Raw genomic sequence first — 72,089 nt, forward strand, 5'->3', positions numbered from 1 at the left:
GTCCCGTGACCTCCCACAGCACCCAAAGCCACATCCACAGCTCTCCTTGACTCCTTTGCTCTTTCCTAGCAGAAGCCCTCAGACCTCTGCCCTCTTGCAGAAACCCCACAATGTGTGGGGTGCAGGGTTCTGCCAGCTCACAGGCCCCACACTCCACTCACAGTTCTGATCCAAAGCCCCCTCACTTCTGTGGCTGGTCCAGGGGTCTAGCGTCCTCATCAGAATACGGAGGATGCGTCCACATGTAGAAGAGGGCAGGAGGGCACCCCAGTGACCATCCTGGGCACAGCACCTGCGGTCAAGTCTAGTGTGGCTGGCTGTCTCCCTCCCGGCTAGAACGGAAGCCTGGAGAGCAGGGTTGTCTGCTCTGGGTGCCGGATGTGGTCAGGGCCTAGGAAAGTGCCCACACCTGCTATGGCTTCCGATACATGAATGAGTCCCAGCCAGCCCCATCACCAATACCTGAGTGAACCTGGGGCCCCACAGCTGGGGGGGCCTGGGAGTTCTGCTCTGGCTTCACTCAAGACGGAGACCCCTAATGGAATCTCAGATCTCCTTTTCAAATGAGCGCACAGGCCAGCCCAAGGCTCCAGGGACAGTGAGGGATGAGGCAGAGGCTTTGTCGTGGGGAAGAGGAGAAGGTCCAGTTAGCAAGGCCACAGCCCCTCAGCAGACCTCTCCACGGGGCCAGGCACCCAGCGAACACTTTCCAGGAGGCCCTCCAAGTCCCTACAGTAAATCCAGGAGGCTGGTTCTCTGTTCACTGCACTGTTCAGAGGAGCAAACAGACCAAGAGCGAGGCCGCTGCCTTCTGGAGACTCATAGCTGGGAGGGGCGGGTGCTCACCTTGTAATGTAAGTAGTCATTCCAGCACCTGTGGGGTGGTGGCATAAGTGCTGTAAGTACCTGAAAAGTGTGGGGAGCACCCTGCTCCCTGATCCGGTAGAACCCCAACAGTGGGCGCTCAGCTGTCCCAAGGAGCACACCCCCTAGCCCCTCCAGGTCAGGAGAGGGTCCTCATGGGCTGCCTGACTTACTATAAGGTGGACCGGTTACCAGAGCAGCAGATGTAATACCAGGAGCCCGTGTCCTTTTGAGTAAACGCGTTCCTGCTAATCGTCTGGAAGGATTGCAGGTCCGCGTGGACGGGCCCCTGGGGCTGGGCGTTCAAACAGGAAAGTCTGTAGAAAACTGCCAAGATACTCTTGACTGAACATGAGGTGAAACAGCTCAGAAGCCCCTTTTCTGATACTCCTCCCAGTATGTGGAAGTGACTTTGCCTCTGGCCACGGCAGGGGCTGGGCCGTGAGGGTGGGCTGGGGGAGGACATGGGGATCCCAAGCCTTGGAGAGCAGGACGCCAGGATGGACGCCAGGGGAGTCACAGGGCAGCTGCAGGGGCTTGGGGTCCCCTTCGGCTGTGCGGGGTCCGGCATGTTGGGTCAGCTCAGCACTGCTGAGCCCCAAGGGTCAGCTCCTGTCCAGTCTCCTGTGTGGAGCTCTGTAAAGACAGTGCTGGCCGTCAGGTGGAAAGCCACAGAGCCCCGTCTCTGCTGGTTCTCAGACCCTGTGACGACTACACACACACACACACACACACACACACACACACACACACACAGAGTCTCCTCAGGCCTCACCAAGGAGGGGAAAGATGAGACAGCCTGAGGGCCCTGGATTCCCTTGGCACAAATAAGAGGCCCTTTGGGAAACCCTTTCCTACCCCGCCAGCCTTGTCCTGGGGTGTAATGGTGACAGGTTATTCACCGCCCACCAGCCTGTTCCTGCCCAGCGGCCCACCCTGTATGTCCCTCGTCCCCCCACACAAAGAGGAGGAGACGGGGGGCTGCCCAGGGAGAGCTCACAGAGCTTGCCTCTCCTGGATTAGCCTGACCTAAACCACCTTGTGTTCACCTAAGCGACGTTCTGGAAAATGGCCAGAGATGTTGAGAATGATGAGGGTTAAACCAATGTCTGCATCTAGAAGGCGCTCACTACAGGGTTTCCTGAAGCAAGAGCCTGGCTAGTCGGGAAACAAGAAAACGTCTTTCACTCTCAAGTGTCTCCTGCCAAATGGTGATGGGGCTGTCGCTAGAGTGTGGGTGCCTGGTTACCAGGTTCCAAGTTCTGCTGGGTTCTGTTGTCAAGGAAGTGACTTCATTTCCTGGGGTCCCTAACCTGAGCCCCCCAGTCCCCCCAAATAATACCTATCCAAATAGCCCTTGGGCCTGCTAACTGCTCATCCCCCTTCTCCATGCAATGCCATGTCTGTACACAGTGACACCAATACCTCTCACCCAGCCCCGCCTAGCCCCCTGGGAGGTCTGGGTGCAGCCAGGGTCCCGCCTGTGAGGAGACAGAGCTGGGTTCACACCCAGCTGTGTATTCTGACCAATCTGTGACTCTGGGCAAAGCATGAACCCCAAGGGGTCTTCCACTTCTCCCCCCTCTGCCTCCCCACAATCCCCGCCTCCTGGTAGACACGTCTTTGAGGAATCCCCTCCCCTTACATGTGGACTGCATTAGTGATGTCATAGGAGGTGACAGAGTGATCCAATGTCACTTTCAAAAGTCAGCGGCTAACCACTTGCCCACTCTAACCTGTGTTCTCTCTCTATATATAAGTCTCTGTCTCTGTCTCTGTCTCAGGTCCCAGGTCCCCCACTCTGGGGAACAAGCCTCTCTGCCTTGAGCTGCTATCTGGAAAGGCCCATGTGGTGTTTCCCTGAGGGAGACCAGCAGACAGAGAGGAAGTCTGGTCTTCAATCCAAATGAATCCCCCCGTACCCCCGAGAGAGCTCAGATCCTGAGGGAAGCAGACCCTGCCTCCGTGGAGGGCGTCCGCAGCGTCCCGAGAGACAGGATCAGAAGCACACAGCTGAGGCGTGCTCGTTTCCTCGTCCACGGCAAGTGTGTGATACTGTGTTTCTTAGTTAAGCCATGAAGTTCAGGGTCATGCTGTCACACAGCCTTAGGTCACTAACACAGTGTCCACACCAGGCCTTGGCCCTGCCCTCCTCTCCCTTCCCCTACCTCCTCTTATAAGCCTTCTCCATCTTACAAACACTCGTGCATATTGGTGCCACTTCAGATACCAGATTGAGCTAAATTCTCTCTGCCGATTAGCACAGACTCACCCTCAGTAGCTACACTGGAGGTTGAACAAGCATCAGATTTTTTTTTCAAAATTTGGTTTAGCTATCTTCAAGTGTGAGGGGGACACCTTCCTTAAAGCACCACCGTCTCACAGTATTTTATTCACTGCATGAATTATCAGAGCCTTTATGAAGCCAGTGTGTGCTGGGAACCTGGAGTGGCGGTGTTAGTCTGTAGCATTTCCCATATCTGACCATAGATTTGTAATGAATGAGGTACCCCTCGGTAATACTGTGAACCAATCACTAGAGCCGTGCTTCTCAGACTCAGTCATGCGTGTATGAGTCACCAGGCTATCTTGTTCACATGCAGATTCTGCTTCAGTGGGTCTGAGATGGGGCCTGAGAGTCTGCATTTCTGACTAGCTCTTCCGAGATGCCCCTGCTGCTGGTCCACAGGCCATACTTTAAATAGCAAGGTACTAGAACATAGGTGAGTCAGGAAGAAATATCGGGCATCCCATTGGAAGAGCACATGACATCCCTGAAGCATATCCTACTCACTGTGAGGACCAACTGTTTAAACAAATACACTGTTTACAGGGAATGAGAAAATGTGGGACAAACCCCTATGAAGAGCAAGCTTTGGAGGGAGCAGAGGGCAGACCAAAGGTAAATAGCTCACCTAGGGGAGGTCTCATTCAGCTGAAGGTTAGGAGGTGAATTTGTTGGGAAAGGGACACAGGGATGGTTAGATAGCCCCTCAGTTGGCATATGGACTAAGGGAGCTTCATTTTTTGTCCTTAAAATCCAGATAAGAGCGGAAGAAAGCCAGGCCCAGTATTGGTTCAGATTTAGTTACTGCTTTCTGTCTCTCTCCCCACAAACTCAAGTTTCATGGGTTATGAATTTTTAACTTTTTATTATTCAAAATAAGATATTAATGTCGGAAATTAGAGAGGGTAAGAAGTGGGCTGGGATGAAAAGGTTAAGCTGGGACAGGTGAGGAGGTAACACTACAAGATGTAATCAGATATTTAAAGGCTTCATAAACCCTCCTATGTCCTACAGACTCATCTGTTGGACCAGGTACTAGTCAAGTCTGGCTTGGCCTAACTGCCTTCTCTCCTGGTTCTTGGCAACTGATTATGAATACCCTTTGTGGGTCACCTATCGTGAGTGTAGAGCTGGGATTCGCCTGATAGAGGTGTGATAATTCTCCCACGATGTTTCTACCAATGATGCATTTCTACAAGCTATAGCTTGACATATTTTGATAACTTATCTGGAAGAGAAAGGTTAGTAACTTCCTAACAGATCAAAACTTTTATCAGTGTAAAGCAATATTTTTGCCTAATTTTATAATTTTCCCGTTGAGTACTTTGTATTAAGTTTATTTGGTCACGCCTGCTATTTACATTTTTAGATTTGTCTTTGCTCATCTTTCTGTAATGCTAGTTTATTCTCTAGGAATTAAATTTCTCAACCCAAATACGGAGTATTTTGCCTTTTACTGATGATTATATTTGTTGTCAAGATTAATAGGCTTTATTTTATTTGTGTAGTCTAATTTATGTTTTTGGATCTTTGTAGGTTTTGACGTTATTTCTTTTTTAAAGCTTTTTTTATATTGTTAATTTTCTCTTTTTTTAAGGAATTGGTAGTTATTTATTGTGTTTGAATTATGTTTGTGGTTACAGTGTTTAAAAGAAATTACCAAACCTATATTTCTAAGCTTCAAATGTCAGGTATGAAACAGAATCTTTATCTTTGATTTGAATAGAATCCACTCCGTGCTAAGAAAAATGAGTGATTTAGTATATTTACCATCCCCTGTTCACCACCCGTTGCTGTAAAATACACAAACAGTTTCTTTTTTATGGTTGTCAGACCTGCGATCAATAATGAAGGTTGTATAGTGCTCACTTGGTCTTTGAAATGTACACAGTGGAAATTTATGAACAGGTTTGTCATTTCCCCATAAACATCTGTGTCCTGTGTCATACAGGTCCATGCTAAAAGAGATCGGTGTTCCTGATCTCTTAGAACTTTTGTTGATAAGTGAGAATTCATAGATGAATCTTGTATCAAAGTTTAGGCTCAGGCATCATCGGTTAAAACTAAGTTTTAAAATAGTAGAAAACTACCCCCCAGTGCCCAGTAGGTCCTTAGGAAACATTCTTTTCATGTGTCAGCCCTGTGTTTTATTGCTCTTGTCTTATCTAGTAGAATTGTCACATATGTCAAATGGTGCTTCTCATTATAGTGAAAAATGAAACAAAAGGTGCTTTTCCCCCATTACCTTTTATCCTGAAATAGCCAAAATGTATACACAGAGCACCAGAATAACAGAGAGTTTGACTTTTCCTAACTTGTTTTAAAAGTACAGTGCAGACAAGCTACATCCAGCTGGGAATTCTGTGGGTCACAAATGTCATGCGCAGGGCAGAGTTAAGCCCTAGTCTAGAGCTGACTTGCTAGAATATTTACATGGTAAGGTCAAGATGGAGGTGTATTTTCTTAAATCTTCTCCTTTGAAAGGTAGGATAGCTGCTTAGTGACTAAGTTTTGTTTGTTTTTTGTTTGTTTGTTTTTTTAATCAGTGATACATTTCTTTAATTCAGAAGCATCTGATACTTCTTGTCTTCATCAAACATTTAAAATTACACAAATAAAACTCTATATTAACACAACAGCCCACATGTATAGTCTTAATTAGCTGTATACCCATCTGATTTGTCTAACGGTAAACTCTGTCATTTGAAATATACTGTTTAAATCCGATTTTACATTTTAAAAATTATGCTCAGGATACATATATCCTTATGAACTTAAATTCTGCAGCTAATTACTGTTTCCTGATACTTTGTATATATATACATAATATTTTCTACGATAATAGATTCTCAAAATATTTAAAAGCAAATAGTAGCAAGAAATGAAAACATTTAAAATTATACTTATTTTTGCTATTGCCATACTAAATGGTTTAATCAATCCCCACCCTGTCTTTTTCTCACGCGTCCTTTCCACGCATGAAAGGACCTGAGTCTTAGGGAACATTTTATCCGAGCTCTAAAGCTGTGCCTACTCTGCAAAGCTCTGTTAGCATGCTTTTCAAATTAAGCAACCTTAGGAACTAAAAATAGAACAGAAGGACTAAGCAGCTACGACACTTTTTGGGCCCCATTTTATTCTGTTTTCAAGGTGTGTGATGGTTATTGTATCCCAATTTTAGGGGAAACTAAAAGGAGCAATTCCACTTTCACAGATAACTTCTCTTGGCTGAATCTCCACGTGCAAAGCACATCATTGAAATCTTGCAGTATTCTCTTAATACCAAGGAAAATTGCCACATTTTGATGATTCTTATTATCCATACTAGGACTTACAATGGCAGTATGAAACATATCTCAAAACAGTTTCATAGAATTTAGCTTTCCCTCTCACTGGCTATTTTTCAGAGTTAAAAAAAATATATATTGAAACTACTTAAAAATTTTTAAACTTTGAAAACGTAGACCTATCACATAGCCAGTACACTTCCTATTATGATATTAACATAGTCCACGTTTCAAAGTTCTGTGGAAGGATTGCCATTCCCGTTTATGGAAACCTTCAAAATCCTTGATAGGCCTAGTCATGTTCTGGCTGTGTCATGTACCAGCTGGGGTCGAATCCATTTCAAGGCACGATGTGGGGCAGCACAGCAATTACAGCATAAAACGCACAGTAGGGCTACGGTGAGGGTTAGGCCTGTATTAATTTGAGTAAGTGCTCTTCCAAACTGAGAATAACAGGTGACCACTAGATGGCAGTACTCAATCTGCCACAGGACTGGAGTTCTTTCTACTCCTGAGGACAATTTGGTTTAATGCACTCCCCCTCTTATTTAAACTTGGATGGATATATGTTTTTTAGCAAACTTAAAATTGGGAAAGTTTTCCAAGTGACACTGGATGGTGGTACTGCACACATTTTTACAGGCAGTTCAGTATTGTGGTTCTGGGACTTGTCTGGTTTCCTTTTGTAGCAACTCAGCATGGGACAGGGAAAGCCCCCAGGGCATCACGCTGCTTGAGGCCCAGCTGTCTCTGCGAGGCCCCTGCTGCAGTTTCAGTCTTTCACAGGACCTGACTTACATCTCCAGGGCTGCTGAAACCGCCAGCAACACAGTAATCTTGGGCCTTGCAGGCTTGTCTGGTTGGAAGACGTTGTGTCTGCCTATGGTGTCCTGAAAGTAAAGACGCCTGCACCCCTCAAGCCCAGCTCCCGCTTTGTTGGCGCTGTGATCTCCTCAGACAGCTCTGGCTTCTTCCATCAGTGGACTGTGTCTGCCCAGCAAAGGTTCTTGACTGATCTGAGGGGGGGTTGTGTTACTGAGTCTATTTGTAGGCAGGAGAAACAGTTGCCTTTGTTGAGCCACTTGATTTCCCGCCCCCCCCCCCATTTTCCTTTTTTGTGGAAGTCCTTAAGTGGGGACTTAAACTGAGGCTCTTGCTTTGCCCCTGGCCCATGCCTGCATGGGCCATACAGCCCTGGAGATGTAAGTCAGGTCAGGTCGAGATGAGAAATGTGAGTTCTGAGAGCAGCTGTTTCTGGGGAGCTGCAGGAGAGCTGGTTGTTACTGTAACCGATTCCTAAGCTTCAGCTTTGCTTCAAAATTGGACTCTTGCAAGTTTGTTCAGAAGATTCAGTGAAACCCTCCCTTCAGGTTCTGCTGCTATTAACATGCTGCTGAGACCTGTTCCCCCTCCTGCTTTCTTCCCCCTTCTCCTCCTCCTTCCCTTCCTCCTCCCCTCATCCTTCTCCCCTTCTTCTTTTCTCCTTCACTTCCCTCCTCCTCCTTCTCTTCCTCCTCCATCAATTTTTAAAAACAACTGAGCAACTGAAGTTATCACTGATAACTTTCTCTCGTGAGAGTTTTCTTCCTCAGTACCCATTTTTTTTTTTTCAGTTTTGGTTCTAGAGAGGGAATTATATCTCCTTTAAGCTACTAAGTATTTGATTCGAGTACCATTTTCTACAGCTGCTTGTTCTGTATATCTAGTTATTGGCAGCCTAAATACTGTAATACTACAGGGCCGATTGAAGCCTCTTTAAATTAGTACCACCACCTACCTTTGGACTTGCAAGTGGCCAGTTTCAGTCGAAGGACGAGCAGAACCATACGTAACTGCCTCTGTAGATTTTCCTGAGGTAAAGGAGCCTTCAAGGTCTCCGTCAAGGTCGTCTGTTCAGGCTCAGAGTCAAGCACACCTCTAAAGGGCTCTGGTTTCACTGCTGATGTTAAGCGAGTATAATAACACCTATATAAATAAAAACACCTCCAAAACTACACTGTTCAACATAACACAGATTTACATACATGGCCAAAGAGATTCCTTGGAGTGGGTCTCTCCTTGGGGTCATGAAGGAAACAACACGAGAATCAGGGAGAAGGGGAAAACAAATCAACAGAAGCACCTTGACAAGATCAATGACGAGGCATGTGACTGAGTCATAGTTTGTACTGGACATCAAAAGAAAAAGGGTGTATATGATGGAGGGAAGCATTTTTGCACATCTCAAAAAACAAGATGCAATGAACAGTTCACACAATAACCGCTGGTGTGACTATACAGATTTCACATTTATTATGATCGTTGGCAAACAACACAGAAACAACACGTTATCATAACATACGGTCTGTTAGTTTGAGCCTCAACTCAAAGTGACATCAGGTGTGCAGCCAGAAGGGTGGGGCCATTTATTGCAGTCAGAACAGAACACACAGGGGTCCACCCATGGGGTCTTCCAACAAACACACACACACACACACACACACACACAAGATGACAAATGGTAAAACCCAATCTAATGATTAACTGTGTAATGCATTACATGTTACATATCTAATCACCAAGCAGGCATCCAGTATTGACATTTGTATTCCAGCTTAACAGTTACATTTATTACTCCTTATCATTATAAATGTGTGTTGTAGCAAATTACTTTCTATCCATTCAAATAAAGAGAGGTAAAGTCCAACTTGAACATACCAGCAAGGATCTTCTCAATAAAGAGTGACTGGCAGAAAATATGAATAGAGAGAAAGAGAGAGTTTACTTTTACAGGGGATGTAGGAACCAGGGTTTTACGTGTAGTGAAACAGAATCAGATTTCTGCTTTTTCTCACCCTTTCCAAATTGGAAATTAGACCCAGCACATACATGTGTATATTTGTGTTTAATATACAAGACATATACACAGGAAGCCCTGCTGGGTTAGGTCACTACTGCTACGGGGCTAAGGGTACTGATTTTTGGCCCTTACCGCTCTCAGCACAGAATTCCACTTGCTGTTCCTTTGCTCTAACTGCTCTTTTTTATACCTGTCCTGAAAAGAACTGTGGTTATCTTCATCCTCTGTCTCCGAGATGATTTCCATCTTCTGAATGATGAGCTTAATAAGCTCATGCTGTTTTTCCAGAAGAGAAGTCAGATCCTTCAGCCTAAGAGGACACAGACGATTCATGAATTTATTTTCCGTTATTCTTTTAGCCCCGCTGAGTGCAGAAAGACCTCGGTGCTAGCTGTGTCCTGTATCAGATGAACCATGCTCTGGTTACACGTGCTCAGGGGCAGTCAGAGTCCTTCTAAGGAATACATCCTTTTAAAGTTGAAGTGATTTTCCTACGGTTACGCTGTCGGTTCAGGGCTGGTTTATTTTTGTTCCCATTCTGAAGATTAAAACACTGCTGCACAGAAAGGTTAAGTGGTCATACCATTAGCAAATAGTTGAGCAGTGCCCTGAACTCAGGTAAATAAGCCTTAAAGCCCTCACTCTCACCCACTGTATACTGTATCGCTTCTCGGGGGAGCCTCAAAAACTTTCAGGGCTTTGATGTGTGACTTCACCTGGCTCATGAGAAATGCAGCTTAAAGTACTGATTGGCAAATGGCAAATAAGTTATTGGGTTTGAAAAATTCTCTCATGATTCTCAGTCTATGAGCCACATCAGTCAGTTACAGCACGCCTTGAAACATGAGGTAAATAACACAAATATACAGTACAACCTTATACGATACATCATTGTTGAAGAGTTTTAAGTTTCCCACATACAGATAAAAAGAAAAAAATACATACCGGTATTTCTGCTTCAAAATTTCTACTTCTAAAGATGTGTCAACATTTGGTATTTCTTGTCTTGCTTCTTGGGTGCAAAAGATATAATAAAATATACTCTATGGGATAAAAGAGGAACAGTTACTCAAGTTAAGCTCAGTTTAGGAACTATGAACACATGCTATGTATAGTTCAGTGACTGAGCCAGGCAGACTCGCACAAATATTTTAAGACACAGCCCTCGTGTAGCTCATGGCCTGGTGAGAGAAACAGACATGTAAAGAGCTATATAACAAAATCATACATATTACCATAGAGAAAAGCACAAGATGTATAAATAATAGAGGAAGAGGGCACTGGAGTGAAGGATTGTTTAGGAAAAGTTTTAACTGCGGCATTTAATATTCTCTCACAAAAATGTCCATCGTAAGTGGTGGTATTTCATACAGGATTAGTTGTTATTTCCCTAAAACTGGTCTGCACCATTAACCCACACAACTGAATTATACATGGGGAAATTTCTGAAATGCTATTTTAATGTATTTTTAAAATTCTGCATCTTTAAACCATGGGTGGACTGGAGAGGATCCAGGGCAGACGTGAAATGACCAGGAATGAGGTAATTCTAGGAATCCGGGCATGAGAAGACGAACTCAGGACTGACTGGAGGCGAAGGGAAAGGAAAAGGGGGGTCATGCCAAGCCTGACAGCCTGCACAGGCAAGTGAATGCTGTGCCTGCTGTTAACTGTGGAGAAGGATGGGGCTTTTTCCCTCCTGCCCTGTGGGGGATGTCGGGAGGGGTTGACACAAGGGAGGAGGGAAGATCATGAGCTTGTTTCGAACAAGCTGAATTTGAGGAAACTTTGAGACACACCAGTGAGGTGGCAAGTAGACAGGGGCCTGGAACTCAGAGCTCTAGGCCAGAGAAATCAACTGCTGAGCTTCTGTGTTGGGATAGTAACCGTAACCATGGATATGAGTGAAATCAGATAGGGAGAGAGTGTAGAGTCACATTAAAGCCTAGGCTGATACGCACATTGGCTTTATCATTTTATGACTACACGATAGAAAATTAACCTCTAAAGATCTCAGAAAGAATATTCATTGAGATAAGAGGGAGCCTACGGACAGTGAGGATTCAGGTCCAGTACTTCTGATGCTTAATGTATAGTCCCTTTCCCATTATAATGCAATGGCTTGGCTTAGTCTTTGTGTCTTTTCTATGTGTGTGTGTGTGTGTGAATATGTTCATGTGTGTTCTACATATGACATAGACACTCACATCTGAATATGTATGTAAATGACATGTGAATAGGAAACACAGGTGTACCTGCCCTGTAAACTCAATACTTAAATGGTACAGCTGGTCTACCCACCCGTGTGCTTTCACGGGGACCTGGTACATATTTAACACTAGAGCTGAGGATGAGCCATGTAGGAGAAGACAAAGGCCTCGCTTTGCACTTCCCATCACTTTCACAGACTGAGTTCAGCATGTGCTTTGTTTTTAAAGCACCATTATTTGTTTCCAACAGGCAGAGCAACTCAGAGTCTATAAAAGGGCACCCAGGGATAATGCGGTGAATGAGCGCCAAGCAGTGTCACCTTATTTATGTCCGTATTTCTTACACGTACTTACTAATAACCCTCTACTGTATCTGCGTCTGTTGGGATACACGATGATGGATTTCTGATCCACTTTGCGTAGAAACCAGAGCGGCAGCTTCTTCTCTAAGTTGGTGTGAAGTTCCACCTAACGTGCATTTTGGATTTACAGATAGGAATCATTAGTGAGCATCTGGAATTCTTACACGGCACAGAAGCAATTGTCAGTACCACCAGCTGGAAACCTGCTCCTGTGTCCTGATTTTCGCAGGAGCAGCCAGGCTGCCAATTCCTGGTCTCCCTCCCTCCCTCTCAGCTCATCTACTGACAAGACAGGCAGGCTACTTGGCCGTCCACATGGTGACATGAAAAGAGGCTCAGGCCATTGCTCAATTACTCTGCTGAGACGGCTGTAGGAAATGTCGGTCATGTTTGCTTCTCTGACTGCAGCAAGCACAGAAGTGCTTAGCCCTGAGAGAGCGCCCATGTTCAACAGCTGTTCTCAGAAACCCGCGCTCTCATCTGCGAATAATGAGGAAGGTGCTCCTTTCCATCAGTTTTAAGGAAATGGGACTGACCTGCATAGCAATCCTCTTCAACAGTGCGTGCTTCTGCACCTCCGCAATGTCCCCAACTGCCAAGCCGATCTGAAGGACAACACAGCGTTGAATCACTGGTTTCATGGCTGCCTTAAAGATGCACATGAGTTCTCTCTGGCTGTCACGGGGGAGCGGGCACGGAATGTACACGTAGTGGCCTCAAAACACTTTTTTGTGGAAACGCCTTACAGAAAACTGCAAAGCCCAGGTACCTTTGTAACAATGATGGCCGCCTTGGTGTTTCAGGTAGTCTTAAGTGTTATAGTGAAAAGTTAAGACATACAAATCAATCTGAAATTCATTGTAATTTAAAGTAAAAATGTGTTCATTTTGGAGAGGACGGGGTGATGGGACATCAAATGCAGTTGGTAGAGCCCTGCAGTGTGGTTGAGAACTCTACGGGTTGAGCATCTGGGAGATGTAGGAATTAATATTTTACATATGTGTAGCAGGAAAAGGTACACTTTTTAGAGGTGGGTAAGGCTCTGATTGAAACAAAAAAAAGTCTAGAAATCCATGGCTCGATAGAATTAGGTGAGGGGAAGGTGTCAGTTTAGTTCTCCTAAATCCAAATGGAATCAGCTCCCATTCACTCACTCTTTTATTATTTGTTAGACACCTGTCTGTGCCGAACCAGCCCCCTGCTTGCTGCAGACCAAGAGGAAAAGCTCAAAGCCAACTAAGCTGCACGAGAGAAGGACTCCATCTGTCCAGGTCACCACCATATACCCAGGGCTGAGAATAGCACAGGGCACATAGTAGGCACACAGAAGGGCTGCTGAATGAATGAACAGTGAGAGAGTATATTCTAGGGTGTGCAAACTAACTAGCACTGAGAACCATATAGAGTCAGCAAGTAGGTTTTTGGAAGGATAATGTGTTTTTGCTTTTTAATTTGCAAGCCTTGAGATGGGCCTTCTCTCTAGATCAGCCCCCATCAAAGCCCGCGGTCTTGTAACTGTGCTTCATACATCAGATACTTGCCGGGGCTCTGAAGACATCTGAGCCCGTGAGTCACAGACTTATAGCTTGTGAGTCATCTGTGCTTGTGAGTCTAATTATAATTTGCCAATAATATAAGTTAACATCAATCAAATACTATTACTATTTAATAGCAGCCAACATTTATTGAATGTATATCATGTTTGAAGTGCTTTATCTTAGCTCATTTCATCCTCACAATAACTTAGGAAGTAGGCTTTATTATTATCTTTCTCTGATTTGTGTCCTCAAAACCAGGATCACGCAAAGAAGGGGCACCGGATTCAGATGAGGGTGACTGGGGTGGGGAAGCTGGTTAGGAAAGTCTGCCCAGGAGAGATGACGCTGGAGCTTAATGCTGAAAGCTTAGAAAGATGGGTGGCTTCCCAGGAAAAGGGAGAGCAGAGCCCAGGAGGCAGGAAGGGGGGCCTGACACACCGAGAATGGGCATGGTATTTGGGTAAGTCCTGCAGACACTGAGCAGCTGCATAAGATCTGGGTGAGTTCCAGATCACAAGGACCCTTGCGTGCTGTGCTCATGGGTTTAGACCGACTGAAGCTTTGGAAGCGTCATCGGAAAAAAACCTGAAAGAGCCACTGATGGGCCCAGCTTTTCATTATCAGAATATCACTGTGGTGACAATTTGCAGGAGGGATGAGACCGAGAAGTGAGATAAGATAGACTTCTGTCTCTGCAGCAGGGTGGATGGGAAACCATGAAGGCGCAAGCCATGGGGAAATGGGTGTAAGAGGGAAACGCTTATTGGAAGAACTGAGGAAAAGGAGGGTGGGTGCATGCAGACTATCTTCCATAGTGAGACTCAGAGAAAGTATACTGAGCATGTGCATGTACGAATCAATGAATAAGGAGAAGGCATGCCCTGTGATGCCAGTGAGGGCTCTCCATGGACCGGAGCTGCCCATGGCGGGAGCAAGTTCTCAGTGGAAGGGTGTGGTCACGTCTGCTGAGGGTGGTCAGCCATTGGTCAAGAGGTGGCACCTGCATGAGAGGCTCTTCCCCACTTAAATCTCTGGTCCATGAAAAACTCGGGAGTAGAGATGAGCTCTCACTCCTTTTCTCTGTGCAAGTGTCTGCCTAATCTTTGACTGCCCTCTTGACACCCTAAAGCAGCACACACTACTCATCTCTACTTTTTTATTCTGCTTTCGTAATTCTTCATAGTATTTATCACCCCCAAGACATCGTACTGCATGTTTATTTGTTTACTCCTTAACTTCGTGACTAGTTGATACTCATGTGAGGACTGGGTGTCGATCTGTTTTGTTCACCACTGCTTTGTTCCCAGGACCTGGATCAGTGTCTGGCATTTAGAAGATTCCTTTTGTTTTTTTTAATAGGTTTTTTAGGCCTTTTTTTTAACAGGTTTTTTTTTCAACATTTTTTAAAATAAGTTTCAGGTGCACAATACAATGTACTAGGTAAACATTTATCATTAATATCCATCCCTCACGCAGTGACAACCCCGCTCGCCCCAGGGATTTGCCAAGGGAACGCATCTTTGCCACCCCGTGCCTGGCACACCCAAGGCACTAAATGAATGTCGACCGAATGAATTTTCTAGCTGTCCCTTTTCCCTTCATGGAGGGAGATGAAGGAGGCTGAGACTAATTATCGTAATTAAGTGCCTCAACTGATCAACCAACAGGAAATACGAGGGTAAATTACTTACCAGTAAATTCATGAGGACAATTGGGACAAACATGGTGAAGATAATAAGTTGTGCAAAGGACAGAATTGGGTATGCCAGTTCATTTCTCAAAAATGGTTCTAGGAAGGCATCACGATAATTAATATCTCCCAGCATCATGCTGAAGGTCTGGATGATAGAAAGCACCGGATTGCTGAAAGCATCCTGAGGAAAGACAGGAAGGCAAAAATGACGTGCAAAGTGCATACAATGGGAAAATGTTTCTTGGAGAGTAAAATGATAAAAATCATAGTTCAAATATTTTTTAAAGGCATAGCACTATCGCTCCTAAAACACAGTGATAAGAGCTACTAGTAAACTAGTGGCACAGTCATAAAAAGGACCTTTTCTACACATATCACAAATCACCATGCACGATACATACACTTTCTGACCACGGAAAAAGTCACTTAGTGGGATTCTACTGTTTCCTGCTGTAACAGTCGTTGGAATGTGAATACATCCGGTCAAATGAACGTGTTCAAATGTGGTTGTGTTATTACTAATTTTCTACACCACTAAGATTTAAGTGTAAACGTATGTTCCCCGGTAGTCACAGCAACAAAAGCACAGCTGCCTCACCTGTATACTCAGAAGGACGTAAAAGCTGAGTCCGAAAGCCAAAAGCAGGAAGATAAACACGACGGTAGATCTCAACAGAGTCTTCATAATTACCTCCAACATCACGATGAAAATGCCGCAGTTCTCAAATCTAGGGAAATTTGAAAAAGGAAAATATTTATTCACTTTTCTGGTCCAAGTGTATTCCGTCCAGTGTCAGTATTTCTCACGCACTAGGCACGCGTCTTCACAGATCAGCTCACTGAGGCCAGTTGCTTTTAAAAGGGAAACAGGAGACTCCCTGGTCGAGTCTGATGTTCAAGCTGTTTAGCAGCCTGCTTGGTTTCTTCTGTTTTTTTTTTTTTCCTTCTTGTTCATGTTTAATTGTTTTACACCTTGACCACTGGACATTCCTTCAATCTGAGTAGAAGAGAGACATCAGAGCTTCCCGGGATCAGAGAATGCTGCCATGTACTTGACTGGGGGCTGGAGATGAGCTGTGTGGCCTCTGGTGGGAGTGAGGTCAGACAGCCCAAGGCCCCTGCCCCAGGGCACATCCACGGTGCACATTCGCCATCCTCCCAGCTTTCCGAGCTTTCCTTTTTCTCCCCCAGCAACCTGCTCTGTGAAAGGTTTGGGTAGAGAATGGGTTCATCTGGCCGTGACCTTGTACTTTTCCTTCCGTAAAGACACTGCCTTAAAAGGGGAGTCACGCGATTTTAAAGCTGAAAGGGACTTCTGAGGTCTTAGGAACTAAGTTCCCAGAGACACCCAGCAATGGGCTAAGGTCACTGAAGAAAACAAAGCCAAGCAGTGGCACTGCCTGCATCTACCTGGAAGCCTCTTGACTTCAAGGCCACTGTCCTTCCCACCCTCTCAGGTCCTTTCCAGGAGGCGGGGTTCAACCCACAGCACTGAGCTCATGACCCAGCAATGAAGACTGTACAGTGGGAAAGGCATGTCGCTGAGGTCAGAAAGACCCCGGTCAAATACCTCCATCTGACCTACGAGCTGAGAACTTGGCCAAGTTCCTTAACTCAGTGCTTCAGCTTCTTTTTTTACACACTGTGAGTAATCACGTTTCTCTCTTGTTATTATAAAGATTATGGGAAATAACTTATTCAGCTCAACAACTGTGGGAGGTAGGGGAGCTGAGCTCTTTCTTCCCCCTCTAGAATCCTTTGGGCTTTCTTCTTCTCTTCTGTCACTATTACTCCCCATACCTACCCATACATTTTGTTGGTTGTAATTTAAAGTAAATGCTTACTGAATAATACCAGGCAAAACGAGATTAGCCGATACTTTTATATCTGTTTACTCCCCACATTTAATGTAGATTTGTCAAAACCTGGGTTCTGTCCCAGGGTGATTTTGCCACCCAGAGGATAGTTGGCAATTTTCTGGAGACATTTTTTGTCACCTGGGTGGGGGATGGTCGCTACTGGCACCCAGTGGGCAGAGGCCAGGAATGCTGCTAAACGTTCTGCAGTGCACAGGGCAGCCCCCTACCCCCACAACAAAGAATTATCTGGCCCCAAATTTCAGTAGCGCCAAGGTGGAGAGAAACCCTGGTCTACACTCTTAACTCCAAAGCTCCCTCCTCTTTTCCTTGATGGTATATAAAAGATATCTTCCCGGTCTAAAACAATTGGAAAAGGAATAAGCCAGTTAGACGTTTATGGTAGTTATAGTCTTCTTTTGATATTAAAAATGCCTGTAGGATGTAGAATTCATCCCAAATGGTTTTACCTCTGAAGATAAAATAAGAAGTTCATCCAGTACAAGTAAATAGCAATCGCCCCACACTGCCACTGCACGTGAGCTGGTATACCCATGAATAAGGGGGACACGAAAATGATGCTTGTTGTGTAGATAATCCATTCAATTCCATTGCTGTGATCCAGAAAGTAATTCCTTTTCTGGGGTTGAAAGGAATGAACAATTACTACATGTAGAGACCAAGACGTGGCACCTTATGGACTCTTACATATATACATATGTAACTAGTAACAATATTTTTCTGGTGTTGCAGCTGTGGAGATGTTTAAGACCAAGGAGCCAGCCCTTGCCATCCCGGACTGAACTCAGAGCCCTGGGTATGTACCATTGTTGGAGGTGGTCCAGCTTCTTCTCTTGACCTGTCACTTTGAGTCTGATGCCTAAGGAAATTCTACGAGTTTCTGGGTTTTCCTGTAGTGTCCACTCCATCTCAAGGGAGCTCCAGGGGGCCTGCAAGTTAGTCATTGCTTTCTGCCTGTATGTGGACATGCATATGGATTTCTCAGCATATAAATGAACTAAAGCTGCTTCTGGGGAGGTCTGAGATCTGTGCTAAGACTCAATTACCATAATAGTGTGGTGTCATGTCCTATTTTTAAAGATGTCATGTAAAGTAGACCATTTAAATATCCATTAGAAAATGGGGAGACCAGATCTGATAGAGAAATCACATAATTTTACAGTTCACAATCTGTAATTCTCATGTTTAAAAATGAAAATAATGATAAGAGAGATTAAATAATATGCCCTAAATCATTTAACGTACAATGGAACTACAGAGTCTAACTCAGAATTGTGACAATTACTGAAAATATATATATAAAAGTACTTGCAATGTGTGTATGAAACAAATGTACAGCACGATTACATCATGCAAACACTCGTGCTCATACTATGTAACAAAGTAGATTTTCATTGAAAATGAGGGAGTGTATAAAAGGTATATAAATTATTTAAAAATAACAAAAAATACCCCCAAATTCACAAAAAATATACCCCCAAAATGAAAAATAAGACTCAGAAATAAAAGAGTGACGCGATTTATCAACCAGAGCAAGGACGTGCAGATAATTTACATAATTCTTGGGACTGATCTGAACTCAGTTCACCCATTTAAAAAAGTAGAGTATAAAGTAAAAATTATGTTATAAAAAGTTCCCAAATTGTATTAAAACTTGAAATTTTATCCAGTAAAGAAAAGTATCCCTGTTAGGAAAGGAATTCAAAGAAAGACCCATGTGAAATGGAGTCTTGGGCCAAGTAAGTTCTTTTTTTTTTTTTAATTTTATTAAATTTATTGGGGGTGATATTGGTTAATAAAATTATACAGGTGTCAAGTGTACAATTCTATAAACAGTTACATTCTAAATGATCAAATTCAAAATCTAATTATTCTGTTAGCAAAGTATTAAACCAATATCAGAGAAAACACCGAAAAGTCATTCTTAAGTTCATTTGTAACAAGGCAGACCTATACAGCCTAGTAAAATGGCAGCATCTCTGCTTTAGATATTTCAAATAGACCAGCTAGCGCAGGGAGCACACCTGAAATCATGTGAATTCTACATTTTAAAAACCTTATGCTTGGTATTTCCAATCTATACATTTGTCAAAGTATGTGATTTTTATTCTGACGTACATCGTTTCAATAATAGTTTAGCAATTTATGTTCTGCATATTAAAATTTTTGCAACTTCAGAGATATAAAATGTATTGTGTACCTGTTGGAAAATTTGGATCACTTCTTTGCAATATCCAAATAAACTTGATAAAAAAACTAAAATCATACAAACTCTTATCGGATAGGAATTCTGAAACAAACAAAAAAAAAGTATAAGATAAGCAGTTATGAGGACATACATTAAAACAGCACTGTAACTGCTTTATAATTTCCACAATTAAATATTTTGTTTTCCTTTTGCTTCATTTCTATGTACTGCCCAGATTTGCTTTCAGCAGAAAATTACTATGGTGCTAATATGAAGACAACAACACATACTCATTTCATAATATCCTCATGAAGAGAGGCTCAAAAATCGCAAACTGAATTCTAAAGGTAAATGAATCCATAAACCTATCAAAAAAACTGTTTTACTGTGGTAAAATACATGTAATACAAAATTTACAATTTTAAAAGTTTTACATTTTACGTGTACGTTTTAAAATGTACAATTCTGTGGCATTGAGTACATTCTCAATGTTAGGCAACCATCACCCTCATCAGTTCCATAACTTCTTCATTACCCCAAACGGACCCCTGTACCACTAAGCATCACCCGCTCTCCCGCAGTCCCTGGCAGCCACAAATCCACTTTATCCTTCAGCATTCAAGCCAGCATCTCATACATGTCAATTCCTGCTAAATTTATTTACAAACTCATTTATTGATCTATTTATTTATCTCCCCCCTCATTCAACAAAGGATTTTCGGAGAAATTGCTACTATATATGAATTCTGCAGGCTATTTATAATCAAAATCCTGATATTTCAGATATAGTATGGGGTTAGTATTCCTGAGGGGAAAAAAACATACTTTTGATAACCCTTTATTTTAAAAAATTGAAATGTGGACAATACCTTGGTGTCTAGTATTTCTGAATGATCGCTAGTTTCATTGATGATTCCAGTTGAGTTGAAAGCCATACCTGGCTTTATATTGATAACAAGAAAGGTCATAGGCAGGAGACCAAGACAGTAAGATCCTAGGTTCAGAAGATGGGCTCTAAACCCATAAGCTAACCTAACAAAAAAAAATAATAAGTAACCATAGTTGAGTAATTTCAACAAAAAATATTTCCTTCAGATACTGTAGAAAAAGCGGTTATGATCTCGCTCAGAAATCTATCTGATAAATCCACTGAATTTTAGAACCAAGATCTTCAAATTCACCTTTTTCATTTTCAAAACAGAAATCTCAACTTCCTAGTAAATTGTGACTTACTTAAAATCTCTCCCCAATTAATGGAAGAACAGAGACGTGAGCTCGTATCTTCTGACTTCAAATTGATTGGTCCTCCCGGGAACACACCTCTCTCTTCACTGTCCAGTAAACTACAGGGATGTTTCTCATTGTCCTAAATAGTGATTTCTCCCTCTCCCCCAATATTTCATTTAATGTCAAAAATAATACCAGTATTTTTAATACTAGAATTTGCCTTCAACACATTTCTTTTTCAAAGTGTAAAACATTAAAATAATCAAATCTAAAACACTGAAATATCATTAAAACATAATTATTTAGAAGACTTTTTTTTTTTTTTTTTAAGGCTGGCACAGCTCACAGTGGCTCATGCAGGGATTGAACCGGCAACCTTGGTGTTATTAGCACCATGCTCTAACCAGCTGAGCTAAACAGCCACCCCATAGAAGACTTTTAATAAATTTAATGGGGTATCTTTAAAAAAAAATACTTAATGCTCACCATTTCATAAGTAAATATTCTTTACACACAGGATGGTTGAGAAGCTCTATGCGGTTGTGTTGTACCATTGCCTGAGAAATAAGGACAGATCAATAAACATACAATCATATGAAACTACTGAATATAAACTTAAGCTTTTTGTTTGCTGGTTTTATAACTTTCTTTGATATTATGAAAGTGACAAGTGTTTATTTTAGCAAATTTGAAAACCCCAAAAATACATCAAGGACATGTTTTCTAAGAAAAACGCAAGCTAGAGAGAACCATTTTATACAGAGGCAAGTATTTGATTCAGGTTGTCTCTTTCAGTTTCTTACTAGTTGAGCTAGCAGACGCTTTTCAATCTTATATAAAGTTACAACTAGAAAGGACATTACAGATAAATGAGCAAGAGTTACACCCTTGATCCCTCCTCGAAGACACTCAGGCTTATCTTTCTAGAAGGACATTCAATAGTAAAGTACACATGATAGTAGTTACATTAGCCTGTAGATTATAAATTTTCATGACTTGTTAGGAACTAATCATATCTATTTCCAAATTAATTTTTAATTATTCAAGAAATATACAGAGGAAGTCATGTCAGCAAGATGGCAGAATGGGAAGTCCCAGACCCTCCTTCACCCACGGGGCCAGGAGACATCGACTTTAACAATATGTATGTGGACCAACTGACTTTGTGAGAAATCCAGAAACCAGGTAAGAGGTTCCTGCAGCCCAGGTGAGCTTATAGCCAAGAACCACATCAAAGATATAGGAAAATTCATGGCATTTACTCCCCATAGCCCATCCCCCAGCATAGAGCAGTGAGACCAAGAGAAACCTCCCAACTCCTGGCTTCTCCCTGAGGAGGGAAAGAGGATGGGACATCGGTCTAGTGTTCTAACTTCCCAGGGGGCTGTCCAAGGAACTGGTTTCTGTCTGTCCTGGATCTAAGCGCAGACAAGTTCATCTGGACTTTCAGACTTCTGTGCACAGTGATTTTCTATACCATACAAGCTATCCCTCCAGAAGATCCCCACTCAGCTCTCTTAGAACTAAGGCAAGACTGTTAGGTTATTAAGGCACGATTCAGTCATGTGCTGGTATGTCACCCACTGAGCTCATGTATATCTTCAAGTGAGCGTGTTTCGTAGAAAGTATACTGTGTCTATATTCTATAGAGTCTGTTTCTTTTTTAAAGGTACAAAGATTTTATTTCCTCTTACTCTCATTCTGGTAGTTGAGACAATCTTTCTGATATAGAAGTATTGCCTGTTCTTTAAATTATAATGAAGAACAATCCCACATACACAAACATTCTCTAAGTATAACTGTACTATAATTACTTTTAAGTCACTTGGGTATCGTCTCAGCCATAATAACAACTGCAAAACATAATATGCTTCAGCAGAGAGCAAGTGTGAGAGTCACTTGCCATCACCAGCCATATAGGCATGAAATCCACATGACTCTGCTTCCTTCACCCTCCAAGTACTCAGTAAGCCTTCCACATTTCACGTTAGGTGATGGTCACTACCGTGTTCTGTACCAAAGGCTTGCACGTAGGGAAATGAAGATTCTTAGTTGGTCTATACCAGCAATGTCCAATGGAACTCTCTGAAATGATGGAAAGGTCCTGTATTTCTGCTGTTGAATATGAGAACCACAGAACACGTAGGCTCCTGAGTGCTAGAAATGCAGCTACTGCACATGGATACATGGATTTTTAATTTTATTTAATGTTAATTTGTCACATGTGGCTCATGGTTCCCATTTTAGATCCTAGACCACAATTTATAAATCCAACACTCAAAACTAGGTTTTCTTTTGCATGCCCACAACTTTATTTGTTGTCAATATTTATGCAAGTCTGGGCTGCCATTCCCACGTGGCAACAATTTGTTGAAACTAGAAATCAATGTCCTTTTAGATGAGGAGCCCATTCATCTTCCCTGTTTCCTCCACAGTTATTTGAGTTCGAGGAGACCCCTGGTTTAGAATGAAGTAGATCATTTGCATGGCTTTTAGTGCCTCATCCACTAGACATGTAAAAGCACTCTGGAATAAGAACTGGTTTGAGATATTTGGGTCCATATTGTGCCTTTAAGGCCTCTTCTCAGATTGGGTTTGCTGTTCCAGAAGGATCTAAGAGCTTCTGAGAGGTCAGAGTTCGCCATGGAGAGCCCAGTGGTTGGCTGAATTTGGAAGCTATGAATGTCAACCCCTGCATTTTCCTGTGGCGTGTACTGGAGAAAACTCTTGGATACGTATGTCTATATTTAGATGGACAGTCTGGGTTGTCCATGGTTTACTGGATTCTGGGTTGGGGCAGGTTTAACATGACTATTAGGACCCTAGATACAGAGTGTGGAACTTTAAGGGGACCAAATTATAGCAATTGTAGAAAATGATTGCTTTCTTTACTAACAAATAAAGGGTTGGGCCACATGGCAGACAGATATAAAACTATGAATCTGGAATTCTTTCCAGGCCCCTTCCGGAATTGTTGTACCAAAACATTATAGAACCATGTGGAAACTACCTAGATAATGAAAACACTGGACTTACATTGAGGGTTGTGAGAGGCTCATATGTAACCACATCCTCTGCAGACGTTTTTCTGGTGTATTCTAATGGCTCCTGAAGATATATGAAATTATACTCGATCTGTAGGAGATATATACATATATATTTTTTTGAATTACAGTCTAGTGTAGACCCCAAACATGTTCTTGACAAGTCACATACACAAGCCTACAATTCTGCTAAAAATTAAGTGACTCAAATAAAGTTGAGTCATGTCCTATGAAAAAAAGTAAATTGAGTTATTGCATCTTAGTTTCAAAAATAAATAGCCCCCAAAGCTGTTATTTGATTGATTTTTAACTCGATTTTTTAATTCGATTGATTTTAATAGTTATGGGAAAAGATGAATTCTCAAAAGATCACTTAGGCTTTTTAGAACTTTATTCTTCAGGCAGTACTAGCCAAGAAAATATAAAGAGTATAAACAACCCTAAATTATGCTCTTAAGAACGATTACAATATTGCTCATTGGAAACTGAGTATCTAAGGGCGAAATTCTCATAAGTAGATAATATAATAATACAACAAATGAAGACAATAATTACCATTTTTTGAGATTGTGGAACTCTAGTTACCTTTTTAATGTTCTTTAAAGTATTAAAATAAACTTCAAATTATTATGGTAAAATAAACTTACGTGGTAGTCTTGGCAGGACTTTTCTTCTGTGGAAGGCATCATGCAAAAATCTAAAAGTACCTTTGGGAAAGGAAAAATGGCTAAGATATTAGGCAGGTGACTGGGAAGGAGACAGGATTTGACCCTATTGCCAAAAGAACACCCGAGCTATCACCTTCCTTTGCTTCTGGTACCTCAAAGGTAAACTATAATTCATGTCATTCAGTAACAAAGTTTAAAAAAATCAAATGTTACAATTACCCCTGCATGCCTCAGAAATATTAAGTGATTCTGAAAAATGCCGTATGCTTGAGAAGGGAATTGTGTTTACTAAAATTTGAGTAAGAAATGTTGCATGAGTTTTGCCTAAGATTTGATGTCTTGCTGGGCTTCTAGAGCATATCCAGATAAGTAAGGACTCCTTCGCTCAGCATCTCATCGTGCTCAGGCACTGCCCCTAATCAGCTGGCAGCTGAGCTCTGGTGTCTTCCTTTGGCCAAGGTGCACCGTGCATGCTTGAGCCTGGAGTAAGTACTGTGTTTGCATCTGTACCTCTCTTGCTGAGCAGCACTGACAAAGAATGCATCAAAGCGGTGTGCACAGGATGGTGAGGGAGAGGTATTACAAGGAGAAATACTAAAGGTCCTTCAGAAGCCGAACAAAGGCGAAAACAATGAAGGGTCCTTAGAGCTACCCGAGGATGTGTAGGGACAAATGTTCTGGTGGAGTCCCTGTCTACACAAACAATTTGTCACCCCAAATCTGTGTGTCAGCACCTAGAAAGGTGGTCCAAATTCATGATCCCAAGAAAGAAATACTGCCCAGTCAGGCTGCCCCTCTGGACACAAGGCCGCAGACGACCCCCAGAGTTCCTGGGGCATCTGGTCAATCCCACATGAAGGATGAAAGGGTGAAAGGTTGGACAGTACCCTGAAGGGGAGAATCAGGGAGCCGGGCCCCACTGAAGGGCGCTGCTGGCCTGGCTGGACTCAACACCAGAAGGCCTTAAAAACTTCAGGGAAGTCTATTGGTGATGAGGTAGTTGGTGACGTCATAGGTATCGTGAAAATAAAGGCAAAACTCATCAGTAGTTCTGTGCAAGGCAGAACTGGAGAGAAAGGTCTGGTTGTTCAAGTTCGAGAGCTTTGGAATAATCCGCATAGACAAATAAAGGATGGGGTGTGTGGGGGGGAATAAGGTACAGCGGGCGCGGTTGTCTAAATTACTCAAATGTGTGAAGTGAGGCTAAATTAAGTTATCCTGTTTTAAAAATTTTTTCACAATACTAAAATACAAAGTCATTACAGAAACCTAACTAGAAATCATATGGTAGCATAAAAAAGAGAAGAAAAACCAGCCACAATCCTATACCTGTGATCATTCTTATTAACATGATGGTATATCTTTTTCAATTCTTTTCTATATTTTCCGTTTGTGGATATTTTTAACATACATTTTTTACTAATAATAATGCTGCAGGAAATATCATTGTTTATAAATCTGTCTGTCTCTCTGATTCTTCATTCAGACAGATTGGAACAACTGGAATTAGTGAGCAAGAAAGTCTGAGGCCGTTTTCTTTCCCAAATATTTATGTGCTCCCTGATGAAATGTATGAGCCTAAAATGCCAATCGATGCACCAGACTTGTTCTAACACCATTAGATATTACAAAGAGAAAAATACACATGAAGCATTTAGCACGTACTACGTGCCTGTTGAGTAAATAACAACAGTTTTACTTGTGGTATAGTACTAATAACCACATAAGCAGCATAAAAATAGTAGGATGGGCCAAACACTTTCCTAAATACTTTATATATTTGACCTCTAATTTTTGTAGTCACTTTGCAATGTCAGTATGAGCATCACTGCTGTAGAGATAACAAAACTAGAAAATGAAGCTCAGAGAGGTCAAAAAAGCAACAGAGCATGGGGCAGAGCCAGGACAAAGTCCCAGGGCCACCAGGCTCCAAATCTGGTCCTCGATTCTCAGTGTCACTATGTCTCACTGCTTCATCCTGTATTTGAATACATTTTTCCCTATGAATGACATTTGAAGTCATTCCCCTTTTCTTGATGTCTGCCCCAGTCCTCAAATCTCAGCTTTCCCAGGAGGTCTTTTATCTGCATCCTTTAGCTCTCACATGCTCCACAGTTTGTCTGCATTTCTCTAGTGGATGTCCGGTCATGTGCTGGGTTTACTCTCACAGAGAGAATCACACATTCAGAGGCTCACAGAGACCAGGCAAGCAGTGTAAACGAATGAACTGTGCCAGCTTTAAGAGCTCTTCCCCATTCTTCTTGAAACATGAGCTCTCTGTAGGCCGCTTTTATCTTCACACTTTGGATAGAGGCATGTATCGAGAAATCTCTCTCTACTACAAGGAAAGCAATTGCACAAGAATGACAATACATGGCAACTAATACCAGGCTTTAGAGCTGGTATACAAAAGGAAGAGGTAGGTGTGCCAAATGGGCAGGTGCTTGCCCATCTGAAGGAAGCAGCTGCTCCTCGCCCAGCGAGTTCTGCCTTGTGAGAAGATAGCCCAGCTCTTCTGATTTTTACAGGAAGCCAGATAATCCAGATCCCTAGGGAGCATCCTGGCTTTAAATGTTAACAACTAGTGCAAATTTGAAACAGTAACATGCATTCCATTAAAAAACACATCTGGAAGAATTATTGGGCTGGCAACCACCATTAGGAGTCTCTGCTCTAGATTTGGATTACTTGAAGAAAAAAATGTGTTGCCCATCTTTTCCCATAGTTCACACAACAACTAACAGGATCCTTCAATCCAAGTAGGTCGTTTTGCAATATTTGTTGGCTAACTTCCCCTATATCCTATAGAAAACTAGAAACTTTATTTTTGCAAATGGAAATTATTATTATTTAGGTTGTGATTACAATAAATCCTCACATTATATTATATGCCAAGCATATACCAGAAGGAGTTTTGTTTGGACAGCTTACTTTCATGCACTCAGGGAGGTATTCTACCATTTCCATGATTGGACATTTATTGCTTGGAGAATTATGATTAAAAACCTTAATACATTCTTCCCATCTGCAAAAAAAACAGACAAAGAAAAACAAAGACAAGTTTTAATCCTTCTGTGCTCCACAACAACAAAGCTGCCAGTTGATATTCAAGATTATTCTTTAGGAGAAACCTGAATCGGTTCTGATGGAAGCCATATTGGAAGTATGATCAATTCATTAACAGGGTCCTTGTCCATTAATGGAAGTGAGAATGGGGGGCCAATTCCAGGATGGCTGGTATCATCACTGTTCTCTTTCTCTAAATACCTTCTAATGAGGTAGGCTTTTGCCTTTTATTCCTCCTGAAATCATGAAATTGTATGAGCTGGTCATGTTGGGTAGAGATACTCACATTCACATACGTATGTATGTAGCACCTGATATTGAACATTTAATCTGTGTATACATCATTGAATTAAACTACAAAATAACATGCGTCAAGTGCATCAACAAGCATGAGCTCTACCAGCACATTGCAGAGTCTGCCTCGTTCTTCCTTGCCATCCAGTTGGACAGGATGAGATGGTACGATACCAAGGAGGAACTAAATCTACAGCAGGAAGGAAAGAAGAGCCCATTTACCGCCACAAGCCTCTCTGTGTAACAGGAGACTAGTTCTAAGAACTACCCAGAGTAATTTTCTGTTAACCCTATCAGTCAAATCCATCTAGAATATCTGTGTAATCAGTAGAAAACTGGTTGCGCACGGGCATTGACTGCTATTTCAAAACAATGACCAGCAGGGCAAACTTGAAACTGTCCATGCTCAAAAACACGCGCCTGATCTGCCTTGAATCTGCCTTGAACCTGTGTCCACTACTGGGTGACACTGGGCCCTTGCACATATCTATCCGTGATCATCTAGGACAGTTTTTGCACACAAAGTGACAAACAACTCTCCAACTTCATCATTAAAACTCCTGGGAGGCTGATTCAAAAAGCTACCACCACAAAGGATCACGTGTTAAGGGAAATCCCCTTAGATGGCACTAGTAACAACATGGATTTACCTGGAGAATATGTTCACCAACATCTAGTTCTGGGGTTTCTGTTGGCAGGAGACTATCAGGGAAGTCCAGGGAGGGCAGGGCGGCGTTTGCTTGACAATGACCCTGGGATTCAGCACTATACTTGCCTGAGCCCCGAGTCTCGCACAACAGCCACAAAGGCAGACTGTGCTCCCATGATTTAGAAATAGCAACTGAAGATCAGAGAGGCTATGCAGCACATCTGCCGTCACCCCAAGAGTTCATTAAAAATTGTACGTCAACACCTGACATGTAAAAGATGTTGATTAGCTGAAACTTATCCTTTTTCGCTTTCCGGTTCCTCCCAGGTTGTGAATCATCCCTTGTGCCCGAGGACCCTCCATGACAGTGCACAGGAAGACAGCGTACCTTTTGCTCCTGATGGCTGTAAGAACCACCTCCTTCCTCTTATTGTGAACTGCCATGTGCAGGAAGGAGGCCTGCTGCTTGTTGAGGACGATGTCAGCGTCGTAGCTCAGAAGGAGGGCGACAGCTTTGGCGTGGCCCTCTGTTGCAGCAAAGTGAAGCGCAGTGTTCTGTGGGAGAAAATAGAACACGAAAACCCAGGGACACTGGCTGGTTGTCCTTTGGCTATTTTACTGCTTATGTTTGTTGAACTGCTTAAAAGAACTTATGAACAGAACTAAGTATTTACTGCCAAAATGCATAACATTTAAAACTGGTGTTCAGAATCAAACTTCAAAATCATGAGTATATAGTTCTGACAGGGGTGTGGGTAGGGTAGGGTAGGCCTGGGGGGGGATATGTGAATTCCAAGTGGTTCGTTTTCTTTGTTTTTGTAGTGAGATGATTCCACAAGGACCAAGGACACACTTTCAAGGTAAGGGTGCCGGCATGAACACAGAAGAAAATAGTTCTGAGAGAATTATCATTTAGTAGAGCAGTGGTTTCCAGATTTGGGGTTTTCACAGGCTTGTAAATTTTTTAAAAATCAGAGCTTGCTATAAGGTAGCCTTGAGTTTTGCCACACAAAGACATTTTTAAAAGGACTGACAGTTTTCTATTCCCAATATTTCATGAAAGACGTTACATTTCAATAGTTACCCTCCAAAAAAGGAGAAAGAACATCACGGCAAAATAAGGACTTCACATCAAATACACTCAGTTTTGTGAAGACTCATCCCCGCCCTCTCCATTTTTCTTGGCTCACCAGGGAGTGGTGGCATTTTCTCATCAGCCCACACAGGCATGTGGACCGGTCTCTGTCAGACGGAAGACATGTCCTCAACATGCCCTCAACCCCCTGGCTCTTTTCATTCTGTTCCCCTTTCACACCTTCCTCACTCTTTCGAAGGGTCTGCTATTATAGTAAGAACCCAATAAAAGTCTATGCACAGAGCAAGAAAGGAAGAGGGTGGCTAAGAGGGCAGCTTGCTTGCAATTTCTGAAGTTTCTTCTGGGCAAGGAGTTGGGGTGGGTATGAGGAACATGATACCTACCCCTTCTTCGTCTCGCTGATCTGTTGCACACTTCAAATTAGTGTCAAGAATGACCTTCATGGTCTGAGTGTACCCGCCCAAGGAAGCATGGTGCAAAGCAGTCCAGCCATTGTGGTCACTGCTCAAGAGACAAGAAAAGGTGCGTGCATTCATTCACTTGATAGATGAAACGTGGGCCAGCGTGCCAACCCATTTGAAAGGTAGGTCTCGTGACCAAAAAAATAAAAATGTATGTCTGACTTCTAGCAACTAAATATTTATGACATATTTATAACAAATGACCTCATTTCAAGCCTAATGGGCTTACGTGATCCACCTACAATGTGATTCACACATATTTTTTAATTTAGCAGATGAAAATATAACAGTATATAAATACATTATCAAACACTTGGGGGTGGGTGAAGCTAGAGTTAGCATGTCTGTGTCATCCCTATGATTCTGAAGGCCGTAATGGACTTATACACACTATTTTAAATCTTGTTTTATTCTTTCATTGAGCATCGTTATCAAAAAATTTCCATGATGGTGGTATCAGTCTTCATGACCACTGGTTCCTGATAGCAACAACAACAATAAATAATATCATTTCATAATACACGACTAGATGATACTTAGCTTAGTGTCACTTATTCTTCTAAGAGTTCGAGTCTGAGGAGATCTTTCCCCTTGAGCTTTCAAAGATGCTTCCTTAATCCCTTTGGGAATATGTTTGTCCTTCCTTACAGAAATTTAGGATTACCTTCAAAGAAGTCTTGATATTTTCCCAAATTAGATATAGAAAAATAAAGTGTGAGGTCCTGATTCAATTTAATTTCTGTGCTAGTGAACAACTGTGTTTGGGTGCAAAAGCCAGCTTGCTATTTCAGTTACGATGTAATTAAGCAAAAAGTCTCTGGCTGGGTCCATTGGGGTCCCCTCTGCAGGTCCTTCTTTGGAAGCAGGAAGGAACTGAGCAGAGCATGCCATTCCCATCTGCGTCACGATATTGCTGGGACCGGTGTCTGATAAGAAAGTGTAGTTTTGAACGTTAGACCAATTAGCTCTTTGCTCATTCAGCTGGGGGAAATTAGGAGGTAGCGCCTCATATCACTGTAAAACTTTTCTAGGTTTTCCTTTTCCTTTTACAAAGATGTCATTTAATTATGCTACCTTTTTATTATGCTTAATTATTTTAATTTGGTTTTGCTCCTTGTGTTAAAGTATAATGAAATTCAGGAATATTTGATATCTCATGTTGTAGCCTAAAAGGGTGCTTTTTATGTCTACCATTCGTCAGACTGAATGAAAAGTAGAGTCTCTGCATTTGTATGGGGCGTGTGTGTATTGGGTGTGTGTGCAGGTACACACACACACACAGTTTTGTATCTGCATATAAAAGATGGTAGCATGATGAAGTAAAACATGAGGAACTATGTTTCAGAGCTTCTGGGAACTACTCTGCACAAAGCCATTTCTTCTGTGACCCTAAACAAGGTCTTCAGCTCTGTTAATCTCCATGTCTTCATTCGTCAATTGGCAATAATACTAACTTCTCTTTGAATATTTGAGAAGTTGTATGTTTTGAGGAGTGAATCAGATGGATAAAAGTACTTAGTGAGATAGAAAGTTAGATACCATAATTAAAAATTAAATAGAAAAACAGCCTGGAAATGGCCAGTTTAAAAGAATATCTAAATATTCCAGTGATGTACCCTCACCTGAGAAATAAGGCACCTCTTCTCAGGAGAAGCTGAACCACTTTGTCATGCCCATTTTTTGCAGCCAGGTGGAGAGGAGTCATTCCATGAAGGTCACCTTCATTCAGAAGCCTCGTGTCACTCATGTCTTGCAGGAGTCTCTGGCACGTATTGATACGCCCGTAACTTGAAAAAATGAGGTTTCATAATTTTCAAAGCAAGTGTTAAGCAGAAAGCAGACATGCTCATCTGTCACATAGACTGACCCTTACCTGGCTGCAAAATGTAGGGGTGATTTTTTATCTTTGCTTTTGGAATGAATGGACACATTAAAGTCAAGGAGGTTATTTACCGAGACAGGGACCCCCTGTCTGCATGCGTAATGGAGAGGGGTACACCCATCATTGTCTTCATCCATTACCAGCTCTTTAATATGTTGCATCTATGGGAAAAAATTAATATTCTAAGTATACTGCTGCTCTCATGCTAATCATAGTGTTTTCCTAACTAGTCTGCAGAATTGTGTTTTCCAACAAGGGTCAGTATGTCTACCTGGAGGGGAAAAATATAAGTAACCTGAAAGGTTCTAAAGTAAAATAAATATGGACGATGGTGCTCTGACTCTCATTACCATAGTAAAGGCTCTGAGAAATCCTAAGAGTGGGAAATGCATTTAACATTTTTAACCTAGCGTTTTCCTAATGTATTTGACTAAGGACCACGTGACCTCCACACCCCTCCCTTCACTATTTTCCCCCCAAATAACAATGAAGAGCTGAATACTCATGTGTTCTGTTAGGTAAAAAGGATGAGGTGTTAAAATTAGGTTTACTTTATCTTTTGTATGAATATTAAATAAAAAATGAATGCCAAATGAGCAGCTTTAGCCCATCCATAAGCATATTTTTATTTTTGTTTAAAATATTCAAATACATTTTTGATTCTTTATTAAAGATATTGACAATATTAAAATCTATTTATTATAAAAATATGATGCACTTCAGATAACACCTACTAGTCACTCATTAAATATTATCTGCCGTATATAAATATGGAGATAAAAATTTCAACATGTCAACAAGTCAAGAATGTTGAGCAATTTTCTTAATTGATGATGGAGTATTGCTCATCCATGCGTGTACTTGGCTTTTCCATTAATAGGCAACTCATAATGGTCAAAGAGGGAAGCAAAGCTGACTTATCTACATATAGATGAGTCATACAGGAACATACGGGGATATACGTATATATACGGGGATATATACGGGAACCCTTTGTAACGTGGAAAATTCAATCCCAGCATAATTTATTTTCATCATCATAATCATCACCACTAGGTTGTAAATAAACATTCAAATATGGCATCTTTATTTTAAAATATTTTTTAAATTCTGGAATCAGCCTTCATAATAATAAAAATCCCAAGAAAAATCACTTTACTCTCTGTTGAGCCCAACTCATTTTATGGGACTCCATACAGATACATGTACATTACCTGCATAAACTCAGGATGCAAATTTTTTAATCCATATGGTTGCTGTACAGTCAAATGCAAGAAATTACGTCCAAGATGATCTTTTATGTCTACATGGGCACCTGAAAAAACACGATATAAATATAACTTCTACTCATTTATTTAAAGCATGGCCAATGGTGGATTTTCAATTTAAGAAAATTTTAAAAATTTTACTTTAAACTCTGCCAACTATTAACTTACAGGAAACTGTTTAGATAAGAAAACTAAATATATTTAAAAATGGGTTTACCTTTGTTTGTATGGGTGTGTGTGTGTAAAAGGAAAGAACATATGATTTATTACATTAATTAACATATGAGGTCTTACCTTTTAAAGCATAAAAAAAGTTGGAAAGCTTAGATATCAAGAAAAAAGAGGAGACGACACCTCGGTTCTTTGTTATCTTCACATCAGGTTAGTATCTAAAATGGGGCCACTTTTAGTACCCACATCACATAAAACTAACCTTTGAGAGAATGTAGATAAAATGTTCAGCCTGGGATGTAATAATTGCTTTATAAATGTTATCTATTACTGTTGTGAATTATCTTTTCAAGCATCGATCCCTTACTGACTGAACATGATTCTAGACATGGGAAGTATTCTATTTATGTTTGCATTTTATCACCTGGCCCAATGCCTGGCACAAAACAGATAATAAATGTTTATCTAACCAAATTAAGTAGCAGGTCTAAGGGCTCTGGTCCCTCATGGTACCTTTGGAGAGGAGCAAATTTACAACATTCCAAGATGCAGACGCAGTGGCTAATAACAGAGGAGAGCGTCCTTCAGAGTCGGTGCTATTAATATCTGCTCCCTAAAATAAAACAAGCTATCAACAAATGCTTATGAATAGATAAATAAGCTTACATATAACCTGTAAATAATATAAATACATTGGGAGAGAGTGCCCATAATATCATTCAAGCATATGACCCACCACAGAAGTGCTTGAAACTTCCCTATAATTCATACATTGTAACATCAGAAATGAAGGCATTCTTTCATAATTTTTTTTTTATTAAATGTATTGGGGTGACAATTGTTAGTAAATTTACATAGATTTCAGGTGTACAAGTCTGTATTACATCATCTATAAATCCCATTGTGTGCTCACCACCCAGAGTCAGTTCTCCTTCCATCACCATATATTTGATTCAAGAACAAAAGTTGTCTCACATGTTCGTCTTTTGACTGACAACTGGCCATAGACTGTGTGACTACCTCAACCATAAAAATAAAACCCTCACAATAAACTGCATTGAAGAAAACATAGGTACTAAACTTATGGACCTTGGGTTCAAAGAGCATTTTATGAATTTGACTCCAAAGGCAATGGAAGTAAAAACTAAAATAAACAAATGGGATTATATGAAACTGAAAAGCTTCTGCACAGCAAAAGAAACTATTGACAAAATAATGAGACAAGCAACTGAATGGGAGAAGATTTTCGCAAACAGTTCCTCTGATAAGGGGCTAATATCCAAAATATACAAGGAACTCATGAAACTCAACAACAAAAAAACAAACAACCCAATTGAAAAATGGACAGAGGACCTGAAGAGACATTTCTCCAAAGAGGATATACAAATGGCAAATAGACATATGAAAAAATGCTCAACATCGCTAATCATCAGAGAAATGCAAATGAAAACCACAATGAGATATCACCTCACCCCAGTCAGAATGGCTTTCATCAACAAAACAAATAGTAACAAGTGTTGGAGAGGCTGTGGAGAAAAAGGAACTCTCATACACTGTTGGTGGGAATGCAGACTGGTGCAGCCGCTATGGAAGGCAGTGTGGAGGTTCCTCAAAAAATTACGAATAGAATTACCATATGACCCAGCAATCGCTCTCCTGGGTATCTACCCCAAAAATATAAAAGCATTTTTCTATAGAGACACGTGTACACCAATGTTCATTGCAGCTTTGTTTACGGTGGCCAAGACATGGAAACAACCAAAATGTCCTTCGATAGATGAATGGATAAAGAAGTTGTGGTACATATACACAATGGAATACTATTCGGCGTTAAGGAAAGATGATATAGGAACATTTGTGACAACATGGATGGATCTCGAGAGAATAATGCTAAGTGAAACAAGTCAGACAGAAAAAGCAGAGAACCCTATGATTTCACTGATATGTGGTATATAAACCAAAAAGAACAAGACAAACAAATGAGAAAGAAAAACTCATAGACACAGACAATAATTTAGTGGTTACCAGAGGGTAAGGGGGTGGGGGGTGGGTGATGAGGGTAAAGGGGATCAAATATATGGTGATGGAAGGAGAACTGACTCTGGGTGGTGAACACACAATGGGATTTATAGACGATGTAATACAGAATTGTACACCTGAAATCTATGTAAATTTACTAACAATTGTCACCCCAATAAAATTAATTTAAAAAAAATAATAATAAAAAAAATAAAAAAAATAATAAAACCCTTGATCTATAGCAGTAGTGGAGTTTCCAGTGTAAGAAAAGATTTTTAAATGTCCATAATAAAAAAAAAATCTTCCAAATGTATCGCATATACGTGACTTTAAAAACATTCACAAGACATCGTTCACTTTTTAAAAAAATCTACTTTATCTAAAATTGATGAAATTAAATAATTGAATTGAAATACTTCAAATCATAAAGTGAAATTGTAGCCAAATATTTAAGAAAATTTGTATTAAAAAAAAAACACCCACATCTTATGTGGTTAAATGAATAAGTCAATATTTACTGTTACATGTTATGGTTATAATAGTTGATATGACAAGAAACAAAGGCTTTTATAAAGTTAATGGGAAAAAATTCTCTTTAGGACAGGGTAATAAAAATAGCTTCCACTCCGATTGTGGATATCTCCCTGTTCTTTGAGTGCCCACTGAATGCAGATGGTGGTGTCAGCAGTATCCCCTTTGAAAACACGATGGTGGTCGGTTAGATTGTGCTACCGTTCCCTTGCCAGGTAACCACGCATGACAAAACTGTGGTATATTATGAGTCTTCCCAGGATTCTTCTATGTAAATATCAAATACCCAAAGTTGCTATTAACAACAAACACATGTCAATACTACAAATGGCACTGCATTCATTGCTGATACGGCGGGGCTTAAATGTCCCACATTCACGCATACAGAGGGTTTATTCAAAATTGACTCAATAGCCAACTGATTTCCCTTCTTAGAATGAAAATGATCTCATACTTTTACTTGTAAACAAACATCCTTGGACAACATTTTTAATTCTGAAGAAGGGTCAGTGAGTCGCCAAGCCTAACACTCCTGGAACCAGGTGGGTCACACAAGAGCTTTCCTTGCCCTATACCCACCCACTTCCCACATGGAACACACTGATATGGGCACCAAAAGTACACTATGGTATTTGTAACTTGATGGTAATGAAATTTGGCCATTATATTCATACACAATACACTCTATGTGCCAATGTGTCCGTCATCTTTTCTGTAAACTTTTCTGCTGATAAGCAAGAAACAAATTTTGTTAACTTTTGAAAATTCACATTATGTAATTAAGTGCCTTTCAACTGTAATAATAATGGAAGAAAAAATTGTCAAAGGAATAGTTACCACTGAAAGTAAGTATTCTGCTAGTTCATGGTGATCAAATAATGAGGCCCTGCAAAAAAGAATGATAAGCATGTTAAGGTACTATTGATATAAACATATAAAGTAAAGCTACTATATTCAGAAAGTCAATTTCAATGATCACGTAATAGCATGATAAAATGCTAGAGAATTTAGAACCTTTCAAAATCTGTAACTGATTCTGATTAGGGTAATCGTAATAGAAAAACATCAAATGCATCACAATATTTTCTTCCTCATCTTTTAGTAAACCTGTTTTCTCCATGTTCTGAAGTGAGTAGTAACATCTTTCCTAAGGGTTTAAAATAAAAGATTAACGGAACTGATTGTAATTCCCAGTTGACCATGGAGAATAACAATAGTGGCATGCAAGGTAAGCCTAAAATTCATCTGCAGTGTTCAAAACTCCCTTTGGCAAAAGTCAACAAGGCAGAGTTAGCTCTCCTAAGGTTTTATGAAGCTAAAAATAAAATGTGGGGAGAATTGAAGTCGTTTTGGTATTCTCTCACATCCAGTGATAAAAATAATGTTAATAAAGCAAATAGAAAGTTTTCAATCTATTAAAGTGTCCTCGGAACAAATGTTAATACTAATGATTTAAAACTTTGTTTCCTATTGCCAATCTTATGTCTTTTATTCCATTCAAGAATATGTCAGCTCTTTTTAGCCCTTTGTATATAAATCTTGGAATCAGCTTACCAATATTCACCCCAAATTCACACGAGATTGTGTTATATTTAAATTATATTAAATGCATTTAGTAATTTTAGGAAAGAAATAATGACATTAAGGCTCCATTTGATTTGTTCTTATATCTCCCCAGTCTAGAGCTTTGCTACTCAAGGTGTGGGCTGCAAATCAAGAACACTGGTACCACCTGGGAGTCCGTCAGAAGTGCAAGTACTCAATAGGCGCTGGACACTGAGACTTGGAGAGATTGAAGGATTTGTCAAGGTTACATAGTCAGGTAGGGCTGGAACCCCATTCCCCCGACTCCAAAACTCACTGTTTCAGCCAGAACAGGGTCCTGAGGTCTTTGCACTACCAAAGTAACCAAAAGAATTCTAGCCCAAAGAGCAAACTTTCCTTTGAAGCTCAATATAAATTCCAAAAGTCTCTTGTTATCAGGTCATTCCAGGATCCTAGATCAGGATTAGGTTTATCAGAATTAGACTAAAACTGATCTAAGACATCTTTGGCCAGTCCAATTTAAGTATGTCCTGCTAGAGTTGTCACCAGGCTGACGATACATATGGGTCAGGTAGATGGATCTATTTTTTCTGAAATAATTCCTTCTTATGCATAGTTACATACGAAAGCTATGCTCTACATGGACACATTTTAACTATATCCAGATAATTGCGTTTCTAAATTGGCTAAATATTGGAATCACTTAAAGAGTTTTAAAAATTCCTGATACCCTATCCAAAGACTCTAATGTAATTTGGGGTACGAACCTGACTGGGATTTTGTAAGTTCCTCATATGATTCTAATGTGCAGCAGTTTGAGAATCTCCAGTCTAGAGGTTAGTCTGTCTATTGAGTTTTTGTTTTATTTCAAAGGATTTTTTTTTTTCATTTCTAGGGTTTCTACCTGGATCTTTCTCATGTAACAATCTTCGATTCATAAATGCAAATTTGTTTCTTACAATCTTTTATCTTAATCTATTCATTTTTACAAAACTGGTTATCCATTCCTTTAAATTTCTGAACGTCTTCAAAATCCTTATTATTTTTCAGATTACCCTTTTATTTCTAGTTCCATGGATGTAAAGTAGCCTTTTGTTGATTTTGTTGTCTTTCGTAAGTGTTCCTTTATGCTATGAAATTTTGGTTTGCAAACTCATCTTAAGTGTGAGTTCCTTCGAGTTCCTTTCTATCCAGGCATATCCCATTGGCGTGATGGTTTGCCATTGCGTACGTTCATTCCCCCACCTCATCGATTTAGACCCAGGTCTTATATTGGTAGCTAGAGTTTCTTTTTCCCTGAGGGATACCGTAGATTTCCAATAGGTATATGTCAGCTCCCTGCGGGCATTCCAGGCTGCCAGCATGCTCACAGCTGAGTGTGTGTGTGTGTGTGTGTGTGTGTGTGTGTGTGTGTCTGTGTGTGTCTGTGTGTGTGTCTGTGTGAGGGACAGAGAGACAGACTGAGAAGGCTCATCTCAGCCACCTCTGTCACTCCCACCAGAAGCACTTTAGTCCATATCTTCCCAAAGGAACTGAATTCTCCGTCTACACTGCCTGTTTCCTGTCCTAGCAGCATCAGATGTTTTATTTCTCTTATGTGTAATTTCTGTTAAACTCTACAGAAATATTTATCTTGTGTGGGGCTTGGGTATCGTCTTCTAAAGCAGTATGTTTTGAAAACATTTATAATTGTGGGAGTGGCAGAAAGAGGAATAGGGTGGGAAAAGTGGAACATCCGCATAGATCTGCTCCGTTATCTTCACCAAAAATGAGGATAAGACCCACAGATTAGAAAGGGCATGGAAAGCCATGCCTGTTGACTTCCTGAGCATGTAGACAGTTAATCCCAAGCCTGGATCTACGGGACTAAGAACTGACCTAAAATACGCCCCAGGAGATCTTATTCCATGAAAATGTTAAGAATGTTACTTAACATTCTACTGTGATTCCAGAGGAGCTGTAGTTCCCAGCTGACCCATAGGACCTTTGTTATCTGTTCCTTTGAACTGCAGAATCTCTGCTGTACAAGTCCTTCTTGTAGAGGATAATTTACCGCCTGAAAATCAAAACTCTGTGCACAGACGGGAAGTAGGAAACTTGCCTGTGAAGCAGCGTCTCCTCATTTCCGTCCATTGCATTCACAATGTCGCTGCTCCCAGAATAGGAAGATATCATCAATTTGACAATCTCAGTGGCTCCCTGGGTGGCAGCAAAATGAAGGGCTGTGCACTTCCCATTCTGTAAAGAGTCAGGATACTAGAATCAATATCTAGCCCCATTTAAGGATATAACCTAAACTCAGCTGTGAGCTTTTTCTTCCCAGGTCAACAAAATCAAGGAATATGGAATGTACGATGACTAGTAATCAGTTTCATCTACTGAAAAGAGTCAGGATAAAAGTCCTTGCCTGCAATGTGACAGCACTTAACAGCTTTGACAGTACTTCTGTCTTTAGCAGGATCATTATCTTTCCTGGATCTGTGTTTGTGTTTGTAATTGTTTTCAGTAGCTCTCACAATTCTTAACATAGACTGACATTGGGGATATTCTCGTCCTGTTTCTATATGCACAGCAGGAAATATCTATTTCAATCTAAGGAACTATAAAAGCTCTATAAAGCATTTTGGAAAATAATTTATGGCAATTCTAAAATAAAAATCTCATGTACATTAATTACCTCTATCAGTTCCAACTGTGCACCATTGTCCAGGCACATTTTAATCATTTCCAAGTCACCACTTTGAACTGCCATGTGGAGAGGACTGGATTTCCCATTATTCACAAAGTTAATATGAGCTTGTCTGTTATATCCATTTTCTTCACCTTGAGAAGAAAATAAAATTCAAAATAGCAAAGATTATAAATAAATAAGAGGAATTGTTTTTTTTTTTTGAAAAAAGAAAGCCCATGTAGACTTACATAAAAGCCCACGTATAAATTCTATTAAATATTTTTCAAATTAACAGCATCCACCAGTCTAGGCTTCTTTACAGCATATAATATAGGAAAGATTCTACTCACCAAACTTTAATATTATTTCCATGCATTTTTTGGCACCTGAAAAGGCAGCCTGGTGAACAGGAAAACATCCCCATTTGTTTGATTTGCATGGCTTAGCTCCCTTATTTAACTGGAAGAAAAGAAAGAACAACAACAAAAATGTCAACTGACACAAGTTTAGCCCCACATCGCAAGGATGGACAAGAATTTATATACATCTCCCAGATCACGTCACTATTCTGTGCCTATGTAAAACTAGAGAAAAGCTTCAAATGATGTGAAATCTAGGTAAGATGGTAATTTTGGAACTAGGCTAAGGTTCTGAACTAGAGACCTTTTGTTTTTTCCAACAGTGTAGACAGAAAAACATCAATCTTGACACCCCAAAACCCAATAAACTAAACCCATTTTTCAATGGGATTAATGAGATATTTTATAAACACTAACATGACTCCTCCTAAACCCATTCTCAATTCCTTGTACAAATAAAGTAACACTATGTCCCAGATTCTTCTCCTTTTATTTATGTACAATTAAGAAAGGATGAGGCTAGTCCTGTGGTTAACTGAAAATCAGGTATTTTCGTGAATGGATGTTCTCTACTAAAAGATGTTGGAAGAACGGAGTCATATATTACCTTGACCTTTGAGTGAATCATTTTCAACTATTGTTTTCTGTAGATCATTGGACTTCAGTTTTGTTTTAGGTACCTTTCATTGTCACTAAAGAAAAGATTATGAAGCAGCAGAAAAGTATGAAGAAGCAAATATTACCTGTAATGTCACCTCCTAGGGATAGCGCTGGTTTACACTTCAGAAGACAATAATGTATTTTTTGTGTTCTTTCGTTGGTAATTTTTATGTGTATACTGTGTGATCATACTGTTCAAAAAAGTTTTTACTTAACAATATTCTTTAAAAATATGATTTTATCAAGTACACATTCTATTTTGGGGTACACAAAACTTTATGAATCTTATTAATTGAACTTCAATTTTTTGTTTTTGTTTTCAGTTTTCTCCCTGTGAGATATATAATACCACTGATGTGAAGTCAATGATCACTTTCATTATCTCCTGGGGATGTAGTCCAAGAATTGGAATCAGTGAGTAAAAAGTATTCACATCCACAGTGAATGAAATTCCCCAACTCATCAAAATTTTTCTAACACTGCAGAGCAATAAGGTTTTTTCATCCTTCCAATACATGAAAAAAATATCTCATTGTTTTAACAGGTTTCTCTTTGATTAGAGAAATTAGTTAAACTTTATGTGCCCCTCGCCAATCTTCTATGGAGTGTCATCTTACAGATTTGTAAGAGTACTTTATAGATAAACGTGTGTCCATTTAAAGTTAATAAATTATAGATGTAATCATATGCTTTGCCTGCTCAGGCTAATTGATTCATCATAATCCAATATTGAACTAGCTGTATATTCTCTGCATAAAGCCAATACGTATTTTGTGTTTTTCTTCTAATTATTTTGATGAATTAATTGCTAATATTTTTAAGATTTTGCATCTCTATTTATTTATATGGTGAAATTCATCTACATGTTTCTTTTGGGGCGAGCTCTCATGTTTTGAAATTATTATTACATTTGTTTCATAAAATTAACCTGGATGTTTTCACTGTTTTTCTTGTGCTATGAGAAGGGTACTTAAAATAGAAACATTTTTCTTAAAAGTTTGGAAGAACTTGTGCAATCTATAAGAGCATGTAACATTAGCTGACTCCATTACCTAGAGCCAGCTAATATTAACATTTTATGGTTTCCTATAGGTCTTTCCTTTTTTTAGTTAATTTTAGTTAATTTTTTAGTTAATTTTTTAGTTAAAATTTTAATTACTTTCAGCTATTAATCCCTTAAAAAGGATTTTCAAATTTTTTAAGATATAATTGTGGATACTGATGTTTTGTCATTTAAAAATTACCATCATTTCCAGGTAAATCCCTTTGTTATTTCTAACTGTGTTTAGTTATTTATGCTTTATCTTCTTCTGATTTAGTTAGACTTGCCATTTTTTTTGGTCTATTTCATTATCTTTTTCAAAGAAATAACTCTTAGTTTATCAAACAATTCCAAAAAATTTTTTTCAACTTTATTATTTATTTATTCTGATTTTCTTTTGGTTTATTTGAGGCTCTTTTCTAAATTCTTGGTTTGAATGTTAGTTAATTTATTCTTATTCTCTTTGTGATCCAATCATGACAACTTATAAAAACATCCATTTTTCTCTAAGACATCCAGTGAATATGTTAGAACATATTTGTAAATGTAAATAGTGAGTGATTTTAAAATTCTTTTATTTCATTTTCAGATTGTCTGGGAAGGTGGGGAAGGAAAAACAAGTGGTAAAAGCATAGAACGTGGCTTGAATAATATACAAGTGATTAAGTAATATTTGAGAGAATGCTATTGACTAGAATTCTAGTATCACATGCAGAAGGGGCATTGCGTGGAACAGGAAGGTGTGCCCAGAGTTCTACCCCAGGAAGTATCACCCCAGAGAGAGGGCTGGCCTGCTTTCAGGACTGTGGTTAAGGCCTTACCCATTATTGTCACACAGGGCTCCCTTGGTGAGAACCCATGGCAATCATTTCTTCTCATCTTGGCGACATGAACAGCTATGTTTCTCTTGGCTTTTATTTCATGGGCCCAACAATAAGTCTGCAGTTGACTATATTGACCTTTCCTTTGACTTATCCAGAAGCTCAGAGTCAAATGTGTGATCCATGTTTATTCACATACAGGCTATTATACTGTATTTTTTATTCTTGCCTGACTACCAGCTTCACCTTAATTTTTCCTGTCGATACTTTCTGTTCACTTTGACCTTCTCACATTTTCTTTAGTGCTTCCCTGTTAGGATTCTGTAAGCTATCTCAGATCCATTTCAGATCTAAGGGCTGTGTTCATACGCAAGAACGTAGAACTTTTTTATGACATATTCTCTACATTTCATATTTGGCGAAGAAGAGAAACTAAGAGTTGTAAATAATGATGATTCATATTGTCACAATGAATTCCCTTTCACAATGAAAAGGGAAAGAAAACAGAAAAAAATATGATTAAAATACAAACCAACATCTGCAGCGCCTCACTATTATCTTTGGAGCATGCGATTATCACAGCTGTATTTCCATTTTCTCCTTCCAAATTAATATTCGTACTGCTGTGCTCAATCAAGACCTATACAAAAGAGGGTAACAACTGTCAAAGGTTAACCTGCAGGTTTCCAAACAGGGTACTTGTCTTCCACTTGATTATAAACTCTCCAATGCCAGGGACCATAACCTTATTCATCTTTTTGCACCCCTCTCCCATACAATCTGGCACAAAACCTTGCTCACAGCGGGTACTACATACATTTTTCAAATAAATGAAATAATGGTGATGTCTGTATCCCATCAGTTAGGGCAATGTGGAGTTGTGGAACTGGACATAGAATAAGAATTGTAGATACTAGTTAACGGAGCTCACTTGATATTTCTCACATGTATTAAGTGAGCTATGTTAACTAGTATCTTCAAGAAAAATCTGTGGAGCATCTGGAATGTGTGGGTTTGGGAGGTAGAAGGGAGGGAAAGAAGGGAGAGAGGGAGAAAGGAAGGGAGGTAGGGAGGGCGAGAGGATGAACAGGGGAGAGAGGGAAGGAGGAAGAAATGTTTTATTTTTTATCCCTCTAGTCATTTTTTTTTCCACCTAGATAACAAGTATTTTGGGAAATGTCAATCAAAAGTCCATTTTCTTCAATGGAGAAAACAGAGTTTCAGGTAATACTGATATAGTTTAACTCAATTAATTCAGACCTAGTCCGGAACAGAAACTTTTTCTGTGATGTAAGAAATTAGCTTTCCTGATAAAATAGTTAAGGAATTTTTCTGAGGGAATTAAACTGAAGGGATGAAGGGAATGAAACCCCTCATCTGGTTGAGTTCCAGCTGATTATTGGCCAAGAACCTACAGATCTTTAACCAGTCTTTATTTTATAGTAAATCTAATAATTATCTCACATAAGTGTCCCTCCCACGAGACAAATCTTTGACTTGGCTTACTAGCAGCCTTGTCTCTTGCTGCAAGTCTGTGATAAAACTATACTATGTCCTTATAATGAAATTGTTTAAAAAAGAATTTATTAAAACAAGCTATTTCCTAAACATCTTGCCTTAAAAAAAAAGGCATAAACCTCCTACCAGAGCCTCCTGTTAATGGAATGTGTGCTAATGTGTTAGCAAATGAACTCAGTGTACTAATTAGCTCTGCTTATGAAAGAAAACTAAACTGAGATTTTAGTAAATAAGACACATAGGGGAATTATTGATGGACGAAGGGAAATGAGAACCCCGGCGTCCTTTGATGGACGTGAGTGACTTCACATTCTGTTCTGAAACTCTGGATTCACACGTAAAGGAACCCACCCAAGTCTGGAAGCAGAGATTTTTATCTTTGCCCTCTTAGAATCATAGATCATAGATGTGTAGCATATATTAGCTTAGTCATTGCTATAGTCCCATAAGCACAGTCTTTCCAAATGCTGCGTTAAATTGCATGTGGCAGGGGTCCCAGGGAGAACAACTAACCTGTGAACCCACTTCAAATTCAGCTGTAACCAGGCAAGTCTGGAGGTTCTCAGGTGAGGCCTCCAGAGGTCCCTTTGGTGAGAATCCCAGAAGCCTCATGGGAGGGTCAAGCCACTGGATATTTTGGGGTTAAGCCCCAAGGACTAAGGCCTGTGGGGCACTAAGGAACAAGGCCACCTCCTAAGGACCAAGCCAGTGTTCCCCAGGGAACGCTGCGCATACCACAGGAACTGGAGGTGACCCGCAGGTAACAACTTCTTATTTACAATTATATTTGCAGCAATAGAAGATGTGGAGAAAGGCTGGCGGACCAGACCATGGAAAAGCATTCTAAATTAGCCAGAACTGGTGCGGTAAAGGTCTGACCCATGGGCATCGCTGGGAGAGGCAGGCCTGGAGGAAGGCTGTTTGCAAGCACACAGAGAGACACTCCCGAACTCCTCACCTTCTGTTATTCATCTCAGGTGGAGCAGAGGGATTTGAAAATATTTTTAGATGCAGTTATAGCTGGTAAGACCAAGGAGAGATGTCTTCAGTTGTCTTATAACCCAATTTTTCTTCTTGTTCTGGTGTCACCAGGACAATCTTTGTTATAGCTGCCATTCGAATTTATAAATCAGTTATGGGCCTATCTCTAAGCTTTCCTTTCTTGTTCTATGTGACACTTACCTTTCTGTATTTGTTGGCCTGAAGAATTGTGATTTCTAATGAACAGTAGCCTTTCAACTGCTACCTGCCTTTCGATTCCCAAGTCACACTTTTGGGGGAGCCAAGATTAATTAAGTCAGTGGGCATTTGTTTCTGAAAAGAGCCTTCAGAGGAAGCCCAAGAGTTCCTTGGGGAAACACTTCATGACATCTCTGGGGGTTGGGGGTGGGGTCCTTGCAGTCACTAGTGGCCCAACCTAGATGATATAGAAGCAATTTCTGGCTCATGAATAATTTAGGAATTTAAAAAACAGGCCACTGCCAGGGGCCTTTGCAATAACCTCCTCAAGGGGTCATCCTAACTCCTCTTCTTAGGTTCTGATACCTAAACTCTCCCCTCTCCTTCAGCCAGAACCCAGATTTACTCATTTGTTCATTTATCCATTCATGCATTCACTAGCCATCATTTATCAGCAGGGCTGAAGCCTGGAGCTACTGAGATGAGTCACACACAGTCCCTACTTGAAGGATAACCAGCCAGAGGGGAAGAGAAGCCCATGAACACGTGATTACAATGTCCTATGCTATGAATTAGAATTATAATAGGACAGAGACAGCTATATAGTTCTGGTGTATGATCCATTTGTAAACTGCATTCCTCTTTAAGTAAGCATGTGTGTTTTCTAGTGTGTCTATGAGACTCTGAGATATAGTGTAAAAGCCATGACTTAAAAACTTTACCCTTTAGGCATTTACCACGGTTTTATCCACTTGATCAAACTTACTCTTAAAAAAATAAAGCCTTGAAAAACAGTAAGATATTTCCCAACAGGAACACAATGTCTTCTGCTAAGACTATCACATGCCATCCACTCAAACCAAAAGAGTAAATCATAATTACATGTTCTGTGTTCCCTGAAGCGCTCATCACCTTCCTCCTTTAAATCACTAAGTCAGTCAAGAAAAAGCCATGAGGCGTTCACTTGCTAACATAAAGAGAAGAACAAAAGTACTAATTCTTACTGTCACCAGTTATACGAACATAAGGCAAGGGATTTAATTCTCTGTGCCTTAGTTTTCTCCGCTCTCAAATGGGAATAATAACTGTGTTCCGTCATGGTTTGTTTAAATGAGGATTTGAAAACAACTAAAACGTACAAAGCCCTGAGAAGAATGCTTGGGAAATAAGAACTATTTGAGAAAGATAATACTGTATCATCATCATCATCATCATCATCATCATCAGTTGGTCAGAAGTCAAGCTAATGGTGTAATCATTGCATTTTATTTGCCCTGGCAGCTTAGCTGGGCCTTTCTGGCCCCAGCGGACATGGCTCACATGGGTCCCAGGCCACGCTTACCTTCACCACCTGGTTGTGCAAGCCTTGCACAGCGAGATGGAGGGGTGCCATCATGTTGCTGTTCCGGAGGTTTGGGTTGGCTCCTTCGCTAAGAAGAAACTTAACACTTTCAACCTGGTTTTTCTCTGCAGCCCAGTGCAGAGGGGTATTTCCATAATTATCCATCACATTGAGCACTAGAGAAAGAGAGCAAAATAGGGGTTAGGTTTTGCTTGGACTGGATTGAACACCCACTGCCTCCCTATTCAGTTCGCCGCTCAGTGCCAAGCGCTACTGTGACAGGCTTCACCACCTTCCTTATGAAAAATACAAGTACAGCTTCAGTTCTGAAGAAACAGCTAACAGACATCTGTAGGGGCTGCACAGAATTATGACACTGACTTTGTCAAATGAAGAAACAGCCATCTATGTATAGCATCGATAAGAAACAGATCTATCACTACATGTTTTTATGTATGGTATAAATTTGGGGATTGTTGTAACATATTGAGCTTAATAAAAGCAATAATTATATTCCAGGCCCTCTACCAGGATCCATCCAAGCATTATTCCGTTCACCCTCCAACAGCCCACAAGCAACCAGGACCATTTTCAGAAAGATGAAGACACTGAGGCCTAGAGCGGTTCCCAATCTCGCCAACATTACACAGCTAGTAAGGGGTTCAGTAAGGTGCCTTAGTTCTTTAAACTTTGGTTCTCTCATATTCAAACTTGGTAAAAAAAAAAAATGGGGCAGGGGTGTGGGGGGAGGAGAGAGGGAGGGAAAGAAAACACATATATACTTGCTATATTGGGAGGAGAATATGAAATCATGTCTTCAAAGATGTTAGCAGAGTGCTTGGCCCATATCAGTGCTTCAAAAAATGTTAATGAGAAAAAAGACACACCACTAATAAACCGCAAGAATGAGCTTGAGCCGCTGCTATCACACGTGACTTCCATGTATTTCTACAATACAATATATTGCACTGTTTCCCCTTTGAGCTCAGCATAACAATATGCCCTTTCATACTGCAGTATCTTTCAGCTATTCTAAAATAGACATTAACTGATAGCTTTCTCAACCATTTTAATTAGTGGCAGTACATTTTCATGTCTGAAGAGGAGGAAAAATAGCCACTTATAAAAATGATTTGGGGACCATCTACAGTACCTGGAACCATGATGTCATGGCTGTCCTTTTTAAAATTTATCTCTGCACTGTATCCTTTCATTCATGACAAGTTCCTCATTCTCTATAACACACACACACACACACACACACACACACACACACACACACACACACACACCCCCTCTTGACCATTCTGTCTGATCAAGACAAAGCACTTTATTTGGTGTTTCAGTCAACACCAAACTTAATTAAACAGGGGCTTACACTTACAGACTTCCATTCACTAACTGGATAACTTGAATTTGGCTTTTATCTCCACCACTTTGCAGAAATCGTTTTTACAGAGGTCCTTGAGGCTTTCTACCATAAGGGTGTATTGTGATCTTGTTCCTACTGGATCTCTTTGTGGCAGATGACCTTCTAACTCATCTATCCCAATAACCCCTCCCCTGTGGTGTGTATCCTCTCTCACCCTCACTGCTGGCTTTTCCTCTGCCACCTGACCCTTAATGTTGGTACTCTCCCCTTTGCTACCTTTGTTGGCAATTTTATGGTCTCCTAGAGGACTCCCATGCATGTCCACAGTCGCAGCTACTTCCCATGCAAGTATCCCTGTAGGGCTGGCTCCTTTCCTTCTATATTTCTAGTTGTCTACTGGATAGTTCCAAGTAGAAGTCCCCTGGGCATTTCAAACTCAGTCCAACCAAAACCCAGTTCATTATCTCCTCCCATACCACACTCATGTTTCTTTGGTTTTCTTCTATGCCTGCTTTTCTGGATGGTTGTACTACTAGCCTAATCTCTTAAATTAGGAGTCTCCATGTCAGCTCAACTCCTTGCCACTTCCTCCTTGCATTCAATCTTTTCCCAAGCACTGCGGACTCTACGTGCAAAATAGTTTTTGAATCTCTCCCTTTCTCCTTACTCCAATCTCAGAACCCTGGTGGACGCTCATCGTCTCTTTACACTGAAATAGCTTTCTAATTGGGCTTCCACTTCCAATGCATTTCCATAACATTGACAACATCACCTTAAATTATCCTCACTTCTTACATCTCTGGGGTATCCACCTTCCTTATTTGACTATAGTGGGGTTTCTCAAATGAGGCTCAGTGTATGGGGCGGTGGGGGTGGGGTGCCGGGGGATGTCACATCTTCTAGAGTGTCAGTTTTGTTCAGTGATAAGCAATTGAAATGGAGAATGTCCTCAATGGAAATAGTATAGAAGGATACATAAAATGTGTATGAATTTTCATAACCTATTGGAAAAATTCAAAGAAAATCTGTGCTTGCTGTGCAGTGTCCCGGGTCTCTGCACCAGCCTTGGCAGTATTTCAGTGGAAAAAATTGAGCAACAACGGCCTGTAGGGATAGTCAGGCGCTTTATAATCTAGAATAATCTACCTTCCAAATAACTTTGTACCCCTCTTCCCAATGAGTCTAATGGAATGATGGACAAGTAGCAATCACTGTGACTGACATTTTCTTACCTTCACAAGAGGAGTCATGGATAATCATCTCCATCAGCTCCACTTGACCTTCTTCTGCAGCATGGTGCAAGGGGGAGGCGTTCACATCATCGTATTTGTGTAATTTCTTTTGCTTCTTCATACAGCTTTTTAACTCACTTGCGCTTCCTTCAAACACCACCTAGAAGTATATAAAACATGCTACCTCTAACAAGCCTATGTAAAACTTGTTAATGTAAGTTAGTCGTTAAAAGTTACTATGACCCAAAACTGTCCTGCTTACGATCAGGTAACATTGATAACTACATTGAATAAATGATTTGATTTTCCCATTATAAACGTGTATATGCTATAGAAATAGAGGCCTAGAGAGAAGTTTTGAAGTAAATGTGAGGGATATGATCTGAGAAACAATAAGTATAGTGAAAATAAGCATAGTGAACAAATAGGTATAGTGAAGTCTCTTGGCCAGGTGAAAATGTACTTAAACGACGGCCTGAGGGATGTTGTTATGTAAAAAATCCTTGTGTTCATGAATACAAGGATTAAGTCCAGGAATCTAAACTGTTGTGCTCTCTTTGGCCTTCCTGCCTATAGTCAGTTCCCATCCCGTGTTCCTTCCGTATATACCAGAGCCAGAATCACATGAAGCACCGTCGTGTCACTCACTTGGTCAGTATCTAGAATGGCCTCCCCCTCACCCCTGGGAATGAGTATTCCTCTTACCGGGGTCCTGCCCGCAGCAGGCCAAGTGAGGTCAGGTTCACCTCCGCATTGTTCCCTGCATGGAAGGGCTAGCATGATTGCGCACTTACTTAGGGCCAGACGTCAGAACAGCGAGATGTTACATCATTTGACCAAAGGCACAGGGTCAGGGGCGAAGTCAGAATTTGAACAGAAGGTACATGGAATATATATTCTGGAGGAGTGATGAATGCTAAAAATCAACGCACACTAGAAGCTGAAGCTGGAACCACCCTCATACAATGGATGGTGCGACAGAGTAATGTAAAGTTTAAGATGGACTCTGTAGAATGGCTGCCATCAGCAGCCTGTAAACGTGTAATTCCAAACACATGCTCACATCCACGGATGTCAGAGGACGAGCAAGAACCTTTTCAATACCTCATTTTTCTCAAACACTTTCTTTTCTTCTTCATGCTCTTTCTATTCTTTATTATGACTGGACCGAAGATGATTTATCACAAATGACATTATGTTTCCTCCCTGGGCAATTTTAAAGTGTCATTGTCGATATTCTGCTTTTGATTCATTCTCACAAGACAGGAACAGAAATTCCCAGATAGGTCTTTTTCTTGAAAAGATCATGACTAAAAGAGAATTAACTTACTGAAAAAATAAATAAATCTTTAAGAATCATCTTATTTTATGTTAAGGATGTTACTAGAGCAAACAATTTTACAAAAGCCTTCATGTCATACACTTGCCTCTATGACCCTGCCTTGCGTTATGACTTAAATTTTCATAAATATTTTGGGTCAAAAAGTATATTATGTTCTTTCTAAAATTAACTAGTGTATCCTTTCTTAATAGCTGTATTAACCGATGTTCTATTTCCCTATTCAACTACTTGGAAAATGCTTAAGATCTGTTTTACAGAAAAATTAAGAGTTTTCAAAATCATTCATTAGAAATCATATTTAATATGAACAGATAATTTTTGACAAAGAAGCAAAAAACATACAATGGAGTAAAGAACAGCCTCTTCAATAAATGGTGCTGGGAGAATTGGATAGCCACGTGCAAAAGAATGAAACTGGACTGCTATATGTCACCATGTACCCAAATTAATTCAAAATGGATCAAAGACTTAAGCATAACACCTGACACAATAAACTGCATAGAAGAAAACATAGGTACTAAACTTATGGACCTTGGGTTCAAAGAGCATTTTATGAATCTGACTCCAAAGGCAAAGAATGGAAGTAAAATACACGAATGGGACTATATGAAACTTAAAAACTTCTGCACAGCAAAAGAAACCATCGACAAAATAAAAAGGCAACCAACTGAATGGGAGAAGATTTTTGCAAACAGTGCCTCCGATAAGGGGGTAATATCCAAATTATACAAGGTACTCATGCAACTCAACAACAAAAAAAACAACTCAGTTGAAAAATGGGCAGAGGACCTGAAGAGACATTTCTCCAAAGAGGACATACAAATTGCAAATAGACATGTGAAAAAATGCTCAACATCACTAATCATCAGAGAAATGCGAATAAAAGCCACAATGAGGTATCACCTCACCCCAGTTAGAATGGCTATCATCAACAAGACAAATAGTAACAAGTGTTGGAGAGGCTGTGGAGAAAAAGGAACCCTTATACACTGTTGGTGGGAATGCAGACTGGTGCAGCCATTATGGAAGGCAGTGTGGAGTTTCCTCAAAAAATTAAAAATAAGAATTACCATATGACCCAGCAATCCCTCTCCTAGGTATCTACCCAAAAATCTGAAAACATTTATCCATAAAGACACATGTGCTCCAATGTTCATTGCAGCTTTATTTACGGTGGCCAAGACATGGAAACAACCAAAATGTCCTTCGATGGATGAATGGATAAAGAGTTGTGGTATATATACACAATGGAATACTTTTGGTGGTAAGAAAAGGTGAAATAGCACCATTTGTGACAACATGGATGGATCTTGAGAATAAAATGCTAAGCGAAATAAGTCAGACAGAAAAAGCAGAGAACCATATGATTTCACTGATATGTGGTATATAAACCAAAAACAACAAAAGAACAAGACAAACAAATGAGAAACAAAAACTCATACACACAGATAATAGTTTAGTGGTTACCAGAGGTTAAGGGGGTGGGGGGTGAGAGATGAGGGTAAGGGGGATCAAATACATGGTGATGGAGGGAGAACTGACTCTGGGTGGTGAACACACAATGGGATTTATAGATGATGTAATACAGAATTGTACACCTGAAATCCATGTAACTTTACTAACAATTGTCATCACAATAAACTTTAATTAAAAAAAAGAAATCATATTTAATACTTCAACTGACTGACAAGATTTTTATTCGAAGTTGCTCCTAGAATTCTTGCCTACATTTGAAAATGAACATTTAGATATTATCCATACCTATGACAGACATATCTTATTCTGTTGGTAACATTTTTCCATGGTTTAGATATGAAGGTATCATGGATCACACACCAGTTTGCAGGCTCCAGAAATCACATCGAATTAGGTATTCTGATATTTGGTGCCAAAAGTAAGGCCAAAGCCAAAATTAAATTGCAGATTTTGACTTCAAACTGAGGCTGGAACCACTCTGGGGACGTGTCCCTGTCTGGCACACAGTCGTCCCTCGGCAGCAGGCTCTTCTCCCCACCTCATGCTGTGTTGCTGTGTGCGTTTGTACTTGACCTTCACCAGGTTTTCCACCTGGACGAATGCACCCTTCTCGCCTTCCTTGTTTCCAGTCTTTGTTTCCCATCTTCCCATAGCCCTCCTAAACCTCCCCTCCTCCTCCAGGCCTTCATGGATGCCATCCTTCAGTCCAGACTCTCTCTGTCTCTCACACGTGCATGGTGGAGTTTTCCAGAAGCCACAGATGTGTGCTGACATCACAGAGCTGACAGTTACTGGAATGCGTGCAGTGTGTTCTCATATTTTTAAATGTCTCCCCACTTTAACTTCTAATAAGGTAAGTACTGGTAGCTATAACTCCATAAACAAGCATTCTTTGGAATCCTCCTATTGTTTCCGTTTAAAAGGGCTCTAAGACACACACACACACACACACACACAGTTTGAGAAAGTCTGTAATTATTTCTTAACATTGTCTATGCTAAGTGTGCACTACACATTTGGATACTTATTTTCCATGATTCTTTCATGTATAAGTAATTTTTTTCAAAAAAGGGAAGGATGGAAGGGAGGGGGTAAGAAGAAGGAGGGAAGGGAGGGAGGGTAAGAGGGAGGAAGGAAGGAAAGAAGGAAGGAAGGAAGGAAGGAAGGAAGGAAGGAAGGAAGGAAGGAAGGAAGGAAGGAAGGAAGGAAAGAAGGAAGAAAAACCCAGAGGTCTTACAGAACAGCAGGTCAGACCACATGGACCATCAAACACATTAAAACTTCCCTGGACTACTTGATGACTTTATTTCCCTAAAGACTTAAAAATCAATGGGAAAAATTAATGGAACCTCACTATAGTCCTGTGGTAAGACAGAGACTAAAATGATTTCTCAATGTTCCTTTCAGCTTTGCAAGTACATCACCAAACAAGACATTTGTCTGAAATTTTTCCAAAACTGTTTCCTAGCAAATACCTCATTTCGCAAATGACCAAAACCGACATGTTTTATAAGACAGTAGCTTTTCAGGGAATCCACTGGAAAATGACTATTTCCTAAAAATGCAGAAACCTCCCCAAACAAATGATCTAGGCACTGGCTTTAATTCTACTTTTCACTATGACCGGTCACATTTGACACACAGGAATATGTGTGTCAAAACCCCTGATTTGTTATCTTGAAGATAACCAGAACATTTCTCACTACCACGTTTCCCTGAAAATAAGTCCTAGCCGGACCATCAGCTCTAATGCGCCTTTTGGAGAAAAAATTAATGGAAGACCCGGTTTTATATAAGACGGGATCTTAAATTACAATAAGATTGGGTCTTATATTAATTTTTGTTCCAAAAGATGCATTAGAGCTGATGGTCCAGCTAGGTGTTATTTTCAGGGAAACATGGTATTAAAATTAAAAGCTGTCATGAAATAAAATGAAGTCTTAAAGTACATAATATATTTTGATATAGTTAATAAAGAATTGAGCATTTACAATTCATATAATAAATATCAGGTTGAAATAACTAAAACACATTTAAAATTTTGATCTTTGATTTTCATTCTGTTGTCACAGAATAGTACCTAAGAAATCACTCTCCCATGGTAGTCCCTTAAATAGAGAATGTGTTGAAATTGAAAATGTGTTAAATTGAAAATGTGTTACTTTTCAACAACAAAATTCTATATAAGCTACATATAGCTTTCGTAAATGCAGGAGATGAAAATGGGCCAGATTTTCCAAATTTACACATATGCAGTAAGAAATTTAAAATGAGCTTCTTACAGAAACAGGCGCTTTCTCAGTCTCTTACCCTATCAAAGAACTGTTTACTTAAATCCATTTGGAAGTGTGTTAGTGTTTGAATTTGATATGTTTTTCCAGTGATAACAAAGGGGCTATATTGCTCACCCCAGTGCCAGAAAGGGCAATGCACAGGTCTGTTCCGCAACGTGCTATCAACATAAACCCAATTGCATACTCTTGAGAGCCTACCAGGTCCAGATGTTCGCAAGGTGCTGAATTCACAGTGACCGAAATACTTTCTACCAGCTCATCAGATGTGCTAAACAGTGTGAATTCAGTACACGATGTGTTAAGTCAGGCTTTGAAGAACTGTCTTAACGAAAGTTGTGAGAGTAAGCCAAAAATGTCGTTTACACAAATTGTTATACATTCATTCAAGGTAGTTTTTTGTACTGTCACAGGTCACTTCACAGTCTTTTGGATTCTGAACTATATGACGAAATGCAGAACATAACAGACTGGATCACCTTTAAAGGAGATATCAAATACATCTGTTTCCGGTTGCGTTAATGAAATGCATGTAAAGGTAACTAGACAAAAAGGAAGCAAGCTAAAGTACAAGATTATAACAAATGAAAGGTCAAATGCTAAAGTAGTAACTCTTGAAAGAAAGTCATTGGAAAAGGAAAAACGTTAGGTGGTTCTTTTTCCACATTTCTCATCTTGTAAGGTTTCTGCCACCCTTTAAATTTGTTAGTATTCCTAAGATTGTGTGTGTACTGGAAAAAATAGTATACACAATATTTTTTTAATCGGGAAATCCTTAGAGTTCGGAACTATTGACAGTGTTAACAGGTGTTGATTTCTAATTCATCTCACCATTCAGATTTCAACAGAATGAATGATCTGAAATTGCTGAAGGTAATAAAATATGCATCTTTCAATCTATAAACTCTAATGTGGCTTCTAAAAGCCTTAAACAACATAAATGGCTCTACTTGACTTAGGCAGGCAAAGTCTGTGTGTGATTCTCAAAATTTTAAAGTTTCTTCCTGTCCCATAATATGTATCAAATCCAAAGACAATATTCTAGTCCTTGAAATCCACTCATGGCCTCAGTTCTTTGGAGTAAGCTAGTATTAATATTAAGCTAATATTAAGGAGGAGAGAAAAAGTCAGTGTGCAATCTGAGTGTTCAAAGAGACTCACCTTAGAAGGCCTGGTGTATGGGTTTATGTGACACAGAATACATGCCTGATTCACACACATGATTGGCAAGTGTCAATCACGCAACCTGTTTAGAGGGCAATTTGGCACTTTCTACCAAAATTAAAGTTATATATACCTCTTGATCCTGCTAGTACTTTAACATACAAACATACCCACTGAGGTGCCTACCAGTGGACAGACAGGTGAAGCCACATCTCCCCTCACAGACACATTCAATCACGTGTAATAAAACAAAAAACCAGACACAACCTAAGTGTCCGTGTTTGCAGAACTGGTTAAATAAATCAGGATACATTCATATAAAGGAATACTATAAAGCTGCTAAAAAGAGTGAGGTTTTGCTCCAGGTGCTGATTTGAAAAGTATTCTGAAATATATTGCTCCAGGTGCTGATTTGAAAAGTATTCTGAAATATATTTCGTGAGTTAATCAAATTGCAAACCTCTGTGACTTCCCACTTTTGTAAATAAAAAAGCTATATGCTCTGAACCTTGGCATTTCTCCTGCCCGGAAAACACATAAGGAACTGTTAATACAGTTCCACTGTAGAAAGGGATTCGTGGTGGGGTTTTGGAGGGACCCTTGTAATGATATATTAGCGTTTAACAAGAGACGCTTCCTCCTGCTGACAATCTGAGGAAACCCAGGGGAGGGTTTTCTGAGCCTCTGCCCTCAGTCTGTGCCATCCGAGGGTGACCTGTCGCTCATGCTGCCTCTGGGTCCAATGGCCGGGGAACTGCATAAGGAATAGAAGCCCGGAGACCATCTATCCATTTTCAAAGGGTCTTCCTCTCCACAGCGTGTCTCCCCACGCCCCCACCCCCTGGCGATCTCTCCAGTCCTGCCATTTCATTCCACAGGACAACAACGCCAATGCACCTCTGGAAATGCACCTCTGGAAATCCGACTACCTGGTACAGCCATTTAGCTGTTTGGTTCGAAATAAAATCGACAGAAAGGTCCAGCGAACGGGCACGCGCGCTGCAGACCTGGCCTGCTGTGTAGGCAGTTGGCCGCTTCTGCCCCATGCCGTGCGTGCCTCGTGGGCCAGTCTCCCCAGACGGCCGTGGCCATGCACGAGCAAGAAGAGCTGGAACAAGCCAGCGGGACAGAGCAGGCACGACCCGGGCGCGGACCACCGCGACCCTCCGCCCCCCACTTTCGGAGAAGCCCCCCGCGTGCACCGCCCCGCCCAGCCCCGACCCCCCGCGAGCCGGCAGCCCTCGCCCCCCGCGCTTCCCATCCCGGGGCCGCGCGCAACGCGCCCTGGAAGCCCGGAGCGCAAAGCGAAGAGCCGACCCCGCCCGGCCCTCGCCGCGCCGGCCGCCCACGTACCTTAAAGGACTCCTTGGAGGCGTCCATGTCGTCCTGCACGCCCTGGTAGACCACGCCCTGGGGCGCCTGCTTCTCCCCGGGGCGCAGCATCCTTCTCAGGCTGCGCTTCATTGCGCCCACACCGGACGCCATCTGCTGCCGCTGCTCGGCGCGGGCACCTGGGGCGACAGAACCGTGAGCGGGCGCCGGGCGGGCGGGCGGGAGCGGGGCTGCGGGAAACTTGCTCTCCGAGAGGCCGGGAGAACTTCTGCAAGGAGCTCTCGGGCCTCGGCTACTTGTAGCGCAGCAAGGAGGAGGGGCGCGGGGAGGAGGCAGGGGAGCGGACCTCGTGTCCCCACGCGCCGACGGGGTGGCCGCGCGACTGCGCCCCCGGACTCGCCGCGGGAGGCGGAACCCGCGGGATGCCCCCCTTCCGCCACCCATCACCCAGTCAAGGTGTCAGGGCAGCGTGGCTCCAGCTATAAACACACTAGGAGCCCTCACACCCCTCCCTGCCCTGCCCCACACCATGGAGAGAGAGAAAATAACTGGGTACCTAGGGAAGATTTTTATTTTTTAGAATTTTTTTTTTTTTCTAAAACCGCTGGGCCCGGGTTTCCTATGTCCATTTCATTTTTAGAAGCCTCTTGGACTTGAAAATAAGGTATTTAGGAACACTTTTGTTTTCTAATAGAAGGTCTCCTTTCCTCTGGATAATAGGTCCCATTTCCATTTCCTGTGGATAACAATCCCCTCAGTGTTTGCTTTTTCAGAAGGGCTCATAAAATGACCCTTAGGTTAAACATGAGTCCTGTTGACTGTTGTCTATTATCAGCTTTATTTAAAAGGCTTATCTCCATGGGCCTGCACTGCCTTTATTAACCAACGGCACAGGTATCAATTGTGGAGCGGAAGGTGTGTCCTCTCAGTTAGAGAGGCCAGTTCTTCACTTAGGTACCAACAGTGGAACCTCTGAAACTGTTGCCACTATGTTGAGGCCACAAGGTTAGAAAGCAACAAACTTCCTTCCAAAGCTGATGACACTGCTCACTTCTCACGGGGGGAAAACTCAGTTCTGCCAGTCTTTTATTTGGACCATCTGTCTGCTCCTTTAAGGCCCTGGATTGTCACCTTTACCTGGTGAATTCTAGCACCTGGGATCCACAAGAGGGCATGGATCCAAGATCTGGCATAGAGTGCACACTAAATAAAGGTATGTGGACTGCCTGGCCTAGGGGCTACCCTGGGCTGAACTCAGGGGTGGGTAGAGTGGTCATAATGATAGCGAGGAACTCTGGGAAGGTCCCCCAATGTCTCCCAATAGATATGGCAGATTGCCATCAACTCCACCTCTAGGATGGGTTTCCTTAGAAGGTAATATTGAAGTTATCACCAGTCCTCAACCGATGTGGCCTGCTGAAAGATTGGTGAAGGATACAGTGTTCAACTTTACCACCGGCATGGTTTTCCATCAGTATCTGTATTCAGGGAGTACAGACCAGGGGCAGCTGCGTACCTTGCTATTCTTTAGTTGAAGTGGCTAATGTATTTGGAAAAACAAACGAGAAAAAGAATCAGAAGCACAGGGAAAGGGAATAACTTTGAGTCACTCCGACCTGTCAGCATTTTACATGTTAGGTCTTCATTTTCAAAAGGGCATGCCTCAGGACTATTAAGACTTTCTGTTTGTTATTGTCAGTTGACTTCCATCCATTTGCTTTCCTTCTAACACTTAGCTGAAAAGAGTCACTAAGGCAAAAAAAAGAATAAAGAAGAGTCTGAAAGGGGCCATTCTGGACGCCCGGTAGAGGGCATGTTGTGGCGGCAGCATCAGTTAGTTAGCTGTGCTGGTTTTGAGAGAGGGATGTGGGAGTCAGGGAACCCCAGCGTTAGCGGGTGCTGGCAGGAGAGTGGGAGGAGGCCCACACACCTCCTTTGTACTACTCGCCGGCTTCAGCTGGCAGTACAACATCTCTACAGAACGATAGCTTCTGCGTGCGTGCTGGCTTCTGCAGCCCATTGTCATCCCCGAGATTGTATGTGTATTGTTTAATTTGCCCTCTCTTGTTTTCACACTGCAAATTACAGATGGCTGGTATTATAGATCTGACTCCTTCCCCACCCCCCCACCCCGGCTTTCTGCTTATGAAAACAAAGAGATTGAAATATCATTTAATTGTCCTTCTTCTCTTTCGCTGGACTTGTCCATTTCAAGCACTTTTTAGGCAGTGTCCTCCTCGGACCTCTCAGGAATTCCCATCAGTTGTTTCTTTTTAAGAGTGAAATTCTTTCCTACGGATCAAAAACATCCTTTCATAGTCAGGGCTTCCTTTTTAAAGTTGCTGCAAGTCCTGGTTTTAAAATGAATGCTGTAGACAGGAACAAGATGGTATCTTAGCCATTTACAATCAAGATCTTATTCCCTTTGAAGTTTAATTATGGGTGGATAGTAGTGAAATGCAATATTTTTACACCAATTTTAATTTCAAAATAGGGGTAACATTAGAGAAAATGAACTTCTTTAGAAATTTTCACAATGTAATTTTATTATACTTTTTGATATTACACAGAAGTTTAAGAAAATGAAAAATAATAAAGAGGATTTTATTTAAGTTTTCAGGGAAATTATATATATATATGTATATATATATATATACATATATATATATATCATTATCTCAGTAACTTTTTACCAAAAAAAATCTAAATTATAAAAATTATCTTTAGTTATTTCGTTCCTTATATTTAAAAATCATGTTTGTTTGTTCACAAATTAAATACAAAAAATGTTATTTTTTAAAAATATCATTAATCCAAATATGTTATTTGTAATATAACTGAAGGCAAAACTGTTTGGTTACCTTGCCTTAAGTGCCTTAACTCGATAACTGAAGGTAAAACTGTTTGGTTACCTTGCCTTAAGTGCCCTAACTCAATAATATAATGAAAGGGTCCAATAAACCCACTAAAGAACAGAAAATTTGTATTGCACCTTTTTAAAAAATATATCACAAAATCCACCCATGGTAAGTGCATAGTGTGATGATTTTTAGTACATTTATACAATTTTACGACTATCTCCACCATCTCAATGGGGAATTTTTATTGTTCACCTTGTTCTTTACTCTCTGGTCACCTCTCATCTAGTCCTTTTCTTGGGCTCTGGGAGGTTTTCTCCCATTTTATTTAGCATCATCATTTATTTGCACATAGTTTAGGCATTTTTTTTCATGGCGAGCTATAGATAAACACACCTTAAACTGGCTTAACCAAAAGTGGAATTGATCAGCTCACAGAACTAAAAAGACCTGTGGTAGGACTTAGCTTAAGTCACAGATCAACCTGGGACTCAAGGTCATCAAAGGCATGTCTCTGTTTCCTTCTATCTCTTCTTTTCATCCAGAGAGAAAAATTTCTCTGCTTTTTGAAGGCTTCCCTGCAGTATTACCTGGCAAAAATCTTCCAAGTTTATAACCATCGGCATGATCACAGAATTTTCTACCAGCTCTACAAAATTTCATGATGTCTCATTGGCTCTGATTGGGGTTGTGAATTCACTGTCTTAGCCAGTCTCCTCCATAGCCAGAAAAACAGTGATCAGATTATCGAGATCTGAATTCCATGCTCTCTGGCGAAGTCAGACTTGGAGTTAACTTTGCCCAAATTGCATAGACTAAGAATGGGGGAAGGATGGTTTCCATCCCCCTGACAAAAGTTGGAGTACAACTGGCTAAAGAAAAAGGAATGCATGCTATTTCCAGCTGGAAGCACACAGGTTGATATATTTTCTTTCTGTTTGCTTTTCTGGGGACATATTAAAATTTCCTAATCCATTTTCCTTGCATCTTAAACTTACTATCATTTTGTTGGTGTTTTTTTTTTTACAGTATTAAGGGAAAATTATTTGACTTAATCTTCTATGCCACTATTTGGTTCTTCACTTATGTGCATCTCTCCAGTTTTTTGTGTTTTGTTTTTTTTAATTTCGTGATGGAATTTTTATTTTAAAATCTCTGGTTAAGTCTTTGTAAACGTAATATATATTCTCACATTTTTCTTGTATTCTAAAGTCCTGATGTCCTTGTCCTGTGAACCACCTTTTCTCTTTATAATGGTGTTAGTTTCCTTAAAATGTTCACTAATCCCTGTCTGCTCATTTTTGTGTTTGGTGTATTGGACTCACTTGCTTCTTCTATTCCCCAAAGTCAGTCTGGCGATTGTGTGGGAGAGGGAAGGCTGGGACAGCTGTGCAGTGTGCCTCAGCTTCTCTTCTGGGCACAGCAGCTCCTCCCCTTCCTGGAACATTACTCTGCTACAGGATCCGTTGTCCACACTGTGTTTTAGCCAATGGGCAAACACCATTGTCGTCTGCTGCTTAGTACCACTTGGGGGTTGGGGGGATGACTAGCCTCGCTCTGATATTGCTCCCCAATCAATAACACTGTGAGGAAAGCTTGCCAACCACCTCTGTACTTCTGTGGTCACTGGCTCCTCCATCATTCTTCCCATCACAGTATTCCTGTTAACCTCCTTGGTTTAACTTGAATTTTCCTTTATTTTTAAATCTCTGTAGATCTGGTCCCATCTGCCTTCCATCTTTCCAGAGTTCTTTAACATTTCTAGACTGTTGGTGGCATTGTTTTGTTTTGTTTTGTTTTTCTGATTTCCCACATTGGTTTGCATTTACTCTTTATTACAAAACCTTTCCCCCACACCCCCATTTCATGGGATTTCAGATGGGAAGGAAGGTAGATGTGTGTGCTCAGACAACTATCTTAATCCAATTGCTTTCTCTTATTTTCTATGTAATTTAAGTTTGGCCCAATTGTATGGAAGGGAGAAATATCTTATATAATATGCCTTGAAATGTTTAAGTTACATTAGAAAAAGATTGGGTTCATGAGATTCTACTACTCGGCTGCGTTGTTAGTTTGGTGAAAACTGAGTCCCAAGTGGAAAATTCTACTTAATAGTGACATAAATTACACACACCACACACACACACACACACACACACACACACACACACACACACACACTACTGTGGACACCGATGAAGTGCTGTCTTTCTACCAGGGAATCAGAGAAACTCAGTGCACTTTGCTACCGAGAAACCCAGAGCACATCTTGCCCTGTTGCCTTCCCCCAAGGCCATCTGATAAACACAGACTCTCCAGCCCAGCGCTATTCCCAGGGTCCTTGGCAACCATGGTGTAGAGAGATTATTAGAACAAGTAATAAAAATGCAAATCTGATATTATTTAAAATGTTAGATATAAAAAAGCTAGTTAGGTTGCCCCCCTAGATAAGGAAAACATTGCGGAGAATCAGTTGTCTCATGGCAAATACGTAGTATTTCAAATTTTAAAATAAGGTAAGATATATAAATTTATTTGTATTAAATTCTGGTAAACCTGTATATAGTTTGTTCCTTAATCAGATGATGGAAGTAATTTTTGCATTGTGAATTTCTATTTCTAACTACTTAACCTGAACCAACAGCCAACATTTTATGGTGGAACTAATCTTTACATTGTGAATTTTTATTTCTAACTATTTAACAAGAAGCAATAGCCAAAATTTAAAATATGTTTCCATGCTCTCTGCCAAGCCATTCAGTGAATTCTAGACAACCATAGCTCAAACAATTCAAATGGAACTACATGTAAAATAAAGTTTCATTTCTTCCAATTCATGATGGGAACTAGGTCAGACTGAAAGTAAGTAGCATCAATATAAAATGAGAATCTACCTTCCTTATAATTGAAAGTCAAAATATCATTTCAGATATATAATTAGTATTACAATTAAACTAATTTCTTACATCAGAAACTTTGACTTATCTAACATCTGAAATATATGTATCATCCCTTAAAAATGAAAGTTATAAGATACTGAATAACAATGACGCTTACCTTTATTTATGGACATCCTGTTTCTGATGTTAGGCCGGCAAAACTATCCGAGTAGAGAACTGCACCTTTTCTCACACAATCAATAGGTTACACCCACTTTTCAGTCCCACATAATTATACAAGGGGTGGTTCATTCTCAGTCAATATTATGCTTTTTTAATTAGACTACCTAATATAAATGATGGGCAAACATTACGTTTTCATAACTTGAGCTTTAACATTTGATTACTGGCTACTGAAAAGGAATCACCTAATTTAATTATTGCTTATAAGTTTATCTCACCTATATGGCCCCTTTATAATGCAATACCACAAATCAAAATAGTTAATAGCCTTATGAGAGTTATATAGCTTTTGTAGAAAACTGTCTACCACCTTCCTACTGAATAAAAGACAGATTACCAAGAAAAGTAAATGAAGGATTGCAGCATTGTCATTTACTTGTTAAAATCTGTTATATCCCAGTAAACTGGGGACAGTCTTGAGTTATCCAACAGAAAATTATCCAAAATAAAATATGACAAATGCCTCATACGATAAGCACGTACCTGTGTCTTCCATAGACACAATTTGAAGGAAAAAAGTTTCTAAAGAGAGTCATTAACAGATTACCTTGTGAAACTGGTAATGTTTTTTAAATTAACTTTGGACGTCAGATATGACAATTTGAAGATGCTCCATCTAATGAGTTCTCTGTTCTCTGTCCAGAAGTCATTTTTATTCACTCATTCAATTATTCAGACACATTTACTGAGCAGTAACTACATACGAGGTAGCCTAACTGCTGTAATAAGAGTTGGTACCTCAATCATGTGAAGTACAAAGCCGGTCTTCTTAATTAGCCAGAAACTTTTCTTCCAGTGCTGGCTCAGAGACCATGGACCCTACCGTATAGTGACTCTGTCTTCATCTCACAGCTTCCCAGGTTGCCATCTTCATTTGTATAAATCATGGAAGAGCAAAAAGCCTGGAGCAGCTCTAGGGGCGTTGATTTGGGTCAGCATGGGAGACTGGGAAATGGAGGGCCTCAGAGGAAGAGGAAGTGTATCTGTTGATAGTCCCCCACCCCCCGCCCCGCAGGTGCTGTGGGACCACAGCTGTGGGTGGGAGGTTGGTCAGGGAAGGCTCTCTGAAGGAAGCAAAGCCCATTTTATTTGATGAGGAGCAGCTAACCGGGAGAAAATTGGGATGGCGAAGGAAGACGCATGTGAGCAAGACGATCATTCTAGACAGAAGGAAGAACATGAGGGCATGTGCGTATCATGAAAGTGAGAGAGGATTGTGAAAGTAAGGAAATGCAACCACATGGGTTCTGCGGGAGCAGAAGGAAAGGACTGGATGCTTTCATAGTTGGTCCATATTATAGGGTTGAAAACTTCTGTTTTGTTTTTTGAGATCCCTCTAACAGCATTGTAGGGGATGAGGCAAGCAGGTCAAGAGTGGGGTCAGTAAAATCAATAAGGATGCTGAAAGGAAACCAATAAAATGTACCTAAACCATCAAAAAAATCAATAAGGATGGCATAGTGATCATAAAGTCAGAAAGCATGAAGTCCTGAACTGTGTCAGTGGAAATAAAGAGGGAGGAAGGATATTCCTGGACCTCCAGGACACAGACATTACAGAAGGTGGAGGACAATTGTAGGGTGAGATCAGTGAAAACAGAGTCTAGAATTACTTCCAGGTTTCTGATTTCCTGAGGGGAAAAGCAGAGGAAGGAAAAAAATGGGGTGTGTTCAGAGAGGAAGGAGGAAGAAAAGAGTCCATCACCCGGAAAGCCATTAAAGGAGAGTTTGAAAATAGCAGAAAAATTTAACTTGGCCAAATCTGCAATATGGTAAAGAAAAGAAGGACCAAAAAATATCTTTTCAATATGGAAACTAGAATCCCACTGGGGACCTTGCTGAGAGCAACAGAAGAATTTAAATATACTCTTGATTAATAATAAGCATTTCAATTGCATTGGAAATAATACAACAACACATTTGTTATGACAAATAATAGTACATCTTACCTTGGTGTTTAAGTGATTCAGTTATGGATTGAAGGGGCATTGATGGTTATCACAGTGATAGTGAGCAAAGTTTAAAATGAATCTGATTTAAAAATATTTTTTCCATTAATTTCACATGTACAAAACAATGGGATACATAGACATTTACTCCCCTCACAAAGTGATTGTATTCTGAATATTTTAAAAAATTATCTCTAGTACAGAACTACTGAAACTCCAACTCTGATATTTCTCCATGTAAAGACTTTCTTCTCTGCCTAAATTTGTTCAGACACTTGATGATAATGCACATGATTATTATTACTAAGACATCATGCTGAGTGTTATAATTTTCCATGTTGTCAATAATTCAACATCAAAATGACAGAAAATGATGCTATAATGAAAAGTGATGTCTTATGGAATTTATAACAACAAAATTTCAAGGTATTCCTAATCAGAAAGGGTTTTTTCAAACCCTCATATTGAACAGTAATAATCAGTATGTTATTATTTAGTTGTCAAAAATAAACATTTTAATGACCGACATTTCACATGCACTACAAAATCTCCAAAAAACAGCTTAAAGAAAATTAGCAAAACTGGAACTGGTAGAATAGAAAATTGTGGTTTTACTAAGAAAATAACCTCTTAAAAATTAAAATGAAATACTACATTATCTGCAATAACAAAATCTCAAAGAACTAAAAGTGATGCAGAAATTCAGCTATTGAATACATTTGGTTATACATTTATTGATACGCTTAAAAACTGAAATGGTGTTCTTTTTTCACTAAATATTCTATGAAAAACTCAAAAGCTTAAGTGGAGAATGACCTGCATTTATTTTAAATTCATAATATGGTGAATTAAGAAAGAAAGGAAAAAGAAGTAACCTGTCTTTTATGTTTGGTTGGTTTGGGCATTGTTTTTCTGTGGACTCACCCGGGATGAAGTAAATACAATAGTCTCATATTACAAAGTAAAACTGTAGACCAATATAGAGAATACTACAAAAAGCTCGTCTACTACCCCAGTAGAAAATCAGCAAACCCACTTCCAAATTACAATCTATGCACAGATTTCACAAATCCTGTGGTGAACCACACTTTTCCAGGCCAAGAGACCAATTGGTCCTTCAATGACACGGAATTTGCAGTAAGAGGACAAGAGTTTGAGTTCCAGCCTGCCATCTGGCAAGTTTGTAAACATAAGCTGGTCCTTTAATTTCTCCGTATTTCTACTCTCTTGTGCACCAAATAGAAATAATAAAACCAGCGTCACTAGGGTTATAGGAGAAACAAATTCGACAATGTAAGAGAAAATGGTATTAAATTGTAAAGTGCTTGATAGTGTAATCATCTGGGTTTTGCAAGCAGCATTACCAAATGCTTATTTATTATGCTGATGACCATTTCAGCAATATGAGAAAGCATTTGGAGCACATTTATGGACCTCTCAGGAGGAGAAACTTTAAATCTTGGGCTCTTCCAAAGTCACAGGTGCTGTATTGTGGTTCTTGGGAATAATATAAACCTTTGGGGAAATGACTGTGGAGTAATCTTTCAATTGAGTCACTGTAGTAAAAGGAAAATAATGCTTTATGCTTCTGTATAGAGCATATAAAATACATATGTTGGATTGAGGTTTGCAAAACAAGTTGTTTACTGGTAGGGACAGGACTATGGCCACACATGTGTGAGACTGATAAGAGTGAAGTAAAAAACATGTTTTTGTGTGAAACTGAGCATAACAAAATTGAGTAATAAGCACCTTTACTAAGCAACTTCTGGTTATCACCTCAGGTGTAAACAAGTCCAAGGAAAAGAGGATAAAAGCAGAACTCCAGAGCAATGCCGTGAGCAGTCTGACTGGCTGCTCTGGCTAAGACCCTGTGCGACGCTCTGGGTGAAGTACTATTTGACAGAGTCCTCTGCAAGGTGCAAGCCGTGACACTCCGGGACTCTACGAAGTTCTTCCTTGCAAGACCTGCTCGACTCAGACCCATCATGGGCCCAGTCACCTCTCCCAGACCAGGGACTTTCTCCACCTCATTTGACTCTGGGACTTGGTTCGTTATTAAAGTCTGCTCTATTCTGTATAACCTTCTGTGCTGACCAGAGCATTGACCTCTGGAGGGACACTGGCTCCCAAATAAAGCTGTGTTACTCGCTCTATCTGAACCTGTGTGCCGGGAGTTTGTTCCCCACTTGTGTCACAAGTACCACGCAGGGACATAGGGCCCTGTCGAGGGGTTAATGGTCCCTTGACATTCAGGAAGAGACTGAAATGTTAGCAACTGCCCTTCCAGGCGCTCGTGACAGCTTCCCTCTTTTTCCAGAGTCTCCAAGATACTTAACAGTAATTACCGGACACTATTCACTATATTGGTGGCTAACATTTATTAATAATCGCAAGGAGACAGGTTTCCTACCTCATTTAAGTGCTTTATACTTATTAACTCATTGACTTTTCATAACAACTTATGAAGTAGGTCCTTTATTTTCCTCATCTGTAAACTGAGGAAGTGAAGGCATCTGGTGGTAGAGTGACTCTCCCAAAGCCCGTGTAGACTAATCCCACCTTATTCACGGTTTTGCCTTCTGTGGTTTCAGTTACTCGCAGTCAACTGAGGTCCAAAAATAATAAACGGAAAATTTCAGCAATGAATAGGTCATAATTTTTAAATTCCACGCCCTTCTGAGTAGTGATGAAATCTCGCGTTGTCTTGCTACGTCCGCCCCGGCCATGACTCATCCCTTTATCCAGCATCTTCACGACTGTTCGCTAATGCAGTGCTTGTGTTCAAGTCATGCTTACAGTAACCCTAATGCCACCTCGCAATGCTCATCACGTCCGTCGGCATTGTCATCTCACGTTGTCACCAGAACAGTGAGTATAGCACAGTAAAATATTTCGAGAGATAGAGACCACATTCACATAATCTTTATTAGTGTATGTTGTTGTAATTAGTTATTGTTAATCTTTTGCTGTGTCTAATTTATAAATTAAACGTTATCCTAGGTGTACGTAGGGATGGAGTCCCAGAAAGCAGTTTCCAAGCTCTTGACCTCACATGGAGGGGTGATGGCTCGGGTGGTGGATGGTTTTCGGCTCTAACTAGTTGGCCATCAGCTGTAACCAGTTGGCTGTTGGCCACTAATATAATTGCCGGGGCTACGCTAGCAAGCGTGGATTGCAGCTAGCAAGTGCAGTTAGCAAGCGGATTGTGGATTGCAGATCGCGTTGATCCTACTTCCTGTGTCTCGCCCAGCCGCCAGTGAGGCCAGGGTACAGGAAGACCCCTGGTTGGGGTACTGGAGGATGTTGCTTTTGTGCCAGCGAGAATATAGTGGCATGACTCCCCTATCTATGGCTCTATTGTTGTTCCTTTTTGGACACAGAATGTGCCCACCCACTGAGAGCGGGACCAGAGACCCTGCATTACAGTATCTGTGTATGGGAAAAGACAGATTGTATAGGGTTCAGTACTATTTGTGGTTTTAGGCATCCACTGGAGGTCTTGGAAGTATCCCCCGAGAATGGGGGGATTACTGTATGTGGCTTTTAAGGACTTTTTGGGACAGAGATTCCGTAACATTTTTGGTTGTCAGTTCTAACATTTAATCTCCATGAATATACCAGTTGTCTCACCTACTCCCTTCATTGCTCTACTCATGTAATTATTATTTTCATCTGTAAGTATTGTGCCTTGATAGTCTGATTCATCCTGACTATACTCATTAAATACTTCCATACAAATTGCCTACCCAAGAGGAAACCCTTCCAGATATAAATTTCCTGTGTTGTGGTGAAAGAAAACAAAAACAAATTGCAATTACTCTCTTGCTCAGTAAGGTACAAAATTAATCCAAACGGGGGTTACTATTGGGCACATCATTTATCACCCCCATTGGGAGAGTCCAAGCACACACCCAAGGGAGATAACCAGTTAATCTCTAGTAAAGGCCAAACTGCCAGCCAGGGTGAACACAATCGCCCTCTTTCCTTAAAATTTGCTTTATTACAATTGAAAATATCAAGAAAAATACCAGTTTTCCTTTCTATCTAACAACATTTAAAGTAAATCTCAGTGTACACATTGAAATAAAATGTTGCAGTGAATACATGACCAAATATTAATCTCCTGTTTTAAATGATACATTCGTTCAATTAACATTTGCGGCCTAAAAGTCTGATACAACATTTTCAATGCTCTTGGAGCATAAAACTGATAGGTGAGTGGCTGCCTAGGTAGGTGGGTAGAAGTGAGATTGTTAAGGGATTTATTTCTTATCCTGTAGGTTGTGTGAGGCAGCAGAAAGATGGAACAGCATCCAGTTTGCTGCTTAGAAGAATCAGTCTGGTGCTGGTGTGATAATGGTTTGAAGGCACAAAACCTAAAAAGAAGGAGAGCAGGTTAGGAGCTCCTACTGATGGAGGAATATGTCTCTGTGAGTCCCCAAATGATGTAGGGGACTTTTGAGTGAGTGAGTGCTGGGATTGTGTCTCGTGAGACCAAAGAATAGAAACACGGGCCCAGGAGAGGAAAAGAGTTTTAAAAAGAGGACAGTTTGTTGAAATCAAAGGGTCAGAGCTCCCGAAGGGGAGTGCGTCCCAAATGAGGGTGCCCTGTGACTGAGGCAAAAGTTCTTACTTTTATACCTTCCCTTACCTGCTTGGGGAAGGGGGCTGGAGCCTTCTAATTGAATTCATCTATCAGGTTTGTCCTGTTTGCTCATCCTGAAGGGATTAACGAACTAACCCATTCCTAAAATCTGCTCCTTTGTCTGGCCAAAAAGGATTTGAGATTATTTATTAACTTCAAGTCGTGTTCTCATGTCTCTGTCCTGGAGAGAAGGAGACATTCCAGTGCCTAGAGTTTCAGGATATGGCTGCTTTTTTGTTTATTCCACCAGGGACAATCCCCCACCCCCCACTGTCTACGTCGCAACATTCTAACTAACCTGTCTCACTAATAGGCAGGTCATGATAAGGGTCTGAGTTGGGCCAGTAGAAATGCAAATGGCAAGGCCGGGTGAGTGGAAAAGATTGATAGGAGGCAGGAACAGCAGAAGTGTAAGCAATTCCACGTGGGTGTGTGAAGGGCTTCTTTCTGAGATTACTGTGTCGGGGTAATGGGTGGTATCATTCATCTGAGGTTCAAGAGAGAGGGCTGAACTCGAACTACAGCTAAGACCACTGGAGTAAATGAAACCAACTGAAATGAGGAAGTAAAGACTGCAAGGCAGAGTAGTATCATAAATGACTAGGGATTGGTAGAGAAAGAAAAAATACTGTGCAAGTGACTAACATAAATGAAAGTGGCAAACCTGAGTACAACTGACCTTTATAAAGCCCTGCTTCTCAGAGTGTGGTCCATGAACCACCAACTTTGACATTACCTGAAAGCTTGTTAGAAATGCAGAATCTCACGTCCAGCCCCAGAGCTACTATATCCAAATATTCATTTTAACAAGATTCCAAATTATATTCCAGGACACTGAAGTCTGGGAAGCACTAGTCTAAAAGGTACTATTGTTGTTCTCTCTAGCTAATTGTTTTGATGTGGGAATCTGGGCCTGGTATAGCCAAGTCTTCTGATTTTTCAAGAGGCAATTCCCCAGTTTTAGGAATCTTCCATTATGATCAACAACAGATCAGATGTTTATATTGCCCAATGTACGATTTTCTGCAAAGTTGCCTCATCACTATTTTAGTGTTGTGTCCTAATCATAAGGGTGTTTAGCTGTCTGAAAAAGTTAAAACACCAGGAAAACTATCTTAGCAAATGAAATAAATATTTGGGGAGAAGACAAACTTGGATGTGTTTGTTCCGGAATCGTAACCACCATATAATCTCCATCTTCATTTGTTGATTTTTTGTTCTTTTGGTGGTACCTTTTGGGATTCTTCAATGCATTTTCACAGTGTTATTTTGATTTCAGGAAAATGACTTGGTGATCTGGTGTATAAAGATGAACTATCATCGGAAGTACATATGCTTTTAGTTATTTTTGTGTGGTGGTAATGAACTTACATTCATTTATTCGCACTCCTTTCTACTGATTCCTTGTAGTGTTAGTATTAGGACTGAAAGTATCTGCTCAAATATTATCCTCCTTTTAACTTACTCATTTAGCTAGAGCAAGTGTACTAAAGTGACCTGACTTATGGGGCTTTCGTTAAAAAGTGTGTGTGTGTGTATGTGCGTTTGTGTGTGTATTACACTATTTGTGCACCAGAAGTATTACCAAATAAGTTGCTTGTCATGTTGATATCTGTTGCCCTACAAGTGGCCAGCTTCCATATAACACACACTAGAGAATGCAATGTTGGAAAAGTCACGTGAGGACTTTTGTTCAAAATGGCACGTGGCAGACAACCACAGTGCAACCAGGTCACATTTTGTTTCTTGTTGGCCAGACATCCATTCCATCTTTTTCTTTGATAACAACTGAGTTTTGTTTGATGAGCTCTAGAAACTAAGGCATAACAGGTCTAAACTAATTGTGGTCATTCCATTCCACTTTGCCAGTAATTGGTTTGGGTGTGAACACCTAGAACGTGAGACATGGAGAGTTTGGCTGGGGAGCAGTGAGTTTCTAAGAATAATGTTACTCTGTGATTGAAGGAGAGAACCATGTGGTTATAGGCCCCTTTCTTCCTACTTACCTCCTTTTTTATCTCTGCACATTGTCAAGTGACGTCTTAATACCACCACCTCGTTCTTGGGTTCGATGAATTTGCTGGAGCGGCTCAGAGAACTCAAGGAAACATTCTCCATACTAGATTAATGGTTTGTTATAAAAGGATGTAACTCAGGGACATTCACATTGAAAGAGATGCAGCAGGTAAGGTATGGAGAAAGGGCGCAGAGCTTCTATGCATGGTGACATCTCCCTATCTCCACAGTGCTCACCAACCCGGAACACCATAACCAGTTCTTTTGCGTTTCTATGGCAGCTTCATTACATAGCCATGATTGATTAAACCGTTGGCCATTGGTGATCGACGCCATCACTCAATCTCCAGCCTCTCCGCCTTCCTGAAAGTTACAAACCACTAATCACAGGGTTAGCTCCACTGGCAAACAAGCCCCCATCTTTAGGTTAACATAACATTAACCTAACACTGACATTATATTCATATAACACCATTATTGTCATGGTAACAATATAACATTAACATCATGTTAAAACAATTTGCATAACAAAAGATACCTTTACAACTTTCTCCACTTAAGAAACTTCAATGGTTTTAGGAGCTCTGTGCCAGAAAGGGGAATGAAAACCAAATTTGTATTTCTCATAAA

At 40.5% G+C, this 72,089-nt stretch overlaps 1 protein-coding gene across 1 annotated transcript; it reads right to left on the reverse strand.

The window, feature by feature from the left end:
* Positions 1-9,382: 9,382 nt before the first annotated feature.
* On the reverse strand, positions 9,383-57,020 carry TRPA1 (transient receptor potential cation channel subfamily A member 1; the record flags this gene model as incomplete). The annotated part of the gene is made up of 27 exons (XM_081071015.1): positions 9,383-9,587; positions 10,223-10,320; positions 11,842-11,955; positions 12,386-12,454; positions 15,079-15,261; positions 15,679-15,808; positions 17,407-17,576; positions 19,158-19,247; positions 20,015-20,177; positions 20,859-20,929; positions 23,409-23,507; positions 24,064-24,123; positions 27,016-27,109; positions 28,482-28,648; positions 29,573-29,690; positions 31,273-31,437; positions 31,524-31,693; positions 32,747-32,847; positions 33,485-33,584; positions 36,359-36,407; positions 39,168-39,304; positions 39,744-39,889; positions 40,088-40,196; positions 43,152-43,259; positions 46,659-46,834; positions 49,263-49,422; positions 56,889-57,020. 27 exons carry the CDS (start codon positions 57,018-57,020, stop codon positions 9,383-9,385), a joined length of 3,384 nt encoding a protein of 1,127 aa, XP_080927141.1.
* Positions 57,021-72,089: the final 15,069 nt, after the last annotated feature.

This window comes from Rhinolophus hipposideros (genome assembly GCF_964194185.1).
Source record: "Rhinolophus hipposideros genome assembly, chromosome: 13".
NCBI lineage: Eukaryota > Metazoa > Chordata > Mammalia > Chiroptera > Rhinolophidae > Rhinolophus > Rhinolophus hipposideros.